The sequence below is a fragment of the Oryzias latipes genome, chromosome 18 (genome assembly GCF_053564925.1).
Source record: "Oryzias latipes strain Hd-rR chromosome 18, Olatipes_Hd-rR_3.1".
Taxonomy (NCBI): domain Eukaryota; kingdom Metazoa; phylum Chordata; class Actinopteri; order Beloniformes; family Adrianichthyidae; genus Oryzias; species Oryzias latipes.
In genome coordinates, this window is record NC_136254.1 from 21,096,163 (window position 1) to 21,168,251 (window position 72,089).

The following is a 72,089-nucleotide window of genomic DNA, read 5'->3' on the forward strand; positions in this document are numbered from 1 at the left end:
TTTCTTCTTCTTGAAGAATCAGATTTGTTAACCATCAGGAAGATTTTTTTAAAAAGTTAATTTTGCATGTTTTTTGTTCAATCATTTTATCATTAAATATGACACCCTCTCAATTTACATGCGAATGTGAATAATTTAGTGCAGAAAAGGGATCTATTTACCTCTCTGGGATGTGTGCGCGCGCGTAACCGTGCACCCGCTATATCATTTGGTCTGCAACTATGTTCGCGCTGTTTTTTTTTGTTTGTTTTTTTGAGAATCCGTGGATAGCACAAAAGGTTTACAAACTTTTATTTTTGAGCGTTTTATGGATTTTATTTATAACTGTTTATTAATATTCCAGAAAAAGGTTTATTTTGAAAAATAGCTTGTTTCCATCACCAGTTCTTCGCGTGTTATTTAGGTCATTGACTTCCGTTGGTACAAGCTGTGTTCAGCTCTGGTTTCTCCATTAGATCTACATCTGCCTCCTAAGCGGTCCGCCTGCCCGCGCGCGCGCTGGCATCTCCTGCGCCACGCGTGCACGCCTCTTCCTTACTTCTTAATGCTCCGCGTGCGCTCGACGGCTGTTAACTGGAAAACAATTATCGAGTTCCAGCAGGAAAGATGCTCTCGGTGGGTTTTCGTTTCAGCACGCTGGACAGCGCTTGGGGAAGTTGGCGCGCACTGCTGCGCCAGGACGCACGGGGATTCTACTGAATTTTCTTGGTGGGATCTGCTGGAGACACGGGGGACGCGTGATCATGGTTCATCTGAGGTGTTTATCAGTAAAGAGAGGCGCGTGTGACCCCAAAGTCCCGGTGTGAGACATGGACTTGGCTGAGAGCATCACCGCTTTGCTGATTTTCGTGGTCGCCGTCGTCTCCTTGTTGTCCAACTTGTTGGTGCTGCTATGTTTTGTTCACAGCAGCGAGATCCGCCGCCAGGTGCCCGGGATTTTCACCATGAACCTGTCCTTCTGTAACATCCTCATCACCGTTCTAAACATGCCAGCTACTTTGCTGGGGATTATCCGGAACCAGCAGCCCTTCGGGGACTGCGTTTGCCACACAGTCAGCTTCCTGGAGACTTTCCTGACTGCCAACACCATGCTGAGCATGGCAGCCCTCAGCATTGACCGCTGGATCGCCGTGGTGTTCCCGCTCAGCTACTCCACCAAGATGCGCTACAAGGACGCGCTGATCATGGTGTGCTACTCCTGGCTGCACTCCTTCACCTTCTCCCTGACGGCGCTGCTCTACTCCTGGGTTGACTACAGCCACGTTTACGCGTCGTGCACCTTGCAGTCGAGCGAGGAGGGCAGCGGCAGGATCAAGTTCACGGTCTTCACCGTCGTTTTCCACGCCACGAGCTTCATGCTGTCCCTGCTCATCCTGTGTTTCACCTACTTAAAAGTGCTGAAAGTTGCCAGGTTTCACTGCAAGAGGATCGACATCATCACCATGCAGACCCTGTTCCTGCTGGTGGACATTCATCCAAGGTAGATCACCCCATGCGCCTCCACGAGAATGGTGTCTCTTGCTCTTATGAGTAATGGAGATGTCCTTTTATTGTTTTTAGCGTGAAACAAAGGTGTTTAGCAGAGCAGAAGAGGAGAAAGCAGAGAGCCACGAAGAAGATCAGCATCTTCATAGGCTCCTTCATCCTCTGCTTTGCGCCTTATGTAATTACAAGGTAAGTTAGCCTCGCGGATGCTCATAAATACGTGATAAACTCTTGGGCAACAGCTGAAACACGTCTTCCAAGCATCTTCCCTGTTCCATCTACACTGATTTGAACTTTATTTGTCATTCAATGGAATACACATCTTTTAGTTTCTGCACATGGAGTTAAACAGAGCGTTTTTAGTGACCCACAAACCCATTTTCATCCAGATGTGGGAAAAGGATGATCATCCATCAGGTTGTAATTACTTGTGTGTCCACAAGGGGGAAGGGGTATTTACAGTTTTTCTCAGTCGCTTTTGTACAATTCTCAGATCAGAATTGAAGTTTGCAAATACGTGTGTGCATTTCTCAAAACAATTTGTACAAACAGCAAAACACTATGGATTTCTTGGAAAAGCCTGTAACTTCCTCAAAATCTTGAGGTCATCTCTCAAAACTAATTCTTTATGTCATTGAACATGTCAGTGCCATCAGAATGTCAAGTCCTTGTGTCATTGTCTACGAACAAGACAGTCAAATTATTTAGTCATGTTGTCAATATAACTGTGTACTTTAGAGGGAGGTTCTGATGTAAACTATGGCTAAAGTTTTGATGACAATTATTGTAAAATGTAAGTTACAGCTTTTTTGTTTGATTGCAAGAGACTGGACAAGATTCCCATTTATACTTTTATTGTTCATATTGTAATTTGTTGACAGACCATGTCATACCAACATAGAAAAAACCCACTGCAAACAGTAACACAAAGGAAAAAGAAAGATAGGACAATATTCTGTCCAACAGTACAGGCAGTGCAGTAGGAATTGGTGTGGTCTTCCTACACCTCTTGTCGTTCCTGTATGTTAGGCCACAAATTCCTATCCACATCACAGCCAATATCCTCTCTTGCAATGCAGTGAAATATGTTTGTCACATTATGACAACTTGGTCAACCATTTTGCAGTTAATGACTTATACGATGAACTAATGACTAGGAGTTTTGAGGAGTAAGACTATTGCACAGTGAACTATATAATACATTTTGATTAACATGACATAAACAATTGATAATCTAGTAAAGAGCAGAGAATTGTACATAATCATTTGCATGGATGTACTAAAGCAATTGCAACTTGTTCAAAGAAGTGAGAAACTGCTTATATGATGTGCACAAGTGACATCATGATGTGAAGATTGAACAAATTGTTTTGGGAATTTCATTCTGATCTGAGAATTGTACTAAAGCGACTGAGAAAAACTGTAAAGTAAGATGGTGTGGCTGTGACCCTCTGACCCTCTGGAATTTTCCTGCTGCAGTTATTTGGGTGGTTTTATTTTGAAGGAATGCAGCAAACAAACATGAAACTAATCAGAAAATAAAAATGTAAAAAGAAGCGTAAATAACTTTTCCTGCCCTGCTGATTTCAAATGTTTTCATACTCATAAAACAATGTAAAAATACGTACAAAAGTTAAGTAAAGCATAAAAGGGGTGGGACTATGTGAGTTTGAGTCCTCCCACTTCCTTTCAAGCAATTAATTAAACTCTTTTTGACAAACTTCACATTTAATAGATTCATTGTGTCATGCAAACATACAAATATGTCTAATTACGTTTAAAAGTAATTACAGATAGATAGATAGATAGATAGATAGATAGATAGATAGATAGATAGATAGATAGATAGATAGATAGATAGATAGATAGATAGATAGATAGATAGATAGATAGATAGATAGATAGATAGATAGATAGATAGATAGATAGATAGATAGATAGATAGATAGATAGATAGATAGATAGATAGATAGATAGATAGATAGATAGATAGATAGATAGATGTAAACTTTATTAATCTCCCAGAGGAGAAATTCAGGTGTCCGGTGGCAAAACACACAACCACACACAATAAACAACAGCAAAAAGACAGTTCACAAAATAATATCAGTTCATATCAGGCAGGTTCATTAAACAGCCTGATAGCTGTAGGGACAAATGAGTTCTGAAAGCGCTCTGTCCTGCAGCGCAGTGAAAGGAGTCTATTACTCCGTGAGCTCCTCTAACCAGACATCGTGTTGTGCAAGGGATGTCTGGGATTGTCCAGGATGCTCTGAGTCAAGGCCCTCATCCTCTTCTGCAGCACAGATCCCAGAGAGTCCACCCTCCTCCCGATCACAGATGCACATCTCTTAATCAGTTTGTCCAATCGAGTGCAATCCCTCGTGGTCATACTGCCATATTATAATGTCATACATATGTGTGTGGATGTATGATATGCATCTTCTTTACTTTGAAGTTTTAAAATTTCCATTCAAGTAACAAATGATGTGACGTGTCTTCTTTTGTTTTGATTGATTGAAATAAATGAATTTCAAATTTCTATTAAATTAAAAAAATCCTTTATGTAAAATAACTGAAAAGCTTAACCGATATGATCTTTGAAAAAAACAAACATTTTATGGATCATGCTTTTACATTTATTTTTTAGATTTTACTAAGTTGTATTGCATTTTTATTGTTCCATAGACAAACTAACGGTAATAAGGCCCACAGAAAAAAAATTTCTTTCCTTTTTCATAAGTTGTTATTTATTGCTGACCAATAAATTTCACATAATCCATATAAAAGATTTTATATGGATAAAGATTAAAGACGACATGGTTGAATAAAAAAAACTTTAAAACAGCTCAGTTTAGTCTGCATCTTTCCATATTTAGGTTTTCTTAATTATTAGAACAACACATCTGGTTTGGTGTGCCTGAAAAAGCTTAATTAAAGTCAGTCATTTCACACATATTTGCATGAAAAATGCAGCCCAACTCCTATAAGAACAACAAGAGGCAGAAATAATAATATTGATCTGATTAATGTTCAGATTTGAACTAAAAAAATATGTCTGAATACATAACGGACTCATCCAACAAAAGTGGATGAAGAAGCTGTATTCTACGGTGGCCCTGAAGTGCAAATCCCCCTAACAAATCACTTAAAGCAAAAACATATTGAAGATCACAACGACATTTAAAAAAGCAAAACATAAACATAAAAACAGCATACATAATCAAAACACAATTCCAAGGAAAGAGAAATAAAAATGAAACATTTCAGAAAGCAAAAGTAATTTCAAGAAATCAAAATGATGTTTTAAAAAATGAAACAAAAAGAAGAAAAAGTTAGGTACTGTGGGACAGCACTGATTGGATGATGACGTTAGTCCATCATTTCAGTTCAAAATGATTTGGCATTAAGCGATACTTGATATCAGGGGCAGAGCTAGAACATTATATATGGGGGCCAGGAGGGGGGCAGGAAACTTTGTAAGGATGGCAAATGAGAACAGCAGAGTGGAAGACTATTACAAATACTTATTTCAAACAGTTTTATTAGTGTTATTAATATTAAAACAGCAGTTCCTTTAACTGAGGTGCCATTTCTAATGGACATTGAAAAAGCATTTGAAGAAACTCAAACATCATCATCCAATCTTTGATGTCCCAATAGTGCCTAACCTTTCCGGTTTTTTATTGTGTTTTATTTTTTTGACATTTCATTTTGATTTCAAGAAATTACTTTGGTTTGCCGAAACCTTTCATTTTTTTTAGAATTGTGTTTTAATTTCTGAAATTTACTTTGAAACCTTTGAGATCTTGAAAATGTCTTTATGTTGGGGGATTTGGTGTGATTTGACCTTCAGGGCCACCGTAGTGCCAGACTACCCTGTATTTCATGTTTCCCTTGATCCCTCCTCAGGTTGGCCGAGCTTTTCCCGTTCGTGGACGTGAACCGCCACTGGGGAATCATCAGTAAGTGCCTCACCTACAGCAAGGCTGCGTCCGACCCCTTTGCCTACTCACTGCTGCGTCAGCAGTACAAGAGAGTCCTGGTGACTGTCGTTAACCGGCTGCTCCGCCGCGACCTGTACCCTTCGTCGGGCCACACGAGTTCTTTAGACACAGAGAACGACTTCTGTCTTCAGAGGGTCAGCTAATGCCACGCACAGACACAACTGATACAAACCAGATTGCAGGCCTGGGAAAAGGTTGGAAGGGTATGAGAGGAGACAGCAGGGGAAGAAGTGACCAGGGGAGAAAAGATGGCACAGACAGGGGTCGGATTGTGGGTGGAGGATGGAAAAACTAAAGAGAGCAACAAGAAGAAAAGCTGTGGGTGGAGAAGAAAGAAAAGACAGCAATGAGGGGGTGGACAGATGGAAACAAGCTGAAGAGAAGAATAGGTGAGGGAGTGATAGAGTCGTAAACAAGGTGTCAGGGAATCATCAGTGTCAGCAAAACACACAGATGAAAACAAATCCAACCTGTCCGTTAGGGTTTGGGGTTGATCTTCACCTGATGGACCACACAGCTGGAGCAAGGCTTCCTCAACTCCTCAAGAGACGCTTAAAAAAGGGGTTCTCCGTCAAAATCTTTTCATCTGGTAATTATTTTGGCAAAGCCACGCTTCCCGGAGACGCCGCAGAAGCTGGCCGGCAACCGTTGATTCCCACGGAGAGGTGGAGACTCAAATGCTGCAGATTCTAGCCATGTTCTATACTGACAGTGTTTCTCTGAAGTGTCTTGTCCATCACTGGAAGTTGAAGCACTTTGTTGACATTTCTGTAGAGTTTATATCATTAGAGAAGCTAATACAAGTTTACAGGAACTTCCTGGTGACAGATTGCATCGTTGGTCTTGTCAACAAATTCCATAAGAAGACAAAAATCTGCAAACGAATACTTCAATGCTTTTAATGTTGTTGTTGTCTGCTTTGGAAATGAAATAGCAAAAACCTGAGAAAAAGTTGGTTTTGCATCCCTAATGAAACCAGAATCCAACCACTTTTGCTCTCAAACTCTCACATAAGGTGAACTAAGAAAGAGTGTCTTTACTAAAATTAAGTTGCAGTTGGCTTTTCTGGAAAGTTGACCGACTTCCCAGAGAAAAACTTGCTGTTGCTGCTTTGAAAATATCCATTTTCAAAGCAGCAACATCCAAGCATTCTTGTTGTCAACTTGCAAACCTGCTCAGACAGGTTATTTCTTACCCAAGTAAAGAAATAAATAAATCAAACCAAAACTTCTAAAGCAAAAAAGGCCTAAATCTTACCAAACAGTGCATTGTATACTCACTCTTAACTCAGCTGTAGCAACGCCCGCATCTGAGCAAACAGAGTACACAACCAAACTTTATCAAACCTTACAAAATAAAGAAATGTCCAAACCTGACCAGACATAGTAATTAGCGGTGTAATGATTCATTTTAACAATCTGATTCACTTCATAATTTGTGGTTGGCAATACGATTCATAGTCGATTTTGGTTCATTTTGAACAATTCGATTCATGGACCTAAAATGGATCCAGGACATCTTTTGCCAAAACTTCAGCCAGTGTGACTCAAAGATAAAATACCTGGCTACTGAACAGTGCAGGTAAAGTTTTCCCGATTCCTTGGATTTCTTCAAGATCATCAAGTGTAAATTAAATATGCGTACAAACAAACAAGTTAACAGGAATGAATGTCAGTCCTAGTTTTCTAGTTTTATCAAGTTCAGCCCACTGTTGTTTTTCTACATCAAAATAATCCAAAAGGAACATTATTAGAGCATTCTACCACACTGTATTCTCACACGTCTTTGCTGGATTCATAGTGTTTCCACACACTGGACTGTAATGATGGCGTGATCTGCTGTTATCACATGTGAATGGTGTCCGCTGTGATGCACTTGGTTGTTTTTTACACTATAGTAATGTGTCTCAATCCAAACAGTATTTTCCAATATCAATATTATTGATTTATTTAATCTGAAAACAAATATTATAATAGTATAGATCGATTTGATTAATAACTTGCCTCAGACAGATCGATCTGGTTGGATCGTAGGAATAGGAACAATTCATCAATTAAGTTGATTTTAATCGTTACACCCTAAAAGCAAAGTGGTGCCTAAACCTAAATAGAGTAATGGATACGCCTAACTGGAGCATTGTCTACAACGAAACAAACAGAATAGTGACTCAACCTGACTAAAACAGACTGATGCCTAAACCTAACCTCATTCAAACAGACAGAACAATAACCAAATATGACCAGAGTAATTGTCAGATCTGACAAATACGATTGATGCTGAAACCTTTACAAAAATAGCAACGTGGACAATGACTGTGACTGATTTAACTTGAACCCGCTAACACCGGAGCTGTAGCTTTCAACTACCTTGACTCTTCAACCATTTACGCAATTAACGTAAGTCCAGCGGATGCTGAAGTGGGGAAAAGCAGCTTCGGGCTATCACGCAACACTGAACATTAGTAATGAGTTGCAAAGCTGAAAAGCTGCTTTACTCCAAGTCAGAATCATCTGATTCACGTTGATTGTGATGACTTATGGTACATCAAAGAGTTTGTGTTATTTAGGTGTGGCCGGCGACATCTCCAGTGTCAAAGGTTAATTTTCTGGATGAAACACCTGCTATGAAAAAACATAACTCCTAGACTTGGTTATTTTTTTTTTAAATTTTAGGATATTGACTTGACAGCTTTTGACTCTGGATCATGTTTATTCCTGTTAATTTAGCAAATCATGAGTATCAGCATATGTAGTGCAAAGTTTACACACCACATAAACAGAATTGCTGCTCACCTTTCGGCTTATCTCTTCAAGGGTCGCAACAGGTGGTTTGGCAGAGATTTTTAGCCAGAGTCTCACCAGGTCCCCAGCCCCTTGTGGCTACATAGTTACTCAGTAACGTGAAAGTTCTTGCACATAAAAACACATCCATAAAGAAAAAAGCAACTTGTTCGGATGTGTCTCAATTAGTATTTTGTTGCAACTCAACCAAATCAATATGGCTTTGAAGCTTTTCATGGATTTTGTTGACAATAAGACAATATTTCTCACCACGGGACTCCTATAAAGTGTGTATTTTCAGCTGAATGTACCTAGATAGTCACTGGAGATGCATTTGTAACAACTGTGCTTCATTTCGGCAGTTGACTCAAAAGTTTTTTATGGATATTTACACACTGTTACATATTTTGCACTGTACAGGAACAACCTTCTTGTTTAGGTGACTGGGCAGCAATGTGATGTAGCAGTGGTCTCGAAGTGCTTTAAATCACACGGTTTTAGTGTTTGTGCCAGAATTAAACATGTGACTTATTTTTGCTTTGTTTCAACTGTTCTGCTAGTTAAAACAGAGCAGCTGCTTTATCATGAAAAAGGTGTTTTTTTTGGATGTACATCCCTCACATGTACTTCCTGTGAGGCACTTGCTGTTCTTTGCAAAGTAATTCGCTATAAGTGGAATTTGTGCAATAAAAGCTGTCAGATATGAAGCTATTAAAGCTTCTAATGGTTTCTCAGTAATGTGTTTGAATCAAGTTAATGCCCACCCAGTTACATCATATTTATTTCAGGATTGCAATTGAATTTTTTTATTTTATTCATTTAACCTTTATTTCGAAAGGAAGCCGCTTGAGATAAAATCTTTTTTTTTCGAGAACCCAATAGGCACCAGCACAACTAAAAACATAAAATCATGAAAATAAAACACATTTACAATCAGCACATGTACACGCTCTGGTTACACACAGAAAGAATTATTTTAAAGCAGCTCAGGGAGATGTGTTCCTCCAATTCTTAAACATTCTTAAACATCTACAAATCAGCAAATTTGTTTTATTGAATATTCCTTCTTTTTACAATATTTGCAGCCAGTTTAAACTTAGACTTTGTATAGACTTTGTGATGTAACCCTAATCCTTAAATGTCAAAGTGGATGCTGACAACGGTACGCTAACTCCATCATGTCCGACAAAATAAAACCAAATAAATTGACACAACTGTCGTAAAACAGGTATTTTCTAAATATTTTCTCAAAGGTGAATCCTTTGCAACCTTATTTTCTGTGTACGTGTAACATTGGAGTCGTTTTATGCCAAATGCGTTTGGTATGTGGAAACAACTGTTGGACTGAAACCATATGAATGGGTTAGTTCAAAAGGGGTCCAAGTCCAAGAGGTTTGTTTTTCCAGGAAATGATTTTAATTGCATAACTTAAAGGGAGGCTACACCAAATAATTAATACTAACCCAGATTTTGCACCAGTTCATAATTTACAAATGCTATGATAGGAAGCACCTCACTTTTATAATTTCAGAGGAATCTACAAAAATGCCAAACCTGGCCCAAAATTTGTGCGTCAATTAGGTAATTTTAACATGATATGTGCACCGGTTACGCGATATAAAAGTTATACATCAGTGGTACATGTGTGAAAGTCCATCAGACATAAGGTCGTGGAAAGCCAAAAATTTGTGCATGTATATAAATTTGCAGGAACTAATTCTCAACTGACCTTAAATTTTGAACTGCTCAAAACCGAATTCACGGGTCGGCTGAAACCCTAGACCGACATGTTCTCACATTGACGAATGCAAGAAATACTTGAGAATTATTTATATCACGCGTGTATCACAAAATACTAAAATTTCAGACGTGGAAAATGCACAAAATGTACGTAGTGGCTGTGTGACACGACCTTTAGTTTGCGTAGTAGTAACTGATGATCACCATACATTAACAAAGCAGCCAGCACAATGCAGTTTTCTATCTAAGGCATTGATGATGTCATATGTGCCAGACACAGGAGCTGTTTTGGTACAGGGGCCTTTCCTGAAGCCTGATTCAAATGGAACAAAGTTGGAGGTTAGAAAATGTTTTAGTTGAAAATTAACGTGAGGTAGTTGCACATGTTTGTTGATTTATCCCCAAAAATTTGAGAAGTTTTAGATTTTGACTGGAAAAAAATCCACAAGTTTAGTTCATTTGTGCATTTGCATCTATTGGAGCTAATTATACAGTGGAAGACATTTACAAAAAGGCTGTGATGGCACGGGGTAACCTTCAGTGCAGCAACAATATTGGATGGTTTCATTAAAGAGACGGGTTAAAGATCATCTCCGTGGGTTAGTTTATGTCAACTCCTTTAATAGCTATGTCTCAATTTCGTGCTTGGAGCCAAACCAATTCTAATTATTCAAAGTATTCAGTGACTGAGAGAAAGGCTCATTTAATCCTCCAAATCTCAGATTTTAAGATGTTAGAAACGGCTCTGTCTTGTTCAGACGCCAGGACTCGGCTCATCTAACACATCATAGTTATACCCGATCATCAGAGGCTGATAAGCAAAGAAGCCGCTAATTAAAACTACTCGAATAGAAAATGTATTCATTGTAAAATATGAGTTGCAGATGGTCGGGTTTAGCAGTTAGCCAGTAACTGAAAAAAGACAGATTTTTTTCCAAATTTCAGTAGACTTTTGCATGAAAATTTCAAGTCACTCTATTGTAGATGCACGAATGTTCAGTGCCAGATTGAAATGGCTTTAATTGGAGCAGATTCCACTTTTTCTTAAAATTTTCTTGTGAAAAAACTCATTTATCTAATATGCATATATAGTTTGGCTGCTGTTTCCTAATTGAATCCTAAAAGAGTCTTCGGGTGCATACATACCGGGCGTGTGACAAGCATTAAAGAACACGCTAAATACGAGTTCTTGAATGCACATACAGCTCATGGTGTTCACACTGCATAAGCAGGGAGGACCTTCCTCTTCTTTTTTTTCCTTCTGTTTACCAGCACATGTTCACCACCTTCAGTTGGTGCGATATGTCACATTTTTTCCCAGGCTTTTTCTTTTACAGCTCTGTTCCGATATTTAAAAGACTTGGTGTCACATGCTTCCAGTCGGGCACAAACCTCAATTATTCTCTCCTCCATGATCAATTACCAAGCGGTTGACAATTCTGTGAATTAAAACGAACAACATCCATACATCGCTACCAAATCCGATTCCCTGATAGGTCAAAGTTCAACCTGGGTTGACTTTCTACAACCATTCAATGGCTGCACATTTTGTATGCTGAGCCGGAAAACGGTCCTAGAAACTTGAGTAGCTACCATAAACGCGCATTTACACAGACTACACATTGAAAAGACGCATTGCTGAGGGCGGTGTGAATGTAGCTTTAGAGGCTTTAGAGGCAGAAGCTCTCAGAAGTAAAGAGGATGAGGCTTTTCAATCCATCAAAGTGTGCAGTAAAAAACCATGGAAATGTTTTCCGGATCCACTCTAATAAAAATTGTGATTGTCCCGTTTTTTTAACATGTTCTTGTGACGTTTTTCTCACAATGGAGGACATATATAAAGAAATTTAAGCTTAAGATTGCATTTCTGAGATCGTCTTTATTCAAAGAGTTAAGAATTAGAAGCAGACAGAAAAATGCCGTTTGAGAAAGAGCAGTTTTTGGGTGTCCAAAATACATTGGGAGGGCCACAAGCTCCCTGCTGGACTCCGCAATGGGGGGGGGGGGGGGGGGGGTGTCGACAACATTCTGAGATGTAAATCTTCCAGACAAAAACCGGCATATGTCTACTAAAACTCTATGATGCTCAACAGAAGCCATATTTGGAGCACTACCATGTCCTGAGGATCAAGGCAAAGGATTGTTCTAAACTGGAAAATGTCAGAATGGCACGCTGTTATCTGTAACCACAGATTCTGTGTCCTCCCAGTGAAAGAGGAGGAAGACCTTACTTCCTGTTTCTAGTTTGTGTGCTTTGAAAGGAGCTGTTCAAGAAATGCATGAGCTCCCTGCTATGATGCATATGTTGAGAGAGGCCTTTTGTATTTTAGGAAAATGCACCAATTTGATGCTTCCATAGCAGCACGTCTTCATTGGCAAAAGAGTCTGGGGCCTTAAGTGACCTGCCTTAATTTACGGTAAATAAAAGAAACTCAATATCCGATTTGAAACTTGTGAGGAAATAATTTCCTTTTCTTTCAATGCCAGACATTTGACAACACTCCAAACTTTTTCCAAGCCTCCTCTTCAGACCAACACCCCTTTTTTTCTCAGCACCATTTCCCACAGAGACATGTGATCACAAACACTCTCTTCAAGTACATGCATGCTCTCCGTAGAGGATTGACTCATATAAAGATTGGTTTCCACTCAGCATCTGCGCCGCGCAGCGATTTGCATAATGTTAAGGGATCCAATCAATATTCCTAATTTAGCTGAAGTATACATGACTTTTCTCATGCATCAACTCTGCACCGACCTCTGCCTGGGTGCCCCCCTCCCTCAATGAATAATTAGGCCCCCCGTTATGCTAATTCAGATCTGCTCAGCCTGACACAAAGACCTTTTAATTAGTTGAAGAAGTTGAGAACGCTTACTTAAAAAAAGGCACATGGTGTGAGATGTGTGATCATCTCTGGGGTTTTCTTGCGCATCTGCAGCTTCGAAGCGAGCGTAACCGAGGTGTGTGCAGTCAGATCAGGTCTCCAGGAAGCTGCAGGAAGCTTTCCTTTTAATTGGGTTGCTTTTCCAAATTTTGGCACATTATTTACGTAAGGGTTAATGGCTGATGAAGTGTCAGAAATGAATGCACGCCATGGAAGCCTGAACCGTTTCTGATATTGCACACTTCAAAGGCCATTAACCTGCTTATACCATGGTCACTTACAAAATAAATAAATATTCAACCATTTTTAGTACTTTATTGTGGTTATTTGTTCGGTTTAGATCGCTTTTTCACAAATACAGATATATATCTATATAGATATATATAGAACTGTAAATCGTCTTTTTAAAATTTACAAAGAAGATTTAAAATACTAGCAGAACCAGAGTTGTTTCAGAAAATATGGATCCATGTGTGGTATTTGATGGCCAAAGCAAGGAACCTCTTAAGTAGTTCAAAGTAGATGAAGCTTTGGCCAAATATGACGAAACCATGTAATTAGTGTGTTAGTGACGGCCCCCCTCAACTCAGCGGGTCGTATATCTAAACAGACTCAGTTTGTGATGTAGAAAATATAGATATTTATATAGATATATATGCTGATCGTCACGATGTGTTAAATAAAGCATCAGTTCAGAGAGAAAGTTCACCTCTTACCGCTTGTTGTTGTCCAGATGATGAAGCTAAAGTTCTTTTTAAAGAATCCAGGGCAGTGATATAGAAGATTTAAGCTGTGTGTCCGGAACTTCTTTTTTGGGTGGATTATCACTTATTAATCCACACCCAGCAGCTAATCAGAATCGAGTATTCACCCGGACCACGGTACAAGTGTGAATAAAATAGAAGATAGAATGTAGCTGCACTGCAGCTTCCATGTACTTAAGTGAGCATTTTTCCTGAACCTGCTTCTACAGGTTCAGCACTTAGCTGATGAGAAAAGCTGCTGTGTCCTTCAGGAAGAGGCTGAACCTTACACTCTCAATGATGTTTGTGGCTGAGATTGAAAACTAAAACACTTTACAAAAATTGAAGTGAATTTTGAGGGTGATTAAGCAATAAGAACACAGAAAGTGCTCTACTTTCCTGAGCTAGGGTCCACAGGGATTTTAAAAAAAAGCCACCTATGTTTCTTCTCCTTTTTTGCTTTTTACATTTTACGCTATAATTTTAATTTTTGTGGAGGTGATCAGGGATTCCATTTTATTATTATGCTCTTTGATTATGTATTTACTTGATTCTTTATACATGTGCTTGCTTGCTGCCAAGTGAACAGTTAAACCTGCTTGCATCACCAGATAAGAAGTGCCGGGCTCAGCGGCAGGGCGGTCTGGGCTTCCTGGTCTATGCTTTCTTTTCTCTTCTGAGTTGTTTATGGAACAGAGACACTTGTGGATTGTGGACTAGATTTGCGGACGTGATCGTCCTCGACTGGAAACATCTGCTTGTCTGCACGCACACAAACAGAATCAATCTAATGACGCAGTTTACATGCTTACATGTTGCTCTGTTGGCTGATAAAAAAAAAAAATGTCTGCTTTGGGAGCAGAGAGAGCACAGATGACTGTGGCGAAGCTTTCGCCTGGTGGTTTCTGATGCGTCTGACTCTCCTCTCCCCTTTGCAAAGGTTTGAACTTTCATGCAGAAACTTGCTTTATTTATGCCTTTTCCCATTGCTCATTAGGTCTTTGGTGTCCTGAACCATTCCAACCTGCGAAGACCACACTTTTCAATTGGAAAAAAATAATCTAAAATTGATGTTTGTTTCCCAGAGTGCAAATTATCTGTGAAGATTCTCCTCCTACCGGGATGGTTCCAGGGCAGAAAAACTTTTAAAAATAGTTATTTGGATTTAGTTGTAGATTTGCATCTGTGCTTTTCCTCTGCTCCTGACTCACAAAGATTTGAATAAAGAAATACTTAAAAATGCAATTTTAAGCCTAATCTTCTTTATGTCCTCCATCATCAGAAGAAATGCCACAAGAACATGTGAAAAACACCAAAAACACAAGGCAATACTTTAGGCGCTAATTTGACACGATAAATGAGCTTCATCATTTCTTCACAGGGAACAAAAACAGCACCTCAAATGATGTTTTCAAGACTTTTTCCCCTTATTTCTCCAAGAAGTGTGAAGATAACATTTAACATAAATATACAGAGTCTTTACTTCTAATCCTTATTTGAGTGATAAACAGATACTAAATACAGGAAAAAAGTTTAAGGGGAAAACTGGTTGCAAATAGGAAATATAGAACTTTATTCAGATAAAATAAGAAAATTAGTGGACTGTATAGTTTTACAAACGCATACAAAGTTAAACTAATGAGGGAAAATCTGCCCTCATGGTTCATGTCCTCTTTTCACCCTGGAAAAATTTCCTCTGTAACTCGAGAGTCGTCCGTAATCCTGGTATTGAAATGCCTTCCGGGGAAATTCACTAGGACTGTTGTTTGGCGTCTTGAAGAAGCGCGCTCGGAGACAGCGGGCCGGCAAAGAGGAGCCGCGTTTTAACGCAGACAGACAGCCTCCCAGCAAAATGCTGCTCCTTCTGTTGCAGATTTTCCTCCACTTGCCCCTATCCTCACCGCTTTGTGACCCACGAGTCAGAGGTAAAAAATCTTCTCCTTGTTCAGCTCTCTGGGTGTGATGCTGTGTGCGCATCTGGAGTGCAACTTTTTTACGCACGACTTTACTGTTAATCCCACATATATTCTATAAAATGTACATCTCGTCTATGCCAAATCATATTCAGAGATTATCCCTGATGACTATATGGTTTGAACCATTGTGAAAACGTCTAACTATTGACAGAGCCTTGTTTCTCAACGTGTTTACCATAAAGTTGACCAGATTACAGTAATTTTTTCCATGACACAGTCACGCATTTCCAGAAGCAGCTCTGCCATCTAGTGTCTGCCTCTGTGACACTTTCCTTATGGATGTGTCTTGCAGGGCTGTGTAGGCCAAAAGTGGAAGAAAAACGTGAGTATCCGCTGGTTTCATGGAAGACTTGAGTCATACAGGAGTTTTCCAGAGTCCTAAACATCACAGTAAAAAAATAACAACAACGAATTATTCAACTGTTACCTCAAATTAATCACTTGTGGGCAATTAGTATTTTGTACACACAAAAGAGTATTTGGTGCAAACCCATACTATTTTGTGGGTACTAATTTGCATTTTGTGTGCGCAAATGAGTATTGTGTAGGCTCAAATTAGTATTTTGGGGCTTTATATAAGTATTTAGGGCATATAGACTCGCACAGAAATTAGAATTTTTCTGTGTACTAATTTGTATTTTGTACACAAAATTAGTATTTGGTACAAACAAATACTATGTTGTGGTCTCAATTAGTATTTTGTAGGTACTACTTTGCATGTTGTGAGCACAAATTAGTATTTTGCATTAATAAATAATTATTGTGTTGGGTCAAATAAGTATTTTGGGGCTATAAATTAGTATTTTGTGCATATAGATTAGCATTTTTTAACCACACAAATTAGTATTACAAGCACATGAATTTGTAGTAGGATTTCGTGATACTTAAATGCTCATTTGTGGCCACAAACATACTACTTTGAGGTAACAATATATTCATTTATTTTCATTAATGTCATGTCCAGGGCTCCATCATCTCCCTCTCTCTATGTTTTTTTCATTCATTTATTTATTTGTTCCTTTCATGAAAATTGATGTTCAAATGTTTCCATGTTTCTCTTACATATTGAACATTTTCATGATTAGAAGGGAGCAGAATTGAAGAACACAATTCTTATAATTATCTGCTCCCTTTTAAACATTACAGTTACATTTCTCACACCATCACCTGTGGTCAGATTTCACAATGTACAGTTCCACTACACAGTAAATACATTCCATCCATTTAATACATACATTCCAAAAATTCCATTCAACAGTCAAGTTTGTACAAACTAATTTGTTTAGCTTTATACATCCGTTTAAATTGAATAATAGTATGTTTAGAAGCTTTATTTATGCAATTATTTTTGGGGGCCGGGTACTTTTGGAACAACAAGCTCAAAGAGACAGACAAAACTCAAAAACTCAGTCTGTAAGAAGATTTAAGCAGGAACAGCTCACATTGACTCCTTAATCAAACCCTTAATAGAATGTGGTGTAAAACCATAAAACCTTTGAGTATTTTTAGATGATCGATGGTATCATCAAATATTTAAATTCTAATTTCCACGGATAATAGAAATATTGATAATAAGTTATAATAATAAAAGGTCTGACACCATCCTCATCATTAAAAGTAATTGAAACGGGTCCTCAAAGTAATGTTTTTTCTACCTCAGCTAAATGCACAGATATCCCTCTGTCCTACTGCTCCGACATGGCCTACACCCAGACCATGTTCCCCAACATCATCGGCCACAGGACCTGGCAGGACTCACATCCCAGCATCGAGTACCTCCTGATCTGCGTGGTGGAAACTCTGATTGGTGGGGAGTGTCACCTCCAGTTTAGGATGCTGAGCTGCTCCGTTTTGGCCCCGCGCTGCGAGGGGGAGAAGATGCAGAGGCCCTGTCGAAGTGTCTGTCAAGCCGTGCACAAGAAATGCAGACGTGCATTTGTCGGTATAGACATGGCGTGGCCCTACTTTCTCGATTGTGATCGCTTCTTTGTCGGACACCAAGAGGGATGTTTTAACCCACTGGAGAACATGAGAGGTGAGAGACGAGCACTTCACTCTGATTTGAGTTCAAACTCTGTTTTCTGTTTTTTTGTTGTTGCTTTCACTGAGTCAAGTCTGCACAATAAGACCATCCAGAAAACTTCCACTAAAAAAAAATGTTGCAGTTTCTCTGAAGACCACTTGGGGGCAGGTTGCAGAAGGAATCACTCTTCCATTAATTCCATCATTAAAAATTCCAACTTTACACCCGCAGATAGGTTATGACTTTTCTGTGTTTTGTTTTCAGAAGCATTTTCTGATGTTTATTGAAACATTTCTTTTGCGTGTACGCTTAGGTAAAGGGTCAAATGTTTTGAATAAATTGAGCCCAGATTTGTGCAGTTTGAAGGTTGTGTTTTTTACAATGGGAGCTGGGTTGACCCCTTTGGAGCTTTAAAGTCCCACTCCAAAACTCAAAAACATGATTTTCATCCATTTAAATTTCCCTCTGACCTGCCGAACTCCCTTTTTCAGAGGTACTGCTGGTAATGCCCTTCCCACTTCAGGCTTAATTTTTGACATTTCTGTCTACCGTTAGTTTGAGTATTTCTGCTTTTACAGACAAAGCAGCAATTTTGATCTCAGGGAAGTTTCAGTGGAGCAAAAACCTTTTATTTTGCTAAGCAGTTTAACTGGAATGCCTTCTGTCCCCACATAAACCCGCTTGAAGGCTGGGGTCTGAGGATATTTTGACATGTTTTTCCATTTTAAGTCGACCCTATAAAGAGACCGTTTTTTCCTGTGTGTGTGTTCGAGAAAAGACGATCTTAAATTGCTAAAAAGGTGCCGTCAGCTGTGAAAACTGCTTACTAATAATTGGAATTCTGATGCGGCTCCAGCATGTGTGACCCAGATGGTATGGTGTGTGAATTTATGAATGTAAAATCTCAACTAAAGTCTTCAGTTTATGATCAGAGTGACACAACACATCTTTTGACACAGAAATATTTTCAAACTAAAGCTGTGTTTGTGCAAACCTCTAATAGCCCAGTTAGACATTTTCCTGTGGAAAACCTTGTGTGCAGTGATTTTTCTACTTACTTGTTGCTTGTTAAAACTTTGGTTCTTTTTTTTAGCTTGCACATGTCATTTAAGGAATTTAAAACATGAGATTTTGTCTAAGTGTATTCAGTTTTACTACAAATTTGGAAAAGTGTTACTAAAAAGCTGACTGGTGACCTGTTCAGGGTGGACCACGCTTTCACCAAACAGTAGGAACAATAGTCTCACCCTGAAAGCCATTCAGTGGGTAAGGGAGATGGATGGATGAATGTCTACTTCAATTCTTTGCTATAAAACTACTGTTTGAATTCCTTTTTTAATTTGTAAACCTTCTTGTTTTTACTAATTGCACGAATATTAATATGGAAACATGTGATGGTTAATGGAGTAGACTGGTATAGCACTTTTCTAACTTCCTCCAAGGCCAAAGCACTTTACAGTCACAGTCCCATTCACACATTCACAAACTGGCGGCCCCGCTCCGCTGCCGAACACGGGCGCCAACCTTCCACTAGAGGCAAGGTGGGGTTCAGTTTATTGCCCAAGGACAAACCTGCAATCTTCTGATCAGAGGTTGACCGCCAACCACGGTTGCCCATGATCATTTTTTGAGTTTTGATTTGCTGCTGGAAGCCTTTGGAAGCCTTGCCCCAATCTTTTATTAGCATTTTATTGGCGCAATTACTATTTTGTGGCTACAAATTAATAAATTGTACACACAAATTAGCATTTTGTACACACAAATTAGATTTTTCTGGCGCAATTTAGTATTTTGTGGCTCCAAATGATTGTTTTGTGGCTGTAAATTTGCATTTTGTGCACAAAAATTAGTGTTTTGCGGGTGCAAATTAGTGTTTTATAGCTACAGATTAGTATTTGTGCTTACAAATTAGCATTTTCTGGTCACAAATTAGCCTCTTTGTGGCTACAAATGAATATTTTGTGTGCACGAAGTTAGTATTTTGTGGCTACAAGTTAGTAAATTGTGGGCACAAATTAGCATTGTGTGTGAAAAAAATTGCATTTTGTTGGTGCAAATAATTACTTTGTGCACACAAAAAAGTATTTTGTGCAAATAAATGAGTATTTTGTGTTCACAAATTAGTCATTGGTGGCTACAAATCTGTATTTTGTGGCTACAAAGTAGTATTTTGTGTGGAGGAATTTGTTTTTTTTTTGTGCTAACAGAATCATATTTTGTGCAGCAGAGCAGCCAGGTCAGGGGGATGAAACTCTACAAGTTCTTCTCTTAGAAGACGCTTCGTTGATGCAGTTCACCTATTACTCTTACAATGATTTGATCCACCACCTGAAGAGGATTGAGGCCCGCTGCTTCACCGTGGCCAGGACCTACAGCATTGGCCGCAGCATGGAGGGCAGGGAGTTGCTGGTGGTGGAGTTCTCTGGCAATCCCGGGGAGCACGATCTGCGTGAGTACCACTTCTCCAACTCGTTCGTGCTGTATAGATGATTCAGCATTGCGTGTGATCTTGATCAGTTGAGCCAGAGACCAAGTTTGTCGGCAACGTTCATGGCAACGAAGGCCTGAGCCGCCAGCTGCTCATCCACTTGGCTCAGTTCCTGTGCACGGAGTACCTGAGAGGGAACCAACGCATCCAGACCCTCATCAACACCACTCGCATCCACATCCTGCCCTCCATGAACCCCGACGGGTTTGAGGTGGCCACACCCGGACGCAATGAAACCGACCACAGGGACAACGCAGAGGTGACTCCACCGTGTTATCTGAACGCTAATCTCAGATTCTCATGGAGAATCTGCTCTCGAAGTTTGATCGGTTTGTGTAATTCTTCAGCTTGGCAGTTTTAATCTGGGCACTAACAACGCCCAGAACATCGACCTGAACAGAAACTTTCCCGATTTGACCTCCATCGTTTACAGAAGGCACAGACAAAAAGGCCACCGTACCGACCATATCCCGATCCCAGACTCTTACTAGTTTGGTAAGGTAAAGAACAAAATCGATTCAGCATCTACCATCACTCAAGGCTTAATTCCACTCCAGCAAATAGATCAACCGACTCCTCTTTGCTTGATCCGCTGTCTTTCAGGTGGCACCAGAGACTTATGCCGTCATGAAGTGGATCCGCTCTGTGCCATTTGTGCTTTCAGCTAGCTTCCGCAGTGGGGACCTGCTGGTTTCATACCCGTACGATCTGTCCAAACATCCTCAGGGGAATGACACCTTCTCCCCAACCCCAGATCAGAAGGTAAAAGCCAACGCCTCATCCGGCAAACACAAAACCCAATTTTCTCTGCCATTCAAAAAGGTGCAACTTTATTGAATCTTTAACAAAACGCCCACGAAGTTATAAATGCTGAGAGAATGAGTGGATAAACACCTAATAGATTGACCTGGACAATCATCAGATTCAAACCCCCAAAAAAACGTGGATTTAGGGGGGATTTCTTAACCTATTATCATCAATACAAACATGTTATATATTTTACATATTTATTGTTAGAAAAATGATAATCTATGCAAATTTCCTGCTTTTTGAAAGAATGAATGGATTTTTAAATGGTTTTAGAAACTGTATGTTATGAGTTAATTAGTATTGATGCTTTTTCCTTTTAAATTGCAGCACACATAGAAGATTTGTTTCAAAGAATTAGTAAAAATCTGCCAAAATAAAGGCAGGTGGTAAAAAAAAACCAAAAAACCAAACCTTTTCAAACACTGTTTTTTGTTTATTCTTCTAGGTTTTTAAATTCCTTGCAGGAACATATGCAAACGCACATCAAACGATGTTCATCAATAATACTAGTTGTGATCAGCGAGGAGCAAACAGCCGGAAAGGGATCCTAAACGGAGCACAGAGGTCCAACTTTGCAGGAGGTGAAAGCATGCATCAGCAGAAAACACAGCTGCAAACTGCCCTGCAGCCGCTAGAGGCCGCTGTTGGATCAGCTGTGAGGACAGATCAGGGCAACTACAATCGAAAAAGTACTTTCCTCGTGTTTTTATTCATGCTTCCAGGTATGCAGGACTTTAACTACCTTCACACCAACTGCTTTGAGGTGACATTTGGCGCTGGGCTGCGACAAGTTTCCCAATGGGGAGGGACTCTTCCTCAGCTGGCATGAACACCAGGAAGCTCTCATTAAATTCTTGAAGGCGGTACGTAATGTGTTCTGTTTTGTGTTAACCTAGTATTGGAATAAATGTACACAATTTGCTGCCCCAGGTGCATCGAGGCGTCAAAGGATTAGTAAAAGATGAGAATGGCGAAGGAATAAAAGGAGCTCGGATATCGGTCAGAGGAATCCGGCATGACGTTACTACCTCAGGTAGTATTATTATTTGATGAAAAATTGTTTAAGGTAAAACTCCTTTGTTTACATTAAAATACAGTTTAAAGGGAGAAAAAATTACTTTCTTGAATTTTTTACACAGCAGGAGACGAAAGGAAAAATAATTTTAAATCTTTTGTACATAAATAACTACAACATAATGAAAGGCAATTTTTGGCTGTTATGTGAAGAATTTATTTCATCCTTTTAAGTAAAACTCGACTTTTCGAAGAGTTTTTCTCTGTCAGACTGCATTTCGATATTAGGTTAGTGTTTTCAACCGGTGAGCCCAAGTATGCGCTTTAGAAAATCATTCAATTTCACCAAATTGGTGCATATTTATCTTGGTCAGGATGTCCCCTCTGTGTTCTTTCAAACAGGTCCAGGTAGTTGGGAATATGAAAGATCAGAAAATACTTTTTTTCTTTGTGTTCATTTAATTTCTATTCAAAACACGTTGATTAGTATGACCGTACCACAATTTAGCCACATCTTTAGCCGATTGCTCTCTTTTGGAAGAACTTTGACCCCTTAAACTGTCGCCGCCAAGCATTCTTAGAGGCTTAATCATATCAATCCCATCAATCACGGTTAACATCCTCACTCAAAAGGTCTCTCCGTTTAAACAAAAATAACAGCTAGAGATGATTTTTAGTGGAATAGTTTTCCACCCGGATTCATTGTCCAACCGTGTAATTACTTTCACTACATTTCCCATAAATCAGTGGGTTAATGTGACAGCATATCTGTTAGATACTTTCTAACTGTCTGGATTGAAAGACAACTTCAAAATCAGACTTCAAGCAACCTTTAAAAAATGTAATTTATAGCAAAATAAAAGAAACGACAGTAAAGTTAAGTGGCCAACAGACATATTTAACTAAAACTAAACTGAAAGAATTGTTTTTCCCCCAAAAAATTGAAACACTTTTTAATTTAAACAAAAAAAATGAATGTATATATTTTTGGCTATATATATATATATATATATGAATAAATTGAGAATATAAAGTTGTTCCTGCTATAATATAATTGTTCAAAATATACATATCTTTTTGCATAAACATGAAAATAAACAAATAAAAAAATAAACACTGTTTGAATAAGGACAATCATTAACGTTAGTATTTATAAGTTATTTTATAAAAGCTGCATGAAAAAACAGATACTGTAAGGTTTGTACAGCCACCTATAGCCTTTTTTTAAATGATTGGAAGCTATTGCAACTTTAATCCCAATTTTTAAGAAAAACAGCTTCAACTTCAAGCTTTTTATGCCACAACTGTTAGAAAAAGTACACGTGAGGTCCTGGAGGGACTGCTACAGCAGTAATATAGACTAGAGAGTTTCACTTTTTACACTTTTGATAGCTGGTGTGCTTTGTGATTATGGACAAGGAAACACAGATTTAAAGTAAAACTTTATATTATAGGATATTAACCCTTATACTGTGTTCGGGTCAAAATTGACCCATTTTTTACACTTAAAAATGAGTCAATTTTGACCCAAACAAAAAATAAGGGTGAAGTAAATAAATGCTTGACAATTTGGAAGTCAGCCCAAAACATTTTCTTTCACACTCAGGTGAAAACGGGGAGTACTGGCGCCTCCTCACGCCCGGCATCCACATCCTATCTGCCTCCGCCCCTGGCTACGCCAGAGCCCACAAGAGAATACACCTTCCCCCCAACATGCGTAAAGCGGGTCGCGTCGACTTTGTGTTGCGGAGAGCTATTCCGGAAGGAAACGTCACCCTCCAGACGACAGAGGCCTATGAACGATTTGACCCCCACAATCAATACGAACGCTACACCCAAATATCTGCAATCGGGCAGAGGAGCGGAGAAAGGGCAAATAAACCCTGGTGGTGGTACTACCTATCCTTGCTAAATGGCCCTGCGCCCACCTGGCTCATCAAAGAGTATTAAAACAAAGCTTTTTCTGAACGTACATGCGCCACACACGCTTCAACACTACTCTGCACGCTGAAATGCTGATGTCAGCACTTTGAATTCCAAATATCTACACCTTTGTGAAACTTTAGATTATAACTAGTCTTCAATAAAAGTGTTTTTAAACCCAAATATTTGTCAAGAATCTGGTCACCTTTGGAGTAATTACACCGCTTATCCACAAGGGGGCAGTCTGAGTCAAAAATGATGCTGAAGTTTGAACAAATGATGGTTGGCACACAGACACAGTCCAGTTAGCCTCTGTGTTGTGAATACTTGCCTGGGATCTGAATAGAGAGAACATTGAGATCATGAGAATCATTAAAGGGAAGAAGAAGAAGAAAGTGGGTAATGAAGGATTTCTTTAATTCACCTCACTTGGCCTCATTGCCCTCAAAGGGGAGCCTTCCCCTATATTCTGCCATAAAGAAGATAATGATACCATCCTTTTTCTATGCAAAAGTTACATCTTCTCTGTGGATGATTATCCCCCAAATACTCTAAAACAAGTGGAAATCATTTAAGGAATTATACATAAATATGTCTCATTTCTTATGTTTTCCTTAAGAAAATACTTAAGGAAGCATTACAGCTCCTTTTTTCGTTGTATTTAAAAAAAAATTCGGGTCCGTCATGGCTGCCGCTTTGATGTTTTTGGGTCATTTCACTCTGATGGAAACCTTTCTTTAGTGGAACTGACTGTGAAACTGGACCTCCTGGCCTTTACCATATTAGCATTTAATGCATGTGTGTTTTAAAGACATGAAAAGGTGGAATTAAAGTTCCCACAGGAAAAAAAGAAAGAAGAAGAAACGTTTTGATTTAGTGGTAAAGTTTGAGTCAAACTGTTTTTTTAAGTTTGACAGTTTTATGTAGACAAACAGGCACAAGTCATACTCTGAAATATAAAACCTTATATCTACATCTGAACAGTAAGGACAATCAAAAGTTGTTTTTTAGATTACTACGATAACTGGTGTTTTCATTTATACTTATGAGAAAATGTGGATAGAAATGATTATGCTTAATTTTGAAAATAACATTTTTACAGCATTTACACCTGCAAAATGGCCCTCGGCAACCGTGAAGCAACCACTCCCAATGGAAAAACGATAACTTTGTGTTTTTGTGTAAATTTGTGTTTTGAGCATCCTTGCTTAACCCTTGTGCTATCTTACTGTAGATGACCCCCCCTTACATTGACGTGTTCTCCCTACCATGACCAAGGTGGATAAAGGTGGAAAGATTTCATGTAATCCATGGACACCAGTGAGGATCACAAATCATTGAAGAAAAAAGGTTCAGAGCACTGCCTAGTGGGTCTAGATGACCCAACTCCCAATGGTTGGGAGTTGGATCATCTACAACTGTTTTTAAGGTCTTTGTACATAACGCTTGCCATTGAAGTTAAACCAGGTTGAACTTTGACCAATAAGGGACTTGGATTTGGTGGTGATGTATGGCGTCCCTCATAGTTCATGGAAGTCCTAACCGTTTGGCTGGAATGCTTTCATAAATCAGAATAGTGCTTTGAAGAAAATTCTAGAGCGAGATTCACCAGATTTGCACTGCTTTGACATTTCGCACCAAACCCCTTTCAGCTGTAGGTGGCAGACATGCGCTGGTAAACAGTATAGAAGAAGATGAAAAAGAAGAAGATGAAGCCCCTCCCTGATTGTCCAATGTGAAGACCATGGGTTAAACCTTGTGCTATCCTAGGCACCTTAACATTGGGAGTTGGGTCATCTAGACCCACTAGACAGTGCGCTGAACCTTTTTTCTTCAATGATTTGTGATCTTCACTGGTGTCCATGGATTCCATGAAATCTTTCCACCTTTATCCACCTTTGTCATGGTAGGGAGAACACGTCAACGTGAGGGTGGGGTCATCTAAGATAGCACAAGGGTTAAACGTGTGTTCAGTTCCACCACTTCACCTCATTCCTGGCATAGACCCGCCTCGCTGACAGGCTCACGTTTGATTGGTCATGTTAGGTTGTCACAGAGCAACTGTCTTTCAGCAGACCCACATTTCAGAGGCCTAAAGTGAGTCATCTTGGTGTGTAGAAACACACATTTTGGCTTGTCAACATTGGGGAAAAAAGACTGCAGACATGCTTCAGAATATAGTTAAGGTTAATATTGTAACTTAGAGAAGATATCAGCTGCAGTGGAGTTTGATTTCAGTGTCGCTTGTTCGACGTATCACAGTCAGCGAATTCAGGAAATCAAAGGTTGGAAACATCCCTTGGAAAAAATGTGCTAAATCTAAACTACATCATGTTAGGGTGGAGGGAGCTGAAGGGACAGATTGAGGGAGGCCGGTGGAGGTGGCTGGACTATCTGGTCCGGATGCTTCCTGTGGAGGTGTTCCAGGAAGTGGGCGGAGCCCCCCTCCCCCGGGGGAAGACCCAGGACACTGGAGAAAGTGGCCTGGGAGCGCCTCAGAATCCCTCTGAGATGTTGGAGCAGAGGGACGAGGAGAGGGAAGTATGCTGCCCCCGCCTCCCAGAAAGAGATAAGTGGAAGAAAACGAATGCATGGTTTAATGGGACAGGTGCAAAGTCATGAAGATGTAAATGGATAGAAGATGAATGGAGAATGAATGACAGAGGGACGTTTGGCGTTAAAGAGAAACACACCAAGATTAAATAAAGCCACAGACTTTCTATTTCACTGTGTAAAATCTTTGATTTTGACCTTAACTCAACTGTACTAATATCTTAAAACACAGCAGGCCAACAATCTTAAAAAGCTTGAATATTATAACAGACTTCTTCCGATGAAAATAGTATTTTTCGTGTAGCAATTCTTTTGATGATGGAGGTCATATTTTTAAAAATATAAACTCAAAATTGCATTTCTGAGTATTTCTGAATTTAAATCATGATCAAACAGGAGCAGACAAAAAAAAATGCAGTTTGAGGAAGCTTTTATTTGTTGCTGGATGTACAGGATTTAGGGATTTTGGTTAAAAACGGCACAAGTAAAAGATCAATGGGAAAAATAAACATGGTTAAAAAGATGATTGGAGTGGGACTTTAAGATCATTCCAATCCGTGCTGCACAATAGTTGTTGTCATAATGATAGAAAAGGCCACGTTTGACTCGGGTTTTCTTTCATTTTCAGATTTAAATAAATCTGTTACAGGGGGAGGATGTGATTAAACACAAAGTGTACCTCATTTGGAAAGGAACTTGCATGTGCTGCTGTCAGAAGTAATTAACTTAAAATTGTTATTTATAATAAAATATAACAGTTAAATTATAATTCAGTAACTGTAAATATTTATAAAATACATTTGATAAAGTAATGGCTTTATGGCCACAAAAACATGAATAAAGTGTATTTTTCTGACATGGTGGCTCTCACTGGGTTTTGTTCAATATGAAACGGGACCAAATGACTCATGTGGGGTCAAAGGTTGCAGACCCCAGGGCTAGAGTCATCCTCTGTTCTTGGACCTCTATCAGGTTCTGGATAAGAAACCTGGTTTTACCACCTCCGTCCCAATCTTCATAAATACAAACTCCTGAGCTTTGAACATCTTCAACACTTAAAATCAGCTTGTCTCATCTATAAAGTATGGTTCAGCCCCCCCCCCCCCCCCCCCCCCCACCCACCCACCCACCCACCACCACCACCACTACCACTGAAGGAATTCATTAAGCAGAAATCCCTCCAGAGAAACTCAGGCTGTTGTTAGAGGTGACCTTAAGGTCCCATTCAGACAAACCTCTTCCTAAAAATATGTATTGTCATTCCAGGGCTTAACTTTTTGGAATAGAATACCAATAATAATAAGAGAAAGTGCACATTTTGCCATTTTTTATAAAAACAGCTGAAACTGTGGCTTTTAGAGTCTCAAACGTGCAAACACAAATGACCAGAAATAAGAAAATTTCACTACAAAACAGGCACTGGCTTTAAAAATAATTTAAGACTTCAAATTTGATTCTGTGTATTATTTGTATTATTTTGTATACTGTCTTTTATCTATCTACGTATATACTTTTATGTTTAGTGCATGTTTCTCTCTCAAACTCTGTTTTATTTCTTTTAACATCAACCTGCCTGAGGGACTCCAGAAGGAAATTAGCCTGCTGCCATTTTCTGGCAGTCATTGGGACAGTCATCGTATCAATTAAGTTAATATGAAAGATTCTGCTTGTTTAACCCTTTAACACCTGAGATATCGTTGGCGACGCTTAAATAACAAATTCCCTTTATTATACTTCAGGTTTTCGATAGTTTACACTAACAACATGACTCAGCGGATTATGACATGGCCAAAAGAGACTTTTCCCATCGGCTTTGCACCGATATGTCATAATGAACACCGTGATGGCTCTTTACTAAGATAAAGTGCTGCATAACAGTGCAAAGTGGCTTTTCTCCAACTCACAATCCGCTGGAATTACATTAATTTCGTAAAAAGTGCTGAAAAGTTACGGTAGTCGAAAGAATGTCAATACTGGAGCTAACGCTGCTGTGTTAAAGGGTTAAACCAAAAGAAATCTATTGTGTTGGAGACTTGATCCTTTTATTAATTCCCACAAACAGAACTTTGGTTTGTTACCGATTTCAATTCTGTGACTTGATTTTTTTTTTCCTTTTTTTGGAGAGTGTTATGGATTATATACAAGATTCTAGCAGTTACAGAATAATTCAAACCGTTAAAAAAAACAAAGTTTCCAACAACACCTATAAATACCAATGAATGACACTAAACAGTTTTCTAATGTTATCATGCTTAAGTTGAACCCCTCCTTTCAGAGGCGATTTTCTTCATGTGAGCTATTCTCAGCAGAGCAGTCTAGACACAGTCAAATGTAGGGCTGGAATAAAACATAAAGCTCTATTGAAATAAGTGTTCATGATCTTAATGCGCATTACTGCTGTGTCCCAGGGATAAAACACTTAAAAATCAGTCATGAAGAAGAAAAGGCCCAAGGGCTTCTCAGGCTGGGTACATGTCTGTGATGCGCCAAACTACTTTAGCTGTCATGCAGGAATATCTGAGAGCCTTCTCTGAGTGCACTGATGCTTGACTTCAGCCGTCCAGGCAGAGCCGCGGTTAACGGAAACCGACAAAACTTCTGATGCGCCCCCCCCCCCAGAGCAAGCTGCCTTTATCTGTTTCATTCTGCCTGGTCTCACATATTCATCCAAACGTGGACACAAATGAAAAAGGAAGAGGAACTTAGTTAAATGGAAACGATTAAAAGGCCAATCAGATCTAGTAGTCGGCTGCAAGAGGACAAGCTAAACGAAAGGGCACAGAAGTGAGTAACATCAGTAAAATGCGTTTGGTCATTTGGAGACAGTCACATACCCAAAGGGGGAAGTGTTGGGTAGTTTCGGTCTTCTGTTTTTGCCAAAGGAATCACGCAGAGCAACAGCAATGATGACACGATTCCATCTGAGTACAAATGTTAACACGGAGCTGGTTAACAGTTAAATTGACAACGCACAAAAACTGAGATGTTAAAAACTTTAAAATGATTTTATTTAAACACATGTTTCCATAAACCGACAAGTGCTAGAATAAAAAGGGAGATTTGATCTTTATAGTTATGGACTAATAAATGCATCAGCAGAATTTGGTTGTTCAATTCTTGGTATTCTATTAAAAAAGTTAATCATTTTACATCTAAATTTTTTGCATTGATAAAATTAAAAAGGTTGTGTTAGATGTTTTTAGTCCCAGAATATTCTGGTTCTTACTGTCAGAGGAGTTGTGGGCACTGTATAGCCCAGGGGTCGGCAACCTGCGGCTCAGGAGCTCTTTCATCCCTGTGCTGCAGCTCTTTGTGGTTATGTAAAATAACTATTATGTTCTAAGATTGTTGCGGCGCCTTTAACCCTTTGCTATCTTGGATGACCCCACCCTTACATTGACGTGTTCTCCCTACCATGACAAAGGTGGATAAAGGTGGAAAGATTTCATGGAATCCATGGACACCAGTGAAGATCACAAATCATTGAAGAAAAAAGGTTCAGAGCACTGTCTAGTGGGTCTAGATGACCCAGCTCCCAATGTTAAAGTGCCTAGGATAGCACAAAGGTTAAGAGAACCCTGAAAGTTTTAGACAAAAAGCCTCTGCGTTAACATTACTGTGACATTCAAACTAAGTATAGCGTAATGGATTTTGAAAGTTACTAAATGTACATGGATGCATGACTCATTTTTTAGGTTTTAAATGGGCTGGCCCCTCCCCCCTTATTAGATTTTATAAGTAAAAAAACAAATGTTGGAATAGGCACAAGGGCTTTAACTCAAGGGGACTGTAATGTACAAAGACGCAGGACTAAATTTGTTGTTTGGTGTCAATCAGAGGCATATAGTTCTGGAATACACTGCCACAGCACATTAGAAACGGTGAAAACTATCCTACCTTCGAAACAGCTCTTTAACAAAGCTAAAAAACAAATTAGTCCTGCAGACATTGATGTTCTTGTTGTTTTTCTTAGGTTTTTTAGACTTGTGTTTTATTGTAAATAACCTTTGTAAATATCTTTATCACTACTATAATGCTATTGTATTGTGTTGTAAATGTAATTGTTGAACCTTTTATCCTGCCCTAGGACAGCAGATGAAATGTAGCTCCAGTGCTAACTCTGGCATATTTATGTTGAAGCAGCTGCTGAAAAATTCATTGATATGCACTGTCCTAATTCAAATAAATAAATCAAATCAAAATTTCAACCTCAGTTTTTTTCTTTTAATTAAAAATGTAAGATTTTTTAAAGATTCACAAGCTGCAAAAACCAAACTACTGCAAAATGATGATGATAAACCTTCTGAGGTGCATGTAACACACATGCTAATCCAGTGCAGGACAACAAACTCAGAAGGATTTGATGACATCATCGACATTTTTGGTACAAAAACGCTGCTCATGTTAGAGTTGCTGTAATGGGTCGGGCCATGGTCTCTGTGGTCAGGATAAATAAAATTAAGTTAATGGAGGGATGACCATTTCCTGCTCTGTAGCTTGGAGTTGCCTTGGTACCCTGTGACCATTTAAAAAAAAAAATGTCACTGTAGTACAAGTGCTTTGGGGTGTGTGGGGGGGCTGACTGCAGCACCCTCTCTTTACCTTAAAAAAACAAACAAACAAGATAATTGCCTTTCTTCAAAATGAAAAGTTTCTGAATATTACTAGCTATAAAATTAGAAATTAGAAAGATATTGCGCCGTTTTAATTTGAAAACACAAACTGGGATTTCAGCTGCACAGTGGCACGCGTCCTCGTCTCACAGTGTGACGGTTCAATTCCCTGCTGGATTCTTTCTGCATTGAGTTTACGTGTTCTCCAAGTGCACGCGTGGGTTTTTCTCCTCCCGCAGTCCAAAAAAACGCTCTATAGGTTCATTGGTGACTCTAAATTACCCCAGGTAAGTGTGAGTGAGTGTGTTGCCCTGCAACAGGCTGGTGACCTGTTCAGGGTCACCAGCCTTAATCCAGCAGTAGTTGGGTTAGCTCCAGTGGCCCTTCTCACCCCAGAAGGGATTCAGAAGGTGGATGGATGGAACTGTGATGCTCCTGCTTCAATTTAAATGAAAAATGGTGGATAGATAGTTTTGGCATCATTTGCCATCAAAGCATGTTGGCTTCACTACAACAGTGTGCAAACAGATTCATAGAACTTTAGCTCCTGCTGAAACTATAATCCATCAGATCATTTATGTTAGTTTTATATATTTTAAAACAAAAGTGTTTCTGCTCTTATTTACCTTTACACTTGAAGAAATAGTTTGTTGTAAGGTGCCTCAAAAAAAATAAAACTCCCACTCCAATCATCTTTTGATCTCTTTTCAAAGCGTTCCTATTGGTCTTTTACTTATGATCATGCCGTTTTTTTAAGCCAAAATCAAGGAAATGTGTTATTTTCTAGGACATAGTTTCTGTAGAGCGGCAGTAGTTCTTTAGTAAATCTCCCCTGAGTTGTAGAGGAGACTGTTGGTAGGGAGGAATTCACATGTTTAAACTCTCTCTCCCGCTAGTTTACAGCCCCTAACACCCCCAACCCAACATTAGTGGTGCAACAATAATGTTGACCAATACTGGAGCCATCCAGCCGTACAATTGAAAGCCGGACGCCAGCTTGGACGACAAAAACAAAGACCTTCATGGAAATAGATGTCTACAAGTGGATGCATCAAAAATAGAGCGGATCAGGGAGCTTGTGGCCCCGCCCAGACTTCTTTTTACGTCATAAATACCCTCTTTTTTTAAACTGCATTTTTTCGTCCGCTCCTGATTCACAACGATGTGAATAAAGATAACTCAGAAATGCAATTTTGAGCTTAATTTTCTTAATATGTGCCTTCCATCATGAGAAAAAGAACATTAAAAACACAATTTGTATGGAAGTGGGTCTTTAAGCCTTGTGCTATCCTAGGCACTTTAACGTTGGGAGTTGGGTCATCTAGACCCACTAGACAGTGCTCTGAACCTTTTTTCTTCAATGATTTGTGATCTTCACTGGTATCCATGGATTCCATGAAATATTTCCACCTTTATCCACCTTTGTCATGGTAGGAAGAACAAGTCAATGTAAGGATGGGGTCATCTAAGATAGCACAAGGGTTAAATGAATCTCATCTAATGATATAGCGCCGTGCGTGGCATGCAGCAGGTATCAGTAAGTACAAAACAGCTTCCAGGCCGTTTTTTTTTTCCAAACAAATGCAGGTAACATAGGAAAGGTCAGTGTTTCCATCCCAGCATGCTCATGCTAACAAGTTAATTAAGCGTCGTCTGGCGCGCATGAACTTTAAGGTTGTATTTGTAGTCAGACTAGATCTACTGTGAGGTGCAGCGAGCTAATTATGTGATGATGAATCTCCAGTGGCAGGAGGTAATTTTTCAGTGCTCTTTAAAGATAGTAGAGGATATGGCAGAAAACTGCTTGAAGCCTTTGCGAGTCAGCAGCGGCCAAGCTAAATGCGGCAGCAAGTGTCAGGCCAAATCAATACACGCTTCCCAGGATTCCTTTAGCGTGATAATCTGGGCTGTGGAAGGCCTTGACCTTGGGGGAGGCGGGGTTCTTGTTCTTGCTGTCTTTTTTTTTTTTTTTCAAAAGCAGCTGCCTTTACAGACATGGACATGGAAGCTAATTACTTAAAAAAAAAAAAAGCTTTCAAAAAAAACAGTAGTAGGATTTGAGCTCTAAACTGCTAAATGGTTCATAGATCTTTTTTTTTCTCTGAAAAAGGCACAAAGCCCCGAGCAACCATGCAGGATTTATTCGTAGGTGTTTATGAAAATCTGCTATGGCCTCATTCAGAGGCTATGTGACTTTTTTGTACTGTGAACTCCTAATGTGCTGTTCATACATGAGCTGCGCGTCAAACGCTCCCTTTGGACATGCAGTTTGGGTCGCTGATTTTCTCTTACCTTGGAGATTTCGGCGCACATTACTTTAAGAGAGGCCAGCAGTGTGTTCCAGCTGATTTCCCTGATCCCATTAAGTCCCAATCTTGTATTATTTGCTTTAAAATAACAAGAGATAATCCTGGCATCAGGCTAATCAGCCATGAAATCGAGTAACTAGATTGCGCTAGTGCAAACTCGCTGCAGGACTGTGCGTAGAAAAAGGAGCATTTTTAAAGAAATAAATCATGATAATCAGCATAAAAGCAACCTCACTGTGATGTTTTAGGAAGCAGCAAACTCAAAGTTCATTCAGTTTCCCAGAGACATCACTTAATTCAGGACGAAGAAGGGGATTTCCAGGGCTTCTTCGTCCCTCGTCAGCGGCGCTCGCTTGCTTAAGACATCAGCCGGTCATTAAAAATGTAAAATTAACGTTTCTTTAAGTGGAACACGGTTCGGTCGTGTGCTCAGGAGGCAGTGAAGCGTGCTGCCTGCATTTGAAATGCATTTGGTCATCCCCCTGGCAGAAAGGAAGTAAAAAGTGCATCAAGTGAAACAAGAGCAGATTGCTTTTATTCTTTATTTAGTGAGTTATTCTAGACACTGAGGGACAGGAAAATCCTTCCCGCTCAATAAAAAGCTCTGATCTTTCAGGGATGAAAGCCACTGTGGGACTTTTTTTTTTTGTGGCAAAAATAGTATGTCCGATTGCATTTCTGTTCTATTTCCTCTCTTTCTTAGCTTTAATGTCAGAATACCAACAGCTTGAGGAAATGTTTGTGTGTGAGCATGGTTTAGTGTGTTTGTTAGCATGCAGGATTTTTTTTGGTGCAAATGGGTTCTTGTTCACACTAATATTTAGCCTTGGGCTTTAGCCAGACACAAATGTGCTTGTCCTAATGCGTTCCGGATGTCTTTAGCGTAATGTGTTCCATGTTCTCGGTTTTCTGTACAAATGCTACACCCAGGCGGGATCTGCTTACACCGCTGCTCTAAGTGTGTGGAAGCGCCACATGCTGATGTTTAGCATTGGCTCAGTAAAAATACAGTTGGTACCATTGACTGTATGTGAGAACTGGACTGAGTGACCCCCCTCCCCCCCGGCGTTCCAAACAGGAAGTGGCTCCAAGAAACCAAAATCCCATAGACTTCTACAGAGAAATGAACAGCTATTACTCAGTCATTCTATTGGTCAGAATAACCATTTTTGCTCTGATATATTTTTTTTATCATGTTCTTGATAATACAATTTTTTTTAGAGATGTAGAGATATTCTTTATTGATCCCACATTGGGGAAATTCAATTGTTACAGCAGTTCAAAAAGCAGAGAAGAATTACAGCAATGTGCAAAAGAATGAGGGGTGTTCAAAATGTGCGAAAATACAAATATAAAATGTGCAAAAATAGAAAAAGTAAAAAAGTAAGTAATAACTTATGTACACTATTACGACATAACGTATGTTCTGCATAATAATAAAATTAAATAAATAAAGTAAAAACACAGAATATACAGATGGGCAATGGATGTATGACTACCGGTTTGTACATGTGGCATTGTACAATCTCACAGCTGTTGGGATGAATGACCTGCGGAACCGTTCCTTCCTGCATGGGGGGTGTAGAAGTCTGCCACTGAAGGAACTGTTCAGTGCCTCCACTGTCTGATGTAGTGGGTGAGAGGTGTTGTCCATGATGGATGTTAGCTTTATTATTATTTTTTCTGTCGTGAAAGTCATTCAAGTCATAAACTGACCAATCAGATGCCTTAATGAAAGCATTTGGTTCCTACTGACCCCTATCTCGAATGTTCAATAAACAAAGCCCCCCACTAACCCGCTTGTAGTTGTAGGGGTGTGGCCTTCCTACAAGCTCACTCCTGAATGGCTAGAGTGGTTTCCACCGAAACGTTGACTCAGACTGACTCGGACCAATCACTGCTTACTGACAACATCTGGTTCCAACATGGCGCCATCCGTATTGGGAAAAAAATGGGCTTGATCCAATTTGATCCATTTTCAACCAGTTGGCACTTCTATGAATGAAAAAGGATGCCATCCATACAACACTACCGATTCCCTGATTGGTCAAGGTTCGACCTGGTTTAACTTTCAATGCACATTCAATGGCAACTTCTTTTGTAAGCAAAGCCTGAAAACGGTCTTAGAAACCTGCGTGGCAACACGTGAATGCAAGTTTTGCAGTTGGAAACTCAAAATGCACATTTATGCGTATTTACATAGACGAAGTGGTTGCTCGAACAAGGGCGGTCTTAGCGCCAGTTTCCAGAGACCTGGGGGGGTATTCCATAAAGCAGGTTATGCTAGTTACCACGGTAAGTTTGAGGCTAAGGAAGCAGATAACCTCAGCTTTCGGTTCCAAAAATGGAGATATGTATCCGGGTATGTCAAGTTGCCATAGCAACTCATGCTCTGAATATAACCTGGTCTGGAGCAGGTTTAGTTGAAGATTAGTTTGTTTTCAGAGAGGTGATGGAGCATGGCGTTTCCATTTGAAGATAATTTAGTGGATGAAGAAGCTCAGATAATACTTTTTCCACCATGAGAGGGTGATAAGACCACGTATGGATGTTGGAAGGATAAACTTTTTTAAAATAATCTAACTTATTTATTTGCTTCAGTTAAGATAAATCATTTTTTGAGTCCAGTCAACTTAAAATAACACATAGTCATCAGACAGTTATTTTGCTTTCGTTCAAATTAGTTCAATTAAGTAGCTGTAACTTTGGTGCTGCTGTCAGATTAGCACCGCAAGGAATTGTGGGATACCATTCCCTTTGCCTGTCTGGACGGATTTGGGTTTAAGTTCTTCTTTGGTTTAAGTTCACCAAATGTATTAGTTGTTTAGCTGTTTTACTGTGTTTTGCCTAGTTATTTTGTCCTACTATGTTTAATTCTTTCTGCATTATTGAGAGGGAGGAAGAGGATGATGAGTTTATTTAGCACCCCTCCTGCTTGAGAATGTTGCAAGAACTGAAGTAAAAGTCAGAGTCATGATGACTGCACACACTGCATCATTCATTTTATTGTTATAAAAATATCTGCAGGCTCAAACTTAGACATATGAGAGTTCAAGAAGTACAATAAATTAAGATGGAAAAACGTGTAATTGAATTGGAGTAATATGACATTTAGTTAGATAAATATGTAAATTTGAGTTGTAAAAAGAAATATTGAGTTGGATAGACGTAAGAAATTAGGTTGAAAAAATGTAACGCAATTACTTGTTAATTCATTTAAATTGGATAATATATATATATATATATATATATATATATATATATATATATATATATATATATATATATATATATATATATATATATGCATCTCAATGAAAATGGAAATTAGATAGAAACTTGTGCGGTTACTTTGTTATTTTTCTCCAAGCAGAAACTCTTTCTTTTACTGATGCAGCCGTATTACTTTTTTGATGGGCGCATAGTCTTCAGACACCATCATTAAAATCTCCGTCTCCGTCTCACTGGAGTAAAGTGCTCTCTTTTATTCTCCACGCGTTTCCATGGTGACTCGGGATGTCGGCGATCCATTGAGAATGTCCTTACTTGCTGTGCACGAGCATTAGCCCAAGGTTACCAAGTCGAGCGTAATTACGCTAACTCATATCCGGTCTTTTGGAACCGACATACCCAGAGTAAGCAAGTTCAGGCGGATTTCAGCCAGAGTTCAGGGTTAAAGTCAGGCTAGTTTAAACATGCTTTCTGAAATACCCCCCTGGCTGTTAGTATAATTTGCCTTGTTTACAGACTTACGTATGTAAGCACCCCCTAGTGATTAATTTACAAACTGCACCTGTTTCCTTTTTTTTTTTTTTCATTTTGGAAGTCAAAGATTTCATTACCCCGCCATAACATAATAAAGGAAAAACAGTAGTATCATCTTGTTAGCTAAAACACAGCTGATGTTGGTTAACATTTATATTTCCTGGGGAAAAAGGTTGTTCAAAAACTAAATGGAAATGTTAGTTATCACTCATCACTTTGTGTACATTTTGATGTTGAATTTTTCAGTTTTGTGCCCTTCAAGAATCCAGGCCCGGATTTAGACACCCCCACTATGGGGTACAGGTAGAAAATCAAAAGAGGATGTCTGGGTGTGTTGAGAGTTTGCGGATGTTATGACCCCTCCGAGGCCCTACAAAATCTCGCTGTCATCACAAGGACAGATTTATGTCTTATAATTTTTTGTTGAAATATCTTCCTGATACTTCCACCTTTTACCGGGCTTGGGACAAGCCATTTTTGTGTGTGTGTGTGTGTGTGTGTTTTTTATGTTGTTAAAATTTTGTTTTCTTTTGATTGTGGATTTTTGCAGCCCATCACTTTTAGCCCATATCTGGTCTTGTCTGAGACATTTACACAGCTTCTTGGAGTTCCTACTGTGAACCTTTTAACAAGGAACAACTTTCTTCGCGAGGCTTTAAAGGCACAAACATTTCCCCTTATTGTCATCATCAATCATAATTAGCCAACAATTTCTTCACCTTGGATCAATTTGTGCCACTGAGATCAAACACCCGTGTTAATAGGCGCCCAGATTTTCACGGAAGTTAATCTGTAACAGGTGTTATGAGCAGCAGTCTTTCATGCGCCCAGACAGCTGATGTTTGTTACTGCACCTTAGATGGAAAAAGTTAGTTTTGATCATTTTTCAAATTAAAAGCTCTTACAATGGGAATGCAACTGTTATTATCCATTGGTATGATCTGAGCAGGTCTCAATAATGGATTTGCTCAACAAAAGATCTGCTAAATGTGGGTGCTTCTGTAATCGCTATTGACAAGTGAACAAGCTCAAATCATCATTGCTTCAGTCACAACACAAACTGGGTCCACAGAGGTTGGAGTCTGGCCTAATTACACCAAATTATGCTCACCGGCAGGCCAGGGTTGTGTTTTCTGGTCATCCTCTGCACAGAATGCAGGACAATGTAATGAACGGATGTAGTGGAAATAGTGGAGGCGGTTATTCAAATAATTGGGCATTTTGTGACACAAGCACCAAATTTGGCATGGATGTACCGTAGGATCCCCTCTTTCTGAAAAGCACGTTAGCCATGAGAAAATCAAAAAATGGAAAACATACATAATATCCAATCAAACTACTATGTAGGTACCCCTCAAGTGTAGAAAATGCATTGTGGGTATATTTTTTAAGACTGGTGCAAATAGACATTGAATAATTTTCGTACAATTGAGTGTATGGCTGTCATTTTGGATTTTTCCCATGACCAACGTGCTTTTCTGGAAGAGGGGACCCTAAGGTACATCCATGCCAAATTTGATGCTTGTACTAGAAAATGCACATTTTGTCTGAAACAGGCTTCCACAACCCCACGGGCCCAAAAGAGGGTACAGTGGGTTAAAAGAAACGGATGAAATTTCAGGACGAGATCACTCACCTTTTTGTTTTATGAGTGTATAATGCTCTGTGTTTGTTCTTCCTGTGTTCAGTGCTTTGGTGATGGAAGGTGTTTCATATGAATGAATGACCTTTATATTGGATTGGTACTTAACCCGACGTTGCCAAAGTTTCGGGTTTTTTAACTCTGGACGGGCCGAGCCACGATGCTCACAAAACACAGCTGCCAGACCAAGGCCCTGTGCCGGACGCTCAAATCACGCCTCAAATCAACCTCAGAAGCGTCTGTACTATTGACTTAAGATTGGAACTGGATGCCCCTAACGCGTGAATCCCGTTTGGTGTGAACGCAGTTTTAGAATGCGTCCCAGAGGAGCATTCTAAAATGGTAAATGGTGTATACTTATATAGCGCTTTCTACCCTCTTTCGAAGGCCCAAAGCGCTTTACAGTCACAGTCCCATTCACCCATGCACACACACATTCACACACTGATGGTGGCTCCACTGCCGAACAATGGCACCATCCTCCCACCAGAGGCAAGGTGGGGTTCAGTGTCTTGCCCAAGGACACTTCGACACATGGGCATGCAAGGCGGGAATCAAACCTTCAATATTATGATCATAGGTTGACCGCCCTACCACTGCACCACGGCCGCCCACATTCCATTCTATTGGTTCAACTGATACGAATTGAATTAACCCTTTAACACCAGAGCTTTAGTTCATTTGACTACTGTTACTCTTCAACCGCTAACCCAATTAACGTGATTCCAGCAGACAACAGAGAAAAGTGGCCTTGCGCTGATATACAAAACACTATTTGGTAACGAAGGGCTTACTCAATCAACATAAATCCGCTGATTTGTCACAGAGAACAGCTGATATGAAAAGCCGCATTTCTCCAAGTCAGAATCAGTAGAAGATAAGTCAAAGAGTGCGTGTTATTTGAGGGTTGATGGCGACATATCCAATGTTAAAGGTCAGAAAAACCCAATTCTTTAGTTTTATTTGATTCTATATTTATTCTAAATTTTTCATTAGCACCATTCAAGTTGTTCGGTCCTTTTATAAATTTGGACTGTTTCTGAACTGGTGCAAAAGATTTTTATTTATAGTTCAGCTTCAAAGTTAAAAACCCTCTATGCATTTTATCCAAACTAGACGTGTTTTAAAACATCTTATATTTGCATTACAACATGTCTAGGGCTGACGAAAGACAAAAAAAGCTCAAAATCTTATTTCAATCTCAAATAAAACTTGCCGCCAATATTTTAAAAAATATGCGTAAATTTCAAATTGGATTTTATCATGACGTGCAGGTAATAAGGTGGAGGTGTTTACTTACTCAACCGCACTCATATAATACTGAGCCAGATCATATTTGTCAATTAAAATGATGCATTCATACCTTAAGGGCGTAATGTGATAGTATTGAGAAACCCTGGACGGCATGCATCTCTCCAGATGAAAGGCCACAAACGCAGCACAGCCCTGTTTGTAGTTAGCACGAGTCAGCAGTATCCCACCCTCGTGTACTGTAGTAGAAGCACCCTGTCACTTTAAACTAAAGTGATCTGAAATTTAGCTGGATGACTGCTGCAAATGCTAATGCCTCCGGAGTTTGAACCTGTGGCTGTTTACGGCTCAAATAAAACCCAGATAGAGCCGGACGACGCTGTGGAGAGGCTACGCATTCAGTCCTTTGACAAAGTTGACCGGGATTTAAGAGTTGGAAGTTTTCATTATTTCACAATGACAACAAATCTAAATCAAAGAAACAAAACCTATTTTATTGTTGTTTTCTACAACAACTGTGTTGCTGAAAAATGCTTTGACAAACCATAGTAAATCTTAAAATATGTTCATATTGAGTGCTAATGTATATCATTTGATCTTTTTTTAACCCCTTTTTGACCCCTCCGTCCAAGGTTTACAATTGAAAAAATGAAGGGAATTGAAGGAATATATTTTGGTTGCAGTTATAAAGATCTATGGTGCAAATACAAGCTGTTGGTTCAGCCTTTGTGTCAGGATTGATAAATATTAAGATAATATTTATCTTGAAATGTTGCAAAGAAGTTTTAAAAAAATCAATCACATTGTCTCGACTTAAGCACTACTATATCACACAGAAAGGTTTGTTGTGTTGATCCATAGCTGTAACCCAAAAGTTAAAGGCTGAATCGGAATTCCTCCCATACCCCTACAGCTTCTTCCTATTGCTCCAATTGTAGGGGCGTTTGAACCTGTAGTGGTGATTTTTTTACGGAGGAGCTGTACCAACTAAGGCCTGGCTATCCCTCTGCCAGTAGGGTGATTTGCATCACTCTTGTGGCATGGAGGCTTTCTTTACGCCGCTCTGAAGCACAGAAGTTCACATTCAAATGTATTGAGTTTTTGATTTTGAATGACATTTTAAAATTATAAAACCAATGTTATGTTATTTGTGAGCACTGGCAAATGGATGACCGGCAACGATTGATGACGTCATCGAGCGGTATTAACGTACATCCGGTATTAACGTCAGAACCATTCCATATCTCTCCGCTTGGATGGATAAATGTAGGGATAGGGGGAAGTCGTAGGGGTAAGGATGCAGTTCGGATTCAGCGCACAACTGTAAAAAGAAAAAAAACAAAGTTAATGGATCTTTTAGGTAACATCCATAGCTGATGTGTACAGCAGAGGTTTGAGCTATGAGTTTTTGTGTCAAATCATAACATCTAAAAAATGTTGCAGTTCCTTAAATGACCACTTGAGGCTGGTTTCAGAAAGAAACAATTTCCAATTGATCCCAATATTAAAACATCCAATTAGGACCTAAAAAAAGATGGCTTAAAAAAATGTTGAATGTTTATTATTTTATTTTTTTTCATTAACCGCTGAACATAAATCCACAGAGACAAAAATACATTTAGATTGGGTAACACTTTATATTAAGATTCACACTTTATATTAAGATTCCTTAACAAGCTCTGTTAACACATTAACAAGCATTATAAATGAATTTATAGGGTGTTAGTAAGACATTTATTAGTACAATAAGTCTAATAAGGTTTATTAAATTGCTTAGTTAACACATTTACAAGCATTATTATTAGGATGTTTTTAAGATGCTAATGATGCATTTACTGATATTATAGGTGCTAAACAAATGTGTCAGTGTTAATAAGCTTAATAAGATTTATTAACAACCTTTGTTAACAAATTAAGAAGTATTATTTTTGTTTGGGGTTCTAGTAAGATATTTATTAGCATTATAGACGCCTGACACAAGCCTAAGTGTTAATAAGCTTAATAAGTTTTATTAACTAACTTAACAAATTAATAGGCTTTATTAATGTGTCAGATGCTAGTAAGATATTTATTAGCATTATAGATGTCTTGCAAATACCTGAAAGTGTTAATAACATTTAATAACATCTAAAGTCAGACCATTGTCTTCTAAATCCATATTACTAAACTGCTTATAAGCTTTACAAATGTATTAATTAACTTTGTTAATAGTTTATTAATTGTTTTGCAGCACCTCATCTAAAGTGTGGACATTTTTTACCACAAAAAACCACAAAGCATAAAGATTGTAAAAAGAACTTTATGACATTAAAACAGACTAAACATACACAAATCGTTCTGTAAAAGATATATAATAATTTAATTCAGACAAATATTTTTAAAAAAAAACATATATACTGGTGTTGGATGACTAGCATCATAGCTAATAAGGATAAAGTATTAGCATCTATCCTGAGTGAAACATTCATTGCAAATCCCATCACCAGGAGACAATTCTCTGCATTCAATGCCAACTGCATTCAACCACTGTTGCCTTGCTTCAAAGTCCACAAGAAAGCTGCACAAGCCAGTCATTTTTGAAGACCGAAAGCAAAAAACCTACAGGAGCCATGCTAAAGCTAACATTACAACTTTAGCATGGCTCCTGTAGGTTTATTGTCTTTGTTCTTCAAAAATGACTGGCTTGTGCAACTTTCTTGTGGACTTTGAAGCAAGGCAACAGTGGTTGAATGCAGTTGGCATTGAATGCAGAGAATTGTCTCCTGGTGATGGGATTTGCAATGAATGTTTCACTCAGGATAGATGCTAATACTTTATCCTTATTAGCTATGATGCTAGTCATCCAACACCAGTATATATGTTTTTTTTAAAAAATATTTGTCTGAATTAAATTATTATATATCTTTTACAGAACGATTTGTGTATGTTTAGTCTGTTTTAATGTCATAAAGTTCTTTTTACAATCTTTATGCTTTGTGGTTTTTTGTGCTAAAAAACATCCACACTTTAGATTAGGTGCTGCAAAACAATTAATAAACTATTAACAAAGTTAATTAATACATTTGTAAAGCTTATAAGCAGTTTAGTAATATGGATTTAGAAGACAATGGTCTGACCTCAGATGTTAATAAATCTTATTAACACTTTCAGGTATTTGCAAGACATCTATAATGCTAATAAATATCTTACTAGCATCTGACACATTAATAAAGCCTATTAATTTGTTAAGTTAGTTAATAAAACTTATTAAGCTTATTTACACTTAGGCTTGTGTCAGGCGTCTATAATGCTAATAAATATCTTACTAGAACCCCAAACAAAAATAATACTTCTTAATTTGTTAACAAAGGTTGTTAATAAATCTTATTAAGCTTATTAACACTGACACATTTGTTTAGCACCTATAATATCAGTAAATGCATCATTAGCATCTTAAAAACATCCTAATAATAATGCTTGTAAATGTGTTAACTAAGTAATTTAATAAACCTTATTAGACTTATTGTACTAATAAATGTCTTACTAACACCCTATAAATTCATTTATAATGCTTGTTAATGTGTTAACAAAGCTTGTGAAGGAATCTTAATATAAAGTGTTACCTTAGATTGCTTTCACGTTCACTTTGAGGATCTCGTGGGCTCTATCAAAAATGGTTGGAGAATGTATTTATCACCCTCACACTACTTTAAATTGGTTTGTTTTATCATACAGCTCTCTCTCGGAACCGTTGGAAAAATTGTGCAGTTCCAGCAACTCATCTTTTAGCAGTATTGCAAGGAAAGCTTTGACCCAAACCCCAAAAAAGACAACAGAAAACCAGTTAGTGTTCCAGAGGTGGTTCTACTGTTCTAAGCATATTAAATATAATTCAAACTTCTTTAGATTTGGGCAGTGGGCTGCTTGCTTTTCCCCCCACTCACTCATAATACACAGTAGTGCTTTTGTTTTAGAGGTATCAGTTGATTTTTACATGTTGCCAACAAGGTTCGGAGTTACAAATGAATGCTTTAACATGGCTAACGTGTAGCGTGTTACAAACAAGTTGTAGAGTTCTTGTGTTCTTGTATATCTCTGACCATTCAGTGATGCTACTCCTCATGATGCGGTGCACCCATTTGTGCAAAAAATACTGTATGATTGTAACAATGGATTTTTTTAATGGCTACAAATTATTTTATGGTGGTTAATGAAATTTCTTCTGCTGATTTAGAACCTGCACCTTTGTCTATGAGTGTGTACGGTTTAGTACAGCCTGCGACTGTATTGCATGAGAAGCAGGTAAAAAGTAATTTCCTAATAGATCACATTGTTGTTGTTTTTTTATAAATTCTAATTCTGTGAATTGTCCGTCTGTTTTGTCAATAAAAAACTGCTTTTTGGACCTGACGGCTGCTCGAAACTTTCAAGTCTTTAACTGAACAGTGGAGCCAAGTTTGAGCCACTCTTTTTTTTATTTTTTAAATGTGGACGCTATTAGAAGTTGACAGCAGAGTCTTTTTACAGTGGGTTCACATGTACTGCAGAAAACATTTGCTCTGGCTCTTGGCAAAAAATCTGTCAGAACAGCTTTAGCGTTTCACAGCTCAGAGGAAACATGATACATTCTGTGCACTTTTATGTCAATCTTTATTAGTATCACTATAATTCCCAATTTCACCCAAAACGCACATTCAGAGAGTCTAATAGTTTTTGTACCAGTGAAATGTGTTTCAGGCTTCCAATCCTTTGACATTTCCTCAAACTATATTCGTTTATAGAAACAAAACGCAAAATGCTAAAGTTTGAGTTGCCGCTTGCTCTTCCCACGATGCATAACTGGTTTCTAATTTCCAAATGTGTGGAAGTTAAATGAGGCCTGAGACATTTTATTCTCCAGCTATAATTCTGTCCACAACACTGTGTGCAGCTGAGTGTAATCGTGCAATGCTATCTGGCACATACACTCTCAGGCGGCATCCAGGCAAAAAACCTGCAGCCCAGAACTGCTCCACTTAAAGGGGGCTGATGTGAGCAGAGCAGACAGGCGAGAGTGCAGGGCCCTCTAGTCATGCAAAATGCACAAGGAATATGACTTTATTACAGCTCCCTAATGGTGACATAACAATCTGTTCAGCCACTTCTCTCTAAATCTCCAAGCATTTTCCGGGAGTGCTTGAGACTACAAGACAGGATGGGGTTGGGAAATTTCTTTGTGGAAGTGAGTTTACCAGGACTAATTTAGGAATGTGTCCTACAGCTTTAAAATATTAATTTTTTTTGCAATTTTGCTAGCTCTTAATGACGGGCTGGCGATGGTTCTAACAGGTGAAAGTGGTAAACAACGAGACCCGAGAGAGGCTGTTTTTGTTGAAAACTCGCTCTATGTATGTAATTCTATTTACTAAAGCATTCAGCTCAACGTTTGCCAAACAAGGGAGTGTTATGCGAATAAAATAATGTGACGTCTACTAAATATTCCTACTGTTTTATCCCTGGAAGTCCTCGTATATCCGATGTTTCTCTTCCACCACTCCTTCCTTGAATATATTTGTCCCCTCCCCCTCTCCCAAAAATACATAGTTTGGATTTCTTTTGGAAAATACTTCCAGTCAGGAAAGCTTAAATTGTCAAAAACCCTTTGGGCCACTGTGGGCTCTTCACTTTATGGTAGGATTAAGTGCTTTTACCAAGTGAAATGTGTAAGTATGTCCGCTGTCCTGCTCAGCCATTAAGCAAGGCACATTTAGTGGTACAGCACATTTCACATTCACAAGGTCTCAACCGAGTTTTAGGGCCACGATAAAGAAAAGAAAAAAAAACTAATATGTATGAATTAAGATGTTCAATTAAGAGAAAATAAGTCCAAATCTTACAAGACTAAAGTCATAAAATTAGAGAAAAAGTCGACGTTTTACCAGAATAAAGTCGCAAATTTATGCTCCAAAATGTTTACAAGGAAAAAGTTACATTTAGCTTGTAAAATGTTTCACAAAAACAATCGAACATTATCTGTTTAATTAATGTAGCAAACAGTTCTGAGAAACTGGATGGACATCACACCGCTCAAGAATCTCTCTGCTGAATCTGCGTTTAATTTTTTTTGTAAATGTACCTGCTGATGTTCCCTTAAAAGGTTTTATCAGTAAAAATATAATCTATAGTAAAACTAATCAGTTTATGAATCTGCATGAATCCTTACGGTGAGTACAAAAACTAAGCGTGATTTATCAATACAGTCAAAAATGTACTTTGATTCTTGAATGTCAAAAAAGTATTAAAACAAAATTCGCTTTATTACTTCTTGGTTTTCATCTTATATTTTGCTCTTCTTAGAGAGAAGCACACACATTGGTCATGAACCTTCATAGAAAGAGGTCCATTCATGCTTGATGCCCGCAATAAATTTTTAACCTGAACCATTTTCCAACAATCTATTTGTGGATTAAAGAGCTCAATAAAACGAACTGGAACTCCTTTCCTGCAGAATTAAAGCCGTTAATAATTCATGATGGAAAGCATCTGTCCTTCTGAACTGCTTCTTCTCGTCCGACGGTAAAAACATTTACCCAACTTCCAATTTTGCAACACAGTGACGGTAAATATCACCTTTTGTTGTCGTACTTCACAACTCTCTTTATTAAAAAGAAAGATTTTCAGTGGCTGTTAATAACTTTTTGTGTTGTTTTTTAGAGATTTCATGTTTAACCCTTGTGCTATCTTACATGACCCCACCCTCACATTGACATGTTAATCCTACCATGACAAAGGTGGATAAAGGTGGAAAGATTTCATGTAATCCATGGACACCAGTGAAGATCACAAAACATTGAAGAAAAAAGGTTCAGAGCACTGTCTAGTGGGTCTAGATGACCCAACTCCCAATGTTAAAGTGCCTAGGATAGCACAAGGGTTACAGTTATTTTTGCTAAAACTCTGAGTAAGCTTCAAGAGTTATTGAAATGTTGTTGAAATGTCATTTAAATGTCATTTAAAGACCATTGACAACAATTACAATAGATCAAAAGATGATTGGAATGGGATTTTTAAGTTGTTTAGCCAAAATCCAAAAACCAGTGTCGTTTTCTAGAAAGTAGTTTTTGCAAAGCAGCAGGCGTTTTTTTCAGAAATTCACCTCCGAGTTGTGGGCGGGACTGTTGGCATGGAGTAAGCTACTTTCTGTCATCCATCTGTTTACTTGCTCTGCCGCTCCCTTACAGCCCCAACACCCTTCCAGTTTTATTGTTGCATCAATAATGTTTGGCACAACAAAACTGGCGAGCAATATTGAAGTCATCCACACATACAGTTTTGAGCCAGATGTCAACTCGGACGAGAAAAACAAAGACGTTCCTGGATCTATTTTTCTGAAAGTGGATGCATCATAACAGAGCGGAGTAATGATCTTGTGATTCGCTGATCTTAGGTTCTATGTCACTGGTTTTGATTAAATCTTTGGATTTTCGAAGTTTTTAATCACATATTTCTATGAATAAAAAGTGCTTCCATTGCAGCAATAATTTCAGCTCTGTAAGTAAAAATCTCACTTCCTCATTCATCTATTTGAAACTAATGCCGCAGTCCCAAATACAACTGCCACCGCGCGATAGAGAGGCACTAGCAGAATCTTCAAGATTTCATGCTGCCACCCCATGTATTGAAAATCGTTGGCGTGGTCATGAATGTATACGGTGGCAGTCAGTCAGGAGGGGATGACACAATTACTAAATCGAGTGACATTTGGGTGGCCACAGGGTGGTCACAGTAACATTGCTGGCCAGCAGCAGCTCTGATTGGACGATGTGTAAATGTCTGCGGTATTTTAATGGTTTCAGTTGCTTTTCCTTTGTGTTTTCGTCCTTTGTTGTTCTGTCTTGGTTGAGTTAACTTCCTGTTTTATTTTGTAGGGTTTCCTGTTTTGTTGTAGTAGTGAGTTTTACATTGGGTCTCCATCTGTCCTGATTGTGTTCACCTGTGTCTCGTTTGTCTGTGTGTATTTAAGTCCTGTCTTTCCCTTAATCCTGTGCTGCTCCATAGTTTGTCGTTTTGATGTTCCCTGTTTCCGTGTCTTTGGAGTGTTTCAAATCTACATGTCACTATAATTCCCAATGTCTACATGTCAGGACATGGTGAAATAATGACGGTCTTTCAGTATAGTTTGATAGATTAAAAAACAAATGGTACTTTTATTGTCTGTCAAGGATTACACTGGTTTTTTTTTAAGCTGACCACAATAGGAATCAAATTTCAATTAATAGGATAGTTTTAGTATATTTTCAAGGCGTTAATGCTAAAACCTTTGAACCTTAAACCTGTAGAGACTAAATTTAGTTGTCATGTCATCTAGCATCCTTCACTTAACTCAACCTCAACTGTCTTTGCCTGTTTTTCCTGAAGATGTTTGTATTCATGTTCTCTGAACTCATAAACCAGGATCTGTTTTGACTCCCACTTCTTTTTAATTACCGATCGAGTGCTGCAGATGTTCACTTTGGAGTAAAGCGATTCCAAACCGCACACGAGGTTCTTGACAGGCAGCTGATCTGACACCTGCTGACACTCTGAGGTTGCTGTGAAGTGCGGGCCCTGCAGCAGATCATTAGGCTCAGCTGATGAGGAACGTTGACAGCTGTGCTAATAGCGTTTGGATAGCATATGACAGGCCGGATGGGTCTTTGGAGCCTCAGAAGTTGATCATTAGAGTTCAACCTCTGGCTGAATCATGATGGATCCACGTAAATCCGCCCTGGAAGGGATTTCATGCATTTACCCTTAATACTTACAGCAAAATCACATATGTGGGATCTACTTGAAAATAAACAATGACTATCTTTGCATTACAAAAACCAAAGTGGCTACTGTTTTTCTTTTAACTTCACCTTTTTTTCTGGTAGCTGAGCGAAATGAGCCGTCAACATTATCTCTTAAACTAGTTTTTTGTGTTTAAACAGATTGGTTTGAAGAGGGATTGAGCCCTCTAGATGAAACATCTTGTTTTCAAGTGGGTCCTCTGTTCCAGTTACATTCAAGCAAAGATGGTAAGGCAAGAGGAAAAAAAGACAATTTGATTTGCAGTATCACTTATCAGACATACAGTACACCCACAAACAAACATCAACATTCGATATTTACCAAGACTCACAATAATTAACTTTCACTCAAATGACATTTCACGGTATGCAAATTTCCAAATACACAATAAAATGTATATATTTTGAGCAGAAAATAAATTAGAAACCTAAGTAAAAATGTTTTAGCTGAGCTAAAATAGCTTTTCTGAACCATAGATTAGCTCTTGATTATTTTTTTTTTAAAGAATGTAATTTGTGTCAAATTGGTTTGATTTGAACTCTTGTGCTTTGCGGTTTGATCCCACACGGGTCTGTATTTCTGTTTTTTAGGATAATGTTTCTTCAACTCTTCTTTCTCAACTTCTTTTACTAATTTCTAATAAATATGTATTGATATAGCCGCTGAGATGACCCAGACCGGCCAAAGTGTTGCAGGTGTGTCTACCTGACATGCTGCCACTCGGGCTATTAACACACAATCCAATGATCTCTCTCTTTGGGGAGTAGTTGTCCTATTCACTGCATCAACCACATCCCAACTTGTGTTCCAGTCAGTCGTCAATTGCTCAGTGATATGTGCGTTTACAGATGATAAGTTCCCAGGATTGGGTTGTTGCACTTGTGCACTCAGTCTGTCACAGTGGATGAGCTGAATGATGAGCAGCTGCTTTGCCCCAAGGGAGAACCGCGCCAAGAACACATGCAGCCGATTCCAAAGGACGCAAAATGGTTGTAATGTAGACTTTTAAGTTCTTGCAGTGAGACGTGGAGGTTGGGCTATTATCCTGTTAGCGTTTGCCTGGAAGTGGTGTGTAAATCAACAGGAAATGCACCAGGTGGGATTTAGTGGTCATTGAGATCCGCAGACCAAATAAATGGTACAACAGCACTTCTCAAATGAACTCTCCATGAACACTTTTTTTTGTGTATTTCAAACGTGAAAATAAAATTATTAGTCATGTAGTTTATTGTGAAAAAATATTATGGTAAATGGCACTTTTCTTCCTTCCTCAAAGGCCCAAAGGGCTTTACAGTAACAGACCCGTTCACACACACATTTATACACTGGTGCACTTTGGGAGCCATGTGAGGTTCAGTGTCTTGCTTGAAAACATTTCAACACATGGGCGGGCAAGGTTGGAATCAAACCTGCAATCTTGCAATAAGAGGTCGACCTCCCGGCAGCGAGAAAAAGAGTAAGACAATAAGGTGTAAGACAGTAGTTACAGGCATTTTTTATAAACGAATGTGGCCCATCAAAAAATCCAAAGTGTTATAAACTCGTATAGCAAAGTATAAAGTTGGAGGCTACACTTTTAAGACTGGAGCTCGTTTTAGTCAATTTTCTTCCCAAACTGGGCACTGTGAAGGACTGGTGAGCCATTCAGGGTGTACCCGCCTCCCCCGTCTGTAGCTGGACTAGCTCCAACAACCCCGTGACCCCGACTGAGAATACACTGGGTTTGGAAAATAGATGGATGGACAAAACGTTTCACTGTCACACAGTGGCTTTTTCAGGCGGTCCGCTTAAAGACCCACTGCAATAGAAATGGTGTATGTTTTTTAATCAAAATTGGGGCAAGAATGTGAACTTCCGGTTCCGGGTAATTATATTCGGGTGCCATCTTGTTCTTTGCAGTCAGGTTCTCTTGATCTGAGCTGGCATCTGACTCTAAACTGTATGGCTGGGTAGCTCCAATATTGCTCACCATTTTTGTTTCACTGGTAATGTTAGGTTGGGGTTGTAAGGGGCTGTAAGCTAGCAGGAAAGCGTGTCAGGAGATGGATGAGGGGAAGTGATCACAGTGGGATTTTTAAACACCTGCACAACCAAAAGCGTTCATAGCGGACGCACAGACATTTTTTCAATGATCTCCGCTAAAGCTTTACTATGAGTACACTGACAAATAAGATGGAAACCTGTTTGTGCGTTGCTGTATCTGGTAATAGTTGATACATTTACAGGTGTCACGTGTCAAATTAACTCATATTACTGATAAAAGTATAAGTGGATTTTAGATTTTTTGCCATTACAGCAGCTAATGACAACTAATGAGGCCTGAAGCTCCAGTTTTAAAGACTTAAGACTAAAACGTGACTGTTGATTATCATTTAAAAGTTGTAAAATGTGTAAAATACTACACAGTCACAATAAAGTGCATGTTTTAAATGTAACTTGTTTCTTGCAGCCTTTACTTTCTCTTGCTTAAGCATAGAAAGGTTTTATTGGCCGTCTAATAACATGCTATTGATCGGGATAAAGAATCCTTTGGGTCTGGAACTGATCCGTTTGCATTCGCATATGAGAAAAGTGCACATGTACAAGGGCCCATGCAGACACGTTTAGTTCAGTGCTAGCATGCACAGACTCTGCGCCTCCCTCTGTTTTGTTTCTCCTCAATTCAGTCAATACACATCCATTAAGGGGGATAGGCTGTCAAAGCAACCTGTGACCTCCTCTCGCCCCCTTGGAGCCTGTTGGCTTGTGATGTCCGTATCAATATGAATTTCATCCCTTTGCACCCATCAGCCACAAAACCCAATGTCCATTAGTCTCCAGTATCTGTTTCTTCCAACTTGTACTATTGATTTTGGGATGTCTTTTGTTCAGAACATGTACAAGGATCTAGAAGACAGGGACAGCTTTGTGCGTCTGGAGACCTCCACTCTGCAGGGGGGGGGGGGGGGGGGGGGGGGGCATCTTGATTTTCTGTTCCTTTTTTTTTGGTGTCCTGCTTTTACTTGAACTCTTGCTCATGTTTGCCACATGGCGGGTCCGAGGAGGTCAATGCTTTTCATCTTAACCTCCTGTGGGTGTCACACATGACAGCAGATCCTGTGACATAAGGTGGACTTGGGTCCTCCAGAAGACGTCTTTTTAATGATGTATTTCCAAGTATTTGTCTACTTCGATAACCTAGAATTATAACACGGAAAAAGGAAAATTCATTAGAATGGCTTTGTTGAGATTCAGTCTTGTTAACTGACATTTCCACGCAGTACAGTGTCACAATTTGCAGAATGTATGAAGATATTGAATAGTATGAAGAAAATGTTCTTGTTCCGTGTCAAAAGTTCAGGCAAAGGACCAAAGGTGTTGTTGTTCACCTTTTGGCTTATCCTATCAGGTGGGTACAGCGAATCAGCTTTCACATGTGGTTTGGCAGAGTTTTATGCCAGATGCCCTTCCTGACACAAACCTGTATTTTATCTGAGCTGAGGACCGGGACAGGGAGACCCAGACTTGAGCCCCTTTGTGGCTACATAGTTAAGCAGTAGCCTGAAGGGTCTTGTACTACCCTGGGAAACATGTGCGAGTCCTACACGCAGCCACCTGAGCCAATCAGCCGCTACAAGGATCAAATGTGTATGAAGAATGATTAAACTTGAAAACAGTGAGGGTACACTTCTTGTCATTGAACCCTTCAAAGACAGAGAAAGTTCTAAGAACCATCTAAAAATTCATAGAAAACTTAGTAATAAGACTAGACTTCTGACTTTAATTCCTTTCTTTTTAGTTTAATCATGTGACAAACCTCTCCATCTCAACAGAATTTACCGGCCAGATGGAGACTCAGTGGGATTTTTTTAAGCTACAGACACACTGGGCAAGTGACATGCATTCAAGAACATGCTAAATGCGTTTTTTTGAATGTGTGTCTAGCCCATGGTGTTCACACTGGACAAGCAGGAAGAGACTTTTTTTGTTGCATCTATCCGCCTCCTACAGTTGCAAGAGTCCTACAGTTGAAAGATGTCAAAGTTGTGTCAATCTTGCAAATCTTGCTCCTTGCTCTATTTCTTTCACAGATCTAGTCCTATATTTGAAAAAAAAAGTGTCATATAAGTCCAGCCAGGCACAAACCGCAATCATTAAAATCTCCTTCATGGTCAGTTTTCCAACAGTTGGCACTTCTGTGTTTTATCAAGCTCAACTGGTTTTACTTTCGACGGATGTTCAAAGGCTGCACGCTAACTGCCCGCAAACTGACTTAGGGTGTGTTCAGACTGAAAAAATTATTTGTTCCAAACCAAGTCAGCTTAATTTGGTCCAGAACCTTGCGTTTGGTCTTTATTCAGACTGCCGTCAATAGGACTTTCCTGTTTCGGACCAATTCTTGACCACGTGACTAAAGATCTCTTCACTTATTGGCCAGGCATTAAGAGGGCGGGGCAATGCAACCAGATGCAGAAATTATGGAAGTCCTACACTTTTCAACCCTTTTCAGGATAGTTCACTTATTCAAACTGAATATTTCCCTCAACAATCTTGATTCATCAGGGTCAGGGACAACACTTTTTATTGCCACTTTGGTAGGGTTGAGACATGCTGTGAGACAGTTACTGGCAGGAAGAAAGCTATGAAGGTATGCTGGTAATTGTTTATGACACATTTTGTCAGGTAAACAGTGAGAAGCTATGTGGATCACTTTAAAAGCTGTTTTGATGAGCCTGCATTCATCCGATCACATTTCAAATAGTTACTGTGTCTCACTGTTGTGGTTACGGCATTTTTTTAAAGAGAATTCTGTTAAGGAGCTAGAAGCTAGCTTTAGGGACGACGTCATAGCAGCGCCGAGCACGTGTCGCGTAACGAGACGCAGAAAAGCATGTAAGAAGCGTTTCTAGCTGTGTTAAAATAAACGTTATAACAAATAAACACATGGACTCCTCTTTGATTATGCAACAATCGTTGTTTTATATTTGTTTGTGGCTCATCAGTTGCTATATTCCTTCTCTATTTACGTCACGTGACGACTGACTACGGTGGCCGTTTTGGTCCAGTTGTTCCGCTCCGAGAATCGATTGTATTACGACTGAGGAAACGAAGCTTAGTCCGATTGGAAACGAACTGAGACCACCTCCAAAGATGGATCAGAGAGCGCTTCCTGGTACTGGACCAGGATCCACTTGGGTTTATTCAAAAGAAAACTGGATTATCGGGGGAAACAAACTCTGGTTCACTTTAACCCTTGTGCTATTTTAGATGACCCCACCCTTACTTTGATGTGTTCTTCCTACCATGACAAAGGTGGATAAAGGTGGAAAGATTTCATGTAATCCATTGTTAAGATCACAAATCATTGAAGAAAAAAGGTTCAGAGCACTGTCTAGTGGGTCTAGATGACCCCACTCCCAATGTAAAAGTGCGTAGGATAGCACAATGGGTACGCGGATTAAATGTGTCCAGTCTGAATACACTCTTAAAAACGTGCTTAGCAATGTGAGATTGTGAGAGTTTTGAATGCGGATAGGGTGAAGGCGGAGGGGTAGGGGAAGAATTTGGATTTGGTCTTAGATTCCTTTCCTCATTTCATATTTGTGATTCTGTTCCATTTTTTGTTTCCCTTGTCCTTTTATGTCATACCTTTCTTGTGTTTGTAAATACCTTGGCTACTTCTTGTTTTTTAGTTACCATTAATTTATTGTATTCCATTGTTTTTTTTAACCATTTGATATCTCCATGTTTACTTTGGACAAGTTTTAATTTTTTTTTTTGGTAACTCTCTAAAATAAATTAAAAAAATAATTGTAGTTTATTGGCACTGGTCTCATAGCATTTGGGACCATCAACATCCACACAATTGGACACAATAGAGTCTCATCAGTTTTCACATATTATTATGCAAAATTAGATGATGTTGTTGGACCTATCTTGAATTTTTTAATATAAACAAAAACTTTCCATTCTCAGGACAGACCCTTTACCATGGGCCACTGAGCTGATGATTGATTATAGTTTCTATGGAAACTTTTCTTGAACTTTATAATGTAAAAAACAGACTTTTTGGGCTGAAAACTATAAAAAGTATTTTTCTATAGCAAGAACAAGTGTTAACGGTCTATTGTTGTATACCGCAGTGGTGTTGATGTGCTGTTTTCACTACAACAGGAAGGGTTTCGCCACAAGCGAAAGATAAGGATGTCCTTTGACACGCGGGCCAGTTCTTGAAAGATGACCTCTGACTTTATTTATGTCACAGAACCTTTTCATCCGATCTGATCATTGAAATCCCTGAACCCCCATTCAATTTACAGAGGCCCTCTGTCCCTGCAGACCTCCAAGATCCATGAAGTGAAAGGATCAATAACTCCACTGAAAGCTGTATGGGAGGACGGGGGTCCACACGCTTCCTATCAAGTTACGTGTCGTAATGAATGGGGTGTTGTTTATGTTGTAAACTGCAATTTCTCCTAGCACTTTGAACAAGCTGTACATCACGGAACAAGTTTTAGGGGTCCAAAAAGGATAAACATCTTTAGAAATCTTGCAGTTTCTCCTGTGGTTCGTTTTTTATCCAATACTGTGACCAATTGGTTTAAATGTTTTTTTTTTTTTGTGTGTTTTTGGTAAGATATATATATATATATATATATATATATATATATATATATATGTGCGTGTGTGTGTGTGTGTATAAAAATACATACTGTACATACATTTAAAAAAACAAAACGCCCCTCTCACCCTCCGCGGGTGGTTTCTCCTCCAAGCTCGGGTCCTCTACCAGAGTTCTGGGAGCTTGAGGGTCATGCGCAGTATCTTAGCTGTTCCTAGCACTGTGCTTTTCTGGACCGAGAGGTCTGAGGTCTTGCCAGGTATTTGAGGTCTTTCCAGGTATCCAGGTTTTATATACATATATATATATATATATATATATATATATATATATATATATATATATCCAGGTTTTATATATACACACACACATATACTTACTGTGTGCAAAGGTGCAGCATTACAGAAATGTGAAAACAAAATGACCATTATAATTCGGTGTAGTGCAGTTATACTTTTGAGTTTTGCATTGGTTCACAAAGCTGCTCTAAAAACAAGTCACCATCACACCAGTTGCAATTTTCTTTCAGTCAAAATCATGTGGTTTGCGATTTATTTCCTGTAAAACCCTGTAATTTGGCTAAACTGTTCTCAGTATTCTCTTCATGATAGGCTATTTTGCTAGCACTTTAAAGATTTACCCAAAGTTAGAATGACCTAATTCAACTTCTTTATTTTTTTTTAAACCTCTATCCAATTTGGAGTTATGTTGGCGGATGGCGAAGGGTTCAGTTTTTTTCATGTGACAAACTCATACTTTCAGCTTTAACTTTTTTGGCTTGTGTCGTCAGAAATCAACACATTTCACGATTAGCGTTCCTCACAATGCCATCTGGAGACCGCAGACATCTCTTGACATTAAGATCACGGCACCCACGGGCAGCTGCAAACTATAATCTAGAGTTTTTGGTGGTGGGTATTGGAACAGAGCCTTTCTCCTCACTGTGTGGCCTTCCGGCTCAAGTTGCTACAAAGCTTGTTTTCCTGGGAATGCTGATACTGTACATTTAAGTCGGCATCCTTTAGAGGTCCTTTGGCATACTGGGTCCATTTGCATATTTCCTACAAACACCTTGGTAAAAGTTGGTACATTGGTCTTGACTCTATCTTGAATGGTATTTTAGCTGCATGTGGGTGGTTCATTATTGGGAGGTAATAGAAATTATATCCAGGGATTAACTACAGTCATGGCCACAAGTTTTGAGTATGACACAAATTACTATTTGCAAATTTGTATCATAAACACTTAAGCAGCAAATTTCCAATTTCCAATATTTATGTAGTTTATGTAGCCTTGCAAAAATACTTAACATACCAGCTGTAACTTGTAGCCAATTTAAGATCCAGTGCACTTATCAAAGATTACCTTTTACTTTCAGTTTTTAAGAAAAAAAAACTTGATAACTCAAATGTAATCAGCTTAGAAAATGTAATTATCTATAATTGTGTCCAAAAGTCTTTATCACCATAAAACTATTGGTCTCATATTTGATAGAGACAATTCTGAGACCTTTTATCTTCTTAGCATAAACCAAACTTCCTTTAAAATCCATTGTTTAAATCTTTAACCATGCTTTCTGCCCGGTATTCACACCTTACTAATGATAAGAAAGTTGCACAAGAGCACCATACGACAGCATCACCCACATGTGGCAAATGTGTGTAATTTAAATCATCCTCACAAATACTTTACAATACACTTACCACACACATGGCAATAGTGCATTCCATTTTCATGACGTCCCTTGACCCTTGTGCTATCTTAGATGACCCCATCCTTACATTGACGTGTTCTCCCTACTATGACAAAGGTGGATAAAGGTGGAAAGACTTAATCTAATCCATGGACACCAGTGAGGTTCACAAATCATTGAAGAAAAAAGGTTCAGAGCACTGTCTAGTGGGTCTAGATGACCCAACTCCCAATGGTAAAGTGCCTAGGATAGCACAACGGTTACGGTGGCCTTATGAGCCTTGAGGGAAAAGTTATGCTGCATTCACACCGGCATTAACAACATGTGTTCAAGCGACCAATTCCAATGAGAAGTCCATGTAAACGTGCCTATGCACATTTCGGGCTTCCGTGTTTCAAATGTATTCACGTGTTGCTTTGCAAATTTTTAAGTCTGTTGTTGGGCTCTACGTAAAAAATGAATGGCCATTGAATGGACGTTGAACGTTAAACCAGTTGAACTTTGACCAATCAGGAACTTGGATTTGGTAATGACGTATGGATAGCACATGGATGACGTCCCCTTTAGTTCATGGAAGTAAGAATTGATCATGAGGCTTAAATTAAGAACTACATTTTTTCCCCGGCTGGAATTATATGACACCAAGTCTTTCATATATATAAATACAGCTTTGAAAGAAAAAGCCTGGAGCAAGATTTGAAAGATTTGCACTGCTTCAACATTTCCCCCAAGCCTCTTCCAACTGTAGGCTGTTATTACCCGCTAGTATTGGGTAGCAAAAGACCAGTATATGCTAAAAGCACGGAACCTAGCATAAAACACCCTACGATCCCTTCGAGGCACTCCTCTCCACAACCGTCTAAAGGCCTGGACAACCCAAAAAGCTTGCAGCAGCCGCACGGATCAGCCCCCGTTGGGCTGCTTGTGACTAAGGCAAAAGCTCTCTGAGAAAAGGAATAAGACCTTTCTTAAAAATAAAAAATCCAAACATGCATTCATAGTTTGTTCCTGAATCTAAAAGAAAAAAAACCCTCTAAATCAAACAAAGATGTTGGCAAAAGGCTGTGATAGTGTGTTAAAGAGATGTAATGACAACTTTTGTATGTCCGATCCAAACTTACAGTTTTTAAAGGAAGGTGGGGAAGTGAAGCTGTATCGTATCTCATGTATTTGTATGCAAGACGCATGAGAGAAAAGTCGTCTAATAGGACCTTATGATCACTTGTACTTTGAGATGGTACATTTCCAACTATCGTCCTCTACATTTGTTTCTACCAAAATGAAAAGCATGTGCTGCGATGGTCAAACTTAAGGAACATGCTGACAGTTATAGAGGGTTTTGAAGCCCACGCCAACTCTTTTTGTTTTCATAAAAACTGTTTTTGTTGCCACTGTTTTCAGAGTTTGTCCACCCCATAACTACTTCCCAATGCTGCCCGGTCATTGATAGTAGAGAAGGAGCACACTGAGCCTTCTGGCTTCGGCTGAGCTTTTGATCGGGTGGAGATTTTAATGGATTCTTCTTTGCTTTTGTAAGGTGAGGGCTGTGGGCTTGCAGTTCCAGGAAGAATGCAGGTGGAGTCACCTGAACCTTGCGGTTGTGGATAAGAACGCACAAGGAGCCAAAGCTGCATTCGCAAGTATCAGACACTGGGAGAGTCAGGAAGTCTGGCGACTGTGAACCCCACCCAAGATCCCACACCACCTCCTATACCACACGCCAACAAAAAACACACACAAACACGCACTTCAAGACATGATCGCTGTGCACATGTACACCTGGTTTATCTCACTTAGCAACACCACTGAAGATTTTAAACAAACTCTTTAAATATCCGATGATTTTAAACCCTAACGGTCACACTGGTGTTAGATGTTACAGCATGCTCAAAATACACCAAACCACCATACTTATATTTCGTCACTGCTCAAGACTTAGTGCACTATATAGTGCCTAATCATTATGTAGTGCTCCCAGAATCTACATTTCCACAATTGAATACCCTAGAAATTTCCCAGAAGTCTCTGCAAAACACCAGTGTGCATTGATGGTCACTAGACTGTCAAATAAAGCCCACAATGCATTGCAATGATTTTTCAGTAAAAAGAAATAAATTTTAATGAACTTTTTTATAAACCACCCACGTTTTCATCATCAGAACACACCAGATTCATGAATAGTCTTCGTAAAATGTTCGTAATTATTAGGTTTTTACTTCGGGAAAGCGATGATGTCACATTTACCATATTAAAAAAAATGTATTGAGCATGGTGTCCAAATTACTTTTAAAATCCAGGGCTCTAGAAAGTCCCACACTATGTCGTTTTTTTTAGGGAGTAGAGAGGGAATTCGGACGTAGCCAATAATTTCTTGATTCAATAAACTTCCTTTAGGTTTAGAGGTGGTTAGTAGCTTACTAGTTTAGTTAAACCTTAAGGATCTTTTTTAGAAAATAATTGATTTTATGTAAAGTTTTAGTACATTTTTGAAAAGGAAACGTTTTTCTTACATCATATTAACCAACATTTGTTGCATTTCTTTTTTTTTTGCTCTTATTAAATCATAATGTCAGTGATAAGCCTTATTTCTCACACCAATGATAAATTCAACCTGTTTTTCAATTTATCATTTAAAAGTATTGGAAATTGCGCAACAATTTTTATATTTTAGTCTGATTATATTCTCCAAACTAAATAATTCAGGTTGTTAGTTGATTAGTTCCTTTTTTTTTACTTTGACTTGAGTTGTTTTTAACATACCATTTGATACTTTAGTTTTTTTTATTTCTTTATTTATTTGGCTTAACTCAATCTAACTAAATCTAACTGTATTAGAAAGTAACGGCTTTTTGGCGATTACAAATGTCTTTCCAATTTAGCAGTTTGTTTGTTTGACATTGTTTGTTTGTTTGACATTGTTTTTTTAATGTCAAAGTCCTTTCAAATTTAAACCGGGTCCACTACTGTATGTGAACGTAATGTGTTCACTGTACTCTAATGGGAGCAGCAAACATACAGGAAAGCTTTTTAGAGTTTTCTGATGTAGGTAAGGAGGTTTTCAGGTAATTGTAAATGTTATAATCTTAAAATAAAAAGTTATCACTCAGGATCCAATTCATTTTTTAAATATTGCTGAAGTGTAAAGTGTACTAAAAATATACTAGGATGACGCTTGCATTAAAGGCATCCATTCAAATAAGTGGTAATCTGGATATGTCATACTTTATTTTATACTTTATTATATGGTCTTTTTGGTTTTGAGAAAACTTTGACCAAAGTAAGAAATGGCGTTTCCATTTCCATTCCCAAATCCAACTACTTTTTAAGAGTACTTTTATGATTGAACTATGGGTTTGAACCCGCTACCTCCCAGTATCATGGCACACACTCCTCCACCAGGCCACTATGCTGATAAACTGACACATTCAACTAATGAGCCTCTCATTTACAGTAAAAACAAAAAGTTGTGCTTTTGGCAAAACATCCATGTGTCTTTGGAGAATTGTAGGATACAGTAAAAGTTTTACATCCAGAACAAACCCAGGCAGGAATTTAGTTGAGAAAACAACAGATCTGCAGGCAGACTAAGTGGGTGAGTGAACAGGTTAACAGCGACGGGCTCTTGAATGGCTGTGACAGGGAGAAAGCAGCGAGAGGCTCCAGCACTGATGGGTGAAGTGACCCGGAATCGGCCAGTAAGTGCAGCTCGCCGGGCCCTTTAGATTAAAAAAAAAAACAATCTTTCTTGAAGCACTGATGCAAGTCTGCTTAAATACGGAACTCTTAAAAAAAAGCTTATTCTCTCTGCAGAGGTGGATCACTCTGAAGAAAAAGCAGAAAGAATGAAAGGAAACCCTTTGTTATTTTGGTGGGGGAATTTTTTTATGGCTAATTTAGCTAAATACTTTACAGTTTTAACTAGTATTCTTTAGGATTGTTTAACATTTTTTGCTGTTTTAGCAATTAGCCTATAAATTAGCAACATTGACGATAGCATTAGCGTCTTCTGGCCATAATTAAGCAATTTGAAACATCAGAACACTGACAAATACTTGTTGATTTAGTGTTTTAAAAAAATGAAAAGGAATTATAACCTTTGTTATAATTGCTTGTGCTTTGTGAATTGTACTATGTTCTGTGTTATCTCAATTTGCTCACTAGTTTTCGAGTGCTTTTAGAATTGTTTTGTCAGTTTTTGTCACCAAAGTTTCCAACAACTACTATCTCTGTAACGTAAGAGTTTCAGTTTGCAATCACTGTCGCCTTTAGCTAATTTTAGTACATGAATCTTTAAAAGCACTATTTTTTAAATTTTTGGACGCGAAGTATTACCTGCACTTCAACTAGTTAAACGACCTTTTAACCTTTCAGCCTTTAACATTAACTAACCTTGCATCTAAATCATGGATCAAGCTGTTTTTATAGCTAATTTAGCTAAACATTTTGCAGTTTGAATGAATATTTTTAGGATTGTCAATATTTTTGGCTGCTTTTACAGTTAGCTTTTAAATTAGCAACATTAGCAATAGCATAAACTTCTTCTGGCCACTAATAACCAATATGAAACATTGGAAACCTGGCAAATATTTGTTAATTTAGCATTTTAAGATAATATTTGTAAAGTAATGTATTATCATTTAGTACTGCTGTAACGATAACATATTTTTGGCTAATGTTGCTTTTAGCACAATTGAAGCAAATCCTTGTGTTTTGAACTTTGCTTAGTAGATTTAACACTTTTTTGCTTGAACTTTTTTAGCTTTTAACCATATTAATTAACAAATAGTCACAAATATGGGAAATAGTATTCTGCTTTTAATTAAAAAAAAGTAAAAAACAACTAGCTAATTTAGCATGAAGTAAAATGATCAGTATGTAACTCTCTTCTTCTTTTTACTATTTCGCTTTTTTCAGTTTCAGACATGGAATTTTCACAATTATTTCAACCTTTCAAACAAATAAATGAATGTATTAGAATTCAGCATTTTTAGCTCCCAGCATTAACGAAACTGTTTTCAACAATACTTTTTTCTCAGTGTTTTTTATTTTTTTGCAATTAGGTTAAAGCTTTTATCAAAATTGTGAATTTAAATAAAATTATAAAACAAAAACTTTTTAAAAGCTCCATTTGACAGATTTTCAGAAAAATATAGATGGACCTGAGTTTAAAATTTCAAGCCAACCTTATGGACAGAGCAATGCTTTCAGTTTCTCAATGTAAGTAATATTTTCTTAATCTGTATATGGCCACATTACACATTTTGTTTAAACTAAACTCAACATTAAGGAAACCAATTTCTAAAATATTTTTCCTAAGAGTTTTCTTGTTCGCCTTAAGAAATAGGTACCGGTAATGTGATGAGATAAAAAGTACTGAATTCTAAAAATAATAATGTTCTGGTTATGACTGCATTTAATTATCACGCAGTTCCTGCTTTCGAAGTTTATATAAACAATTTAGAGTTGTTTCATTACACAAGCTGCAAAATAAGCTAACACGCTGACATTTTTCAGACTTTAAGCACACAGTGTTCCGTTTAAAAACAAGCAAAATATATTTTGTTTGTAAATCATGTTTGTCTGTTTTCTGAAATCCCGCCCCCCTTAATATGAGCACATCTTTAATCAAATATAGAAAGAAAGAATACTGTTGAAAAAAAGCGCATAAAATAAACACAAATCTTTTTTTCTTGGTCAAAATTATATTATACTGTGTTTTTTGTTTTTGACTCAGAACCAGAATAAACCTGGAACTTGTTGTTAACTGATTTAGCACAAACTTATTCTTGCTCCCATGAGCAAAGAGGATTAAAGCCAAAAATGGATAACAACATCAATCTAAAATGCAAATGATCCAACGGTTTTATTGCAAAGTTTTCTCTGAATATATATATATATATATATATATATATATATATATATACACACACACACACACACATAATGCTAATAAGGCTTTATATAAATACAAATGAAGTACTGCTCCTTCAGCACACACACACACACACACACACACACACACACACACACACACACACACACAAACAAACAAACAAACAAACACAATGGAAGTTATTGCATGATAATATGTGATCCTCTAAAATCGATGTACATTCTTTCAAATGACATTACTGCAAAAAAGTTCCGCTGTTCATTTGAGTTTGTAATGCACGTTTGTAATAATATTAATATTAATAATAATAATAAAAGTTGAATGGACAAAAAAAGTGGCATATGCGTCTCGGACTAGTTCAACTTGCCTGAGAAAATAGAAAAATATGCAGAAAGAAGTTTTCGGGTTTTTTTTTTTTTAGTGTTTTACGTCCACGCACCCACGCAGAGCAGCTCAGTCTGCTTCAAACATGCCAAAGTATTTGGCCCCGTTGGGGAAGTAGACGTAAGGCGCGCTCGGATATACCACGGGGAGAGGCATGTGGAACAAGCACGCGCCCAGCAGGCTGCTGTCCTTGTAGAAACCTGAGAGCTGCGCGCCTTTGGCCGATTCCGCGTAGGTCTCCGCGGCCAGCGGGCTCTCCGTGTCCGTGGACAGCTGCCTCTTCAGCTTGTTCCGGCGGTTCTGGAACCAGATCTTAACCTGGGTCTCCGTCAGCTGCAGGGAGCTGGCGAGGCAGGCTCTCTCCGAGCTGCTCAGGTAGCGCTTCATGTCGAAGGTGGCCTCCAGCTGGTAGATCTGTCTCTTGGAGAAGATGGTGCGCGTTTTCTTCTTTACTCGGTTCTCCGTTGGAGCGTCCTGCTGCTGCTGCTGCTGTTTTTTCTCCGATGACGCGTGGACACCTTGAAGCACGGGAAAGGAGACTTCCGTGGGGGTGGCTTTCTCTCCGTGAACTCTGGGTTTCACTGTGAATGATGATGGAAACGTCAACACATGGTGCTCTTTAACGCAAAAAATAAAAATAAATTTAAAAAATGCAAGAAAACGGGATAGGGCGCTCGCAATCCCTTCTATTATAGTCGCAATTCCAAGTTCAAATTTTTAAATAAACGTGCCGACTAAAGTAGTAACACTTGGGTTGTTTAGTCAAATTAATTTTGGGGTCTATATATATTTTGGGTTACTTTTACTATTTTTTTTAGATTATGGTTTCAGTTCAACCCAATTTCGGTTTTTTTCTGTGTTAAAATAACCCAGAAAAAATAAGCCCCTTTTAAAACTTGGATTTGGGTTAAAAACAGCCCAACTTTGCTTGATTTTCCTTTTTAACTCTGGAGTTTACCTGTTTCTTTGGACCTGCCGTCGTCCTTTCTCCTCCACACCTCCTGGTTAGCTCTAGTATTACATCCGTCCTGCAACCCTTCGCTGTCCCGCTGCTTCAAGTTCAGGATATTATCAATAGTGAACCTTAAACATGGAGCATCGTCTTTGCTCATGGTCCCCGGCATGTCCCCCGCTCCTCTATGGCGCTCTGAGCACCATTGCTGTGCGTCTGCGAGGAGGGGCCCGCGCGCACTGACTCAGCGGCCGCGCAAGGCTGCGGTTTAGGAGCTTTTGATTGGTGGGGGTCGTGGGGCAGAGGAGGGCGTGATGAACGCTCACGGCTGGCTGCCATATTGTTGCTTGAAACGCTTTCCTGTCATTCGAGTTCACCGCGCAGCCGCTCTTTTTGTGCGTAAATTTGAGTCAAGCGGCTTTGAACTTCTTCAGGGCCAATCGTGAGGTCTCCTGATGGCGCAAGCATGGCTCCAGTCCAACACTTGTTGACTTTTTAAAAGGGACACATTCACGGGGGTCGTGAGAAATGTATGGGTTCACTGGTTGCGTTCCCGAGTTTGCCACCCGTCAGAAAACGTTTCCTACTCTAAAACACCAAACTTTAAAGATTTCAACATTACAACGCAAATGCAAAAGAGTTTGTGCATGAATTTTATTCACATGTCAACACAAAAGTGTACAAAAGTAATTAGTAAAATGCGTTTAAATGAAAGCTGCTGGACAATAATTCTTTTAAGTCAATTTCTGAATGTTGCAGACAAAAATCAGTTTGATATGATTTAAAGAAAGGCAATAAGGTACAGATTCCTATTCATTTTTATAGGAAAAGAGAGTTTTTTGAAGTCAGTAAATCTAATTTGGGAAAGAAATGGTAACGAAGTTCTTCACAGTGTTTTCTTTTGCGTCACTTTGCGCACCTCTTGATTGTTTTTGCATAAAAGGGGCTCATTTCTGTGGAAGTTTTGTGTGAAAAAAAGTATTTGTACAATAAAGTTGGAAATATGCGCAGCCCTGAGAAGACAAGTGCACAGTCATTACTATTTTGTAAACTCTTGAAGATTCATTAATGAGAAACTCTAGAACTGTTGGGTCACCTTGGCGACGGATGACCTGGAACTCTTTGTCAGACAGTAATCATTCACTTTAATGCAGCAATGGATCATCTCCAGTGCGTAAAACCCATAGAAACCAAATATTTTGCAGCAATTTTTTTATTGATTTCTTGAAAAGTCTGTCTGGAGTCACACCATTCCTGCCATGGGTGCTGTTATAAACGTCACCGGATGGGTGAAGCGACCAGTCAGGGGAAAGTTCACAGCGTCCGCGAGCGCTGGAGGATGCAGATGAGTGAAGGCGGATGAAGATGCGGACGCGTCCTCGCGGTACAGCACGGGGACTCGGACGACTCTGTGGGATGCGAAGGGGACGAGCGCGCCTCCGGCCTCCATGTCCGCCGTGATCTGGCGCTTCCACTTGTTCCTGCGGTTCTGGAACCAGATCTTCACCTGGGTCTCTGTGAGCTGCAGCGAGGCGGCCAGGCCGGCCCGTTCCGAGCTGCTCAGGTAGCGTTTCATGTCGAAGGTGGACTCCAGCTGGAAGACCTGGCTGCGGCTGAACACCGTGCGCGTCTTCTTTTTACGCACGGCTTTGACCTCACCTAGGAGCGAGATGAGTAGAGTTTATAAACTTACTTTAAAAATAAGATTTGATTCAAAAAGATTCAATATCTTTTTTTAAACTTATTGATTTTTATTTATTAATTTATTTTTCTAAAAAGGATCCAATATGGGTATTTATGCCACCTGTATCAGTATAGATGTCCTCTCCAGAGACGCCGGAGGAAGGCGCATCTTCCTCCTCCTCCTCTCTGTCATCTGTCAAACTCTCGTCTCCTTTCGTCTCCTCGTTCTCCTCCCGCCGCTTGCTGATCCCTGCAGCTCCTTCACAGCATGTGCTTGTCTTCTCTGGAAAACCTGAAACCAAGCATTGACATTGGAGGGGAAATCTCGCTTCATTTCTTGCACATTTGGGTTTGAGCGTGCGCGCATGCTCGTTTCCTTTTCCACCATTTACAAATCTGTTTGGAGAGTAAGAAAGTTTGGGGGGATTTGTTTTGATAGATGGAGAGTTTACGCACGGAGCACGGATTTTTAGACCAAAAAGTCTAAAAATGTCACTTGTTGTGGGATCAAAAAAATGTTGTGCTGCTGATAAATCGTGAAACTTTATGATTTTTTTTATTTTTTAAGTCAAATTTGAGAAAAAGATAAATAGAAGTCGAGTGAACCTCTTCGGTGATGCTCCTGGTCCAAAATTTCCTCGTTTTCTGGTCTCGTTTCCGTTGCGTGTCCGGAAGTCTCGCGCTCCCCGGCGGACAAATCCCCGCTGGAGCCCCGCAGCAAATTCTCGATGTAAAAAGATGACCCGTGGAGTTGAACCTTCGATCTGCGCGCTTTATCATCCAACATCGTGACCCCCTCCCCCCCCCTCCCCTTCGTTTCCAAAATAAAATCCCAATAGCGGTGGATGTTCTGAGCTCACTCCCGCTTCTCGTCTCCTCCGCGTAAAACCATGTCGGAGTTCGGTGCCAGGACGGCCCGCTGCTGCTCCAAAGGGTCCAGTTGGGGTATGTTTCAGGCTTTAGCTGCTGTCAGAAGGCGCAGATTTGGTCCAGAAGAGGAAAAAGGGGTGCGCGAGTGTCCGCGCTGCTCCTCGGAGCCTCTGAGGACGTCTGCCTCGGGGAGCGCAGAGATGCTGGATTTAGGTCAGTTAGGGAGCAAACCAAAGCAGAGACACAGCGCTGTCCTCAGGGCTGAGATGGAGGAAGCGTCATGAAGAATGGCACAGTACCGCCTATTGGTTACACATGGAGCCTGCACCCCTCTGTTTACGCCGAGCTGTGGAAGCCTGTGCTGACCAATTAAAGACACAAACGTTAACACAAATTCTCTGTTTTTTGTTTGTTTTAGGACTTCAGTTATTTTTCTTTTCTTTTTTTCCCTTGGTGATGAAATAAAAAAGACAAAACACCCAAAACAAAGAGTAAGAGTAAAGAAACGTGTCTGTTTACGCGCAACATTTGGTTTTAAAGTTTTATACCATCATTTTAATTATGAAACCCCTGAGATAAAACAAAACAAACCAAAAAACTCGAAAAAAGTTGGTTGAATTTTTGTCGTGATTAGCCTGGTAGATGTTTTATTATATTTTTACAAAGCGTTTTGCTCAATTTTTCATGTAAATATTAATTTTTCTCACGTTTTTATCTTTTTTCCGTTATTACTTTTTTGTTTTTCATAAACGTTGCACAGTTGAATGTTGGATTAACTTTTTTATTCGTTTTTTTCTTTCTTTATTTTCTTTTTCTTTACAGAAATAGTTCACCTTAGTTGTATTTTATTGATTTGTTTTGTTTTGTTTTTCTTTGTTCTTTTATTGTGGAAAAAAATGCAAAACAAAGAAATAAAAAAATATGTAAAAAGTAATTACGTTTTTTTGTTCATATAAAAATGGGGAAATGCCTTTTTTTTTTTTTTCAAAAAAACAGTAAACTTTCTGTTGAACTCTGAATGACTAAAAGTTTTCCCAAAAACCCCAGAAAAACTTGGAGCAAACATTTACCAGAAAGAGCAACTCCAGGTGAGCAGAAAAAAAGCATTCCTCTCCCAGCAGATGGGTGAAAAGAGGTCAAAGAGAAACTCAGATATTTTCCCAGAAACCAAAATAAACGAGAAAACATAAATGAATCATAAGCTGAACTGTTAAAAGTTGAAATCTGTTCCTCTATACTCACAGAATGAAGGAATCTTATTTTTCCTTTTGACACATATCTCAGCAGAAGCCAGACTCATTTTCCCATCAGAATAAAGACCTCAGTTACATACATTTGAGCAGAAACTTTTTTTAAATGTGAGTTTGGGTTATTAGCTCACACTGAAACAATATTTTCTTTTCCACTAAATGTGGTGTTTTTTCCCCCCACTTCTCTGCACAGAGTTTGCTTGAAAGTGTAATAAGATTTAAAATGTAAGAAAAGTTCACTTTCATCTGTAAGCAGCTTTGGAGCTCAGAACATTCCAGCCTGCAGGGATTGAGCTCCAGGGTTCACCTCCTTCCTGCTCCGTTTTCCAGAGAAAGCGCAGCGGTAAACAAGAAAAGAAAGAAAAAGGAAATATCTGCTTACCAAAGTCTGACAAAAGGGGGTAAAGAAAGAAAAAAAAAGAGGCGCTCCCAACTGTTCTCTGCTGCATTGACTTTCTGAAAGCCTCTTTGCCAGTAAGACCATATGAAGCTAATAAAGCGGCCTCCATGATCAATATCACCAGCTTGCAGTTTTCTGCTTTTGAATTAAGGATTCATTTGCATTAAGATAAGGAAAAAAATGGTTTTATGTTATTTTCAAATGTCAAAATTCAATTTTTTCAGGTTTTAATGATGAGTCACAAAGCTGTTTGTCTATTAACACGTTTGACTGACCGAATAATCCACTAAATTGTTTCATTTTTGGAGTTTAGAAATCTTTTTTTGGCTTTGATTTACAGGATTTCTTCAAGTATTTCTGGTGTTAATTGGTGTTAATTATTAATTGTCACATCGGGGCCACACGGTAATGCACGCATTTATATAGTTTTGGCAGAAATTTAAAGGAAACTGTTTTTATATTCACTAAATAGACATTTGCTTAGATGTTTGTGCTTCCTCCGGTTTATATCAATGTCTAATTTATTTGAATTTTAGGCTTTTACAAGCCAGTCATATAACCTAGAATAAGTGTTCAGAGAAACTGATTTTATTTTGAAAATTCATGTTCCAACTTTTATGATTAAATACTAAAGGGGGCTTTAAAGGTTTTATGCTATATTTGGATCTCCTTAATGTTGCAAAGAAGTTCAAAAATCCAGAATTTCAATTAAAATAACATAAAAATCTTTTTTTATGGTCCCAAATCTCATAAAAGACACTTATAACTTTAAAAAGTAATAATATGGTGCAGCTGCAATCAAATAAATGTGCATAAATTTCTTTATGTTTTCCTTATTTTGTAATGTTTAAGTTAAGATTTTTCAAAATAAAACCTGTTTGTGCTTCCTGTTTACATAAACGTCTAAGTTATTGATTTTCAGACTTTCAAAAGCTGGACATTTAACTAAAAATAAGTTTAAAAAATACAGATTTTATTTTTTAAATTCATGTTCTAGTTTTCCCAGATGAGTCTTTAGGTTTTAAAATGTACATTTATGTTGTCGTTCATGTTGTAGACCCAGAATTTCAATAAGAATAACATACAAATCTTTTATTTTGGAATGCCAAATCTCATAAAAACACACATATTTATATCACTACTACAATCTAATAAATCTAAAAACATTTCATGTTTTTTTTTTGTAATGTTTTAGTTGATCAAATCAGGTTTTTCTAAATAAAACTTGGATGTGCTTCCTGTTCACATAAACATCTAATTTATGGATTTTGCACTTTCACAAGCTGGACATCTAACCTAAAATAAATAAATAATTCCATGTCATCTTTCACGATGAAAGCCTGACGGAGCTTTACATTTCTGTAGCTGTTTATGTTACAAAGAAGATTTAAACCACAGATGCAGCTACAGTTAAATAAACGTGGAAATACTTCTTGTTTCAGTGCAGTTTTTTCAAAATAAAACCTGTAAATTTACAGATTTTGTTGATTTTTTTCTCTAAATCTGAACTGATAAGTTTCTCTAGAGTAAAAAAAAACGTTTAAAACATTTGTAATTTAATGTTGAAAGTTGTTTTATTTGATCAGATAATATGTTTCCTGCATTATTTTGGGGTTTTTCCATATGCATTATAGAATTTTGCCACATTATTGACAGCATGCAGGCCCCCCCCGCCCCCTCCCACATCATTATTTCCGGCACAATGATGGGCGGCTGCTGTGATGCGAGCTGTCGAGGTCGAAGAAAAGGCTCAGAAAGCTGGAGAGGACCCGGGTCACAGAGGTCCAGACATCTTAAGTTGGCCTTAAGAGAGGCAGCCAACCAGAAGGCCCCTGAATGTCACATGGAGCGTGGCGTTCCTGACAAACACGTCTGCGGTTCTTTCTTCCTCCTCTCCACCCTCCATCTTTTTCTCTGCCGTTTGCTCCGATCAGATCTTCTGGGATTGAGTCGACGTTTATCAGAAACGCTGCTTAATCTGAGGGGTTCTCAGCGTCTCGCCAACTCCCAGATTACAATCACTGCTAGGGACACATACTTTTCCTGCCTAATCCCCGTTAGGCCTCACCTCACTGCACCAGAGGGGGGCCCCCCAAATTCATCGGGACAAACCAAAGGGCACTCTGGGAAATGTTTGTTTAATTGTAAAAGCTGCTCCAGTGTTTTTTACTTTTCAATTTGAGCCGGCAGAGCGTGAGAGGCGAACGCAGACGAGACGTGACGGGAATAAACTGTGAATGCCTGTTTGCTTAACCCCTGAGCAGCAAATTAACCCCTGTTAGAGCCCGCTCGCCAGCTCAGCACAAAAGTGGATGTTTTACGCTCGCTGTGAGCAAGATTTGAAGCAAGAAATCCACGCAGGGTGGAGTCTCATTCAGAAAATCCACTGCTGACGTCAGATTATGGCTGAGTTTGACCTTGGCCGAAGCAGTTAATCTGTGCAGATCAGTGAGTGAACACCAACAGTGTCAGTATGCTGGGTCAAATGTAAGGAACATTTATAGGGGCCTACTGCAGAAAATAGATCAAATAATCCTAATATCTGGAGTTTTTCTCCAATCCAGCTCTTTCGGCTCCCTCATTGTGACCTGAGAGTTCCAGATTTGCCCTTTCTGACATGATTTCGGGTCAGAAAGCAGCAAAAGCAGCGGCAGGACCACAAAGAGAGGAGTCGCGTGAGAAAAGAGCCGAGCACACTGGAGCTGAACTGCTGCAGAGAGCAGCGCCTCCCCTGAGGTCAAAGCACTTTTGTCATATTAGCTGACGCACAGGAGTCCATATTTCTCAATAAATCATGACCCTGAAGACGTCCTGGAAGAACAGGAGCTGTCGGAGCTGCCGTCCATGATCCTATGGGCTTCCGGATCACAGGGACCAGCATGTAGGAGCAGTTTTGTGGTAAAAATAGAAACGAACTTTAAGCTGCATTTACAGCACAAATGTTGGAAAAATGAAGAAATGAACAGTTTTAGGAAGCTGAAAATGAAAACAAATCAAGTTTTAAAAATGTAAATTTGGATTGAAAGTCTCCAAATAGGATTTAAATGTCTTTAAAGTTTGGGAAAAGCAGATCACACAGAGGGACGGAGATGTTCCAAAAGTCTAGTAAAGCTGAAGTTCGTTACTAGAATGCGTGTTTTGTGTCATGACCTGCAAAGAGAGGCATCATGAAAGATGAACGAGCTCACAATGTGAGGCCGCCTGCGGGACAGACCGCCTTCCCTCCTCTTGTCACGCAAGTCCCCCGACCAACATCACCGCCGCCCTGCTGGGAATCCAACCTTCAACCCAGAGGAAATACCTCTCTTTGTTATTTAATTCATCTAAAAACCAACAAAGATTCTAATTTCTTACAAATATTTATGAAAACAGTTTTTTCCTTGGAGCTAATATGTTTTTTTAAAGGATATTCAGTGAATTTTTTAGATCAGATGTTTTCAATCTAAGAAAAACTCATCTCTACATGCACAATAAAGTTCCACTATTTTAATGCAAGCTGTAACGGTATTCATGTTAACATGTTTCATGTTTTATATTTTGCGTTTCCTCCTCAGATGATCTCAGCT

At 38.8% G+C, this 72,089-nt stretch overlaps 3 protein-coding genes and 1 pseudogene across 4 annotated transcripts; 2 read left to right on the forward strand and 2 right to left on the reverse strand.

The window, feature by feature from the left end:
* Nucleotides 1-207: 207 nt before the first annotated feature.
* Nucleotides 208-9,006, forward strand: gpr78b (G protein-coupled receptor 78b). Its single transcript, XM_004079807.5, has 3 exons — nucleotides 208-1,480; nucleotides 1,561-1,674; nucleotides 5,398-9,006. The coding sequence occupies exons 1-3, from the start codon at nucleotides 810-812 to the stop codon at nucleotides 5,633-5,635; spliced, it is 1,023 nt and encodes a 340-aa protein (XP_004079855.1). The 5' UTR covers nucleotides 208-809; the 3' UTR covers nucleotides 5,636-9,006.
* Nucleotides 9,007-15,290: 6,284 nt separating this feature from the next.
* Nucleotides 15,291-24,057, forward strand: LOC101161584 (carboxypeptidase Z-like; annotated as a pseudogene). The gene is made up of 11 exons (XR_013651033.1): nucleotides 15,291-15,565; nucleotides 15,909-15,938; nucleotides 17,277-17,651; nucleotides 19,864-20,088; nucleotides 20,157-20,386; nucleotides 20,475-20,627; nucleotides 20,731-20,889; nucleotides 21,383-21,518; nucleotides 21,660-21,800; nucleotides 21,868-21,970; nucleotides 23,558-24,057. The product of XR_013651033.1 is annotated as a carboxypeptidase Z-like (transcript).
* A 39,380-nt stretch (nucleotides 24,058-63,437) lies between these two features.
* Nucleotides 63,438-64,492, reverse strand: LOC100049513 (transcription factor SOHo). Its single transcript, NM_001104865.1, is given in 2 exon segments — nucleotides 63,438-63,949; nucleotides 64,327-64,492. Coding segments are annotated over 2 exon segments (678 nt in total).
* A 468-nt stretch (nucleotides 64,493-64,960) lies between these two features.
* Nucleotides 64,961-67,131, reverse strand: LOC101156853 (homeobox protein HMX3). The gene is made up of 3 exons (XM_004079787.5): nucleotides 66,610-67,131; nucleotides 66,125-66,295; nucleotides 64,961-65,979 (listed from the first exon to the last, which is right to left on the reverse strand). The coding sequence occupies exons 1-3, from the start codon at nucleotides 66,788-66,790 to the stop codon at nucleotides 65,564-65,566; spliced, it is 768 nt and encodes a 255-aa protein (XP_004079835.1). The 5' UTR covers nucleotides 66,791-67,131; the 3' UTR covers nucleotides 64,961-65,563.
* Nucleotides 67,132-72,089: the final 4,958 nt, after the last annotated feature.

Bases quoted from the DNA above. Each gene is read 5' to 3' on its own strand.
- gpr78b (XM_004079807.5), top strand. From the start codon at position 810: ATGGACTTGGCTGAGAGCATCACCGCTTTGCTGATTTTCGTGGTCGCC. The intron at 1,481-1,560 runs GTAGATCACCCC...TATTGTTTTTAG, and splicing joins CTGGTGGACATTCATCCAAG to CGTGAAACAAAGGTGTTTAG. The intron at 1,675-5,397 runs GTAAGTTAGCCT...ATCCCTCCTCAG, and splicing joins GCGCCTTATGTAATTACAAG to GTTGGCCGAGCTTTTCCCGT.
- LOC101156853 (XM_004079787.5), bottom strand. From the start codon at position 66,790: ATGTTGGATGATAAAGCGCGCAGATCGAAGGTTCAACTCCACGGGTCA. The intron at 66,296-66,609 runs GTTCACTCGACT...GCTTGGTTTCAG, and splicing joins CCAGGAGCATCACCGAAGAG to GTTTTCCAGAGAAGACAAGC. The intron at 65,980-66,124 runs GTGGCATAAATA...TCTCGCTCCTAG, and splicing joins GGACATCTATACTGATACAG to GTGAGGTCAAAGCCGTGCGT.